The sequence below is a fragment of the Hevea brasiliensis genome, chromosome 6, assembly GCF_030052815.1.
Source record: "Hevea brasiliensis isolate MT/VB/25A 57/8 chromosome 6, ASM3005281v1, whole genome shotgun sequence".
Classification (NCBI taxonomy): Eukaryota; Viridiplantae; Streptophyta; class Magnoliopsida; order Malpighiales; family Euphorbiaceae; genus Hevea; species Hevea brasiliensis.
Window position 1 is genome coordinate 91823852 of NC_079498.1, and position 66078 is coordinate 91889929.

The 66078-nt window shown below is 35.9% G+C and overlaps 1 protein-coding gene and 1 pseudogene across 1 annotated transcript; both read right to left on the bottom strand.

Moving 5' to 3' along the window:
- Window positions 1–49034: 49034 nt before the first annotated feature.
- LOC131180990 (dirigent protein 23-like) lies at window positions 49035–49798 on the bottom strand (annotated as a pseudogene).
- A 3591-nt stretch (window positions 49799–53389) lies between these two features.
- On the bottom strand, window positions 53390–54181 carry LOC110642479 (dirigent protein 23-like). Its single transcript, XM_021794558.2, has one exon. It carries the CDS (start codon window positions 54078–54080, stop codon window positions 53526–53528), a length of 555 nt encoding a protein of 184 aa, XP_021650250.2. The 5' UTR covers window positions 54081–54181; the 3' UTR covers window positions 53390–53525.
- Window positions 54182–66078: the final 11897 nt, after the last annotated feature.

The following is a 66078-nucleotide window of genomic DNA, read 5'->3' on the forward strand; positions in this document are numbered from 1 at the left end:
TGGAAAAGTGAATGTTTATCTATGATATATGCATGGTATCATATGAGATGGATGAATGACTGAGAAATGAAAAGGTTGTTGAGAACTGAAATTGAGAAATATTGATGAGATTTTGATATTGGAGTTTGGAAATGATTGAATGTGAATATTGGAAGTGTTTTTCACAGGTTCCGAAGAACTGTTTTCTCCATTTTTAGCCGGTATTCTGCCGGATTTTCCATAAAATTTTCAGAACCTCAAATAAATTACAATTTCAATAAATGAATTATATTTCACAAGTTATATTCAAAACTACGATAAAAATGAATTAAGATAAAATAGAGTGCTCCGGCACACTGAGTGGCATAACTTGCTCGGCTACACTGTAGTCGGGTAAGGGGTGTCACAAAGCCAATGCTATAGGGATAAACAACCAACACTATGACAGCTGTGGAGAAGGATATATGACTTCAGAATGTAACAACTTCAATGAACTCTCCACAGAACAGATGAACTATGTGAATAATGGAGGGAACTTCAACCAGAGGCAGCTCAACAATCCATATTCAAATACGTACAACCCTAGATGGAGGAACCACCCTAATTTCTCATGGTCCAATTTACAGAATCAGCCAATGAACAAACAGTAAGGATATAGATCATCAGCACCCCCAGGATTTTAGAATAAGGGATAAAACCCTACACAGCCATTGCCAGCTCCACAGAACCAATAGCCTAAACCAAAATCGACTATGGAATCCATGATGAAAAGCTTCCTAGCAGCCCAACAATAATAGAATGAAATGATCAAATAGCTAGCTTCCAGAATGGACTAACTTGCCACCCACAACAAGATGCTTGAAAATTAAATTGCTCAGTAAGCAGGTCCTTTAAGCAAGATTGCTGGTAAGCTGCCTAGTTAACCAGAGATGAACCCAAGGAAGCACTGTAAGGCAGTTACATTGAGGAGTGGAAGAGTTTTAGAACAGTCAGAGGAAGAACCAACTAAGAGAACCTCTGATAAATCTAAAAACCAAGCAGAGGAGAAAAAGAAAGAAGCTAAAGAGGACCAAGAAGAGGAAGCAAGGAAGAAAAAGAAGTTACCAGAACCATATCGGCCTCCTCTACCTTTTCCTCAGAGATTCCAAAATGGCAAATTGGATAAACAGTTTGGAAAGTTTCTAGAAGTTTTGCAGAAATTCTATATAAACACTCCTTTTACAGAAGCACTCTCTCAAATGCCATCTTATGCCAAGTTCCTTAAAGACATTTTATCAAAGAAAAAAAAGTTAGAGGATTGTGAGACTGTTGCTCTTACAGAGGAATGTAGTGCCATATTGCAAAATAAGTTGCCACCAAAACTCAAGGATCCAGGAAGCTTCTCCATACATTTTCTTATCAGTAACATGAATATAGATAAAGCCCTCTGTGATTTATGTGCAAATGTAAGTCTGATGCCTTTATCGATATGTAAGAAGCTGGATGTAGGGGAGCTTAAACCTATAACAATTACATTGCAACTAGCTGATTGATCTGTAAAATACCCTGTGGGCATCCTAGAAAATATCCCTATCAAGGTGGGAAAATTCTTTATCCCAGTTGATTTTGTTGTATTGGAAATGGAGGAGGACATCCAAATTTCTATCATCCTGGGAAGAGCCTTCTTGGCAACTATCAGAGCTGTCATAGACGTTAAGAATGGGCAGTTAACTCTCAAGGTAGGAGATGAAGAAGTGGAGTTCAACCTATTCAGTGCAATGAAGCACAAAGTTAAACCTGAAAAATGCCTTAAGGTTGATATAATTGACAAGCAAGTTGAAAAGGAATTCCATAAAGCACATCTTGAATATCCTCTTGAAGCATGCATCATGCACAGCCACACAGCAGAGAATGAGAACACATAAATTGCAGCTTGTGCACAATCCTTGATAGCTAATCCACCCCTGCCATTGGCTCAAGTTTTCAAGGTAGAAGAGTTAAAGGAAGAACATCCCAAAGGCAAGCTTCAAGAAAACACCAAATAGGTATAATTGAAACCTCTTCCCTCTACGCTAAGGTACGTACTTTTAGACTCAAATTCTAAATATCCTATTGTTATCAATGCCAGCCTATCTGAAATAGAAGAGGAAAAATTATTAAGGGTATTTAGGATCCATAGCAAGGCTATAAGGTATAAAATAGAAGACCTGAAAGGGATTAATCCTTCCATTTGCATGCATAGGATACCTATAGTAGAAAACAGTAAACCCACTATTGAACATAAAAAAAGACTTAACCCAAACATGAAAGAAGCAGTAAAAAAGGAAATTCTGAAACTATTAGATGCAGGTATTATATACTCGATTTTTTATAGCAAATGGGTTAGTCCAGTACATGTAGTGCCTAAGAAAGGTGGGACAACTATCGTTCAAAAAGAAAACAATGAACTAATCCCTACCAGGATAGTCACTGGTTGGCGCATGTGCATAGATTATAGGAAATTAAATAGTGCCACTAGAAAAGACCATTTTCCTCTTCCTTTCATAGACCAAATGTTAGAAAGGCTAATAAAACATTCCTACTTTTATTATCTAGATGTGTATTCAAGATTTTTTCAAATTCCTATTCACCTAGAAGACCAAAAAAAGACCACATTCTTATGCCCTTATGGAACCTTTGAAGGAACGGAAGCGTGAAAAACACAAGTTTATACCATTGAATTCAAAAATTTTCACCTAGGGTCACATGCACCATGCAAGATTTATTTTTATCTATTCGATTTTAATGATAAACAACATATTAAAACTCTTTTAATATGTTTTTGGATCTATATTTTCCATTTAAGATTTTAAAATTAATCAGATTAATTTTAGAACCCTAGATTAAATCAAGAATGATTACACTAACCTCTTGATGCACTACAGCGTGTCTGCGCCTTTGAGATTTGTCTTCAGGACACCAGATGTTGTCCCTCTAGTTTGTCCACACCAAGAACACCTATGGCAGCCCTTAAACAGCTTCTAAAGCTTTTTCTATTAATTAGAAATTCAAGTTCTGCCTTTTATGAGATTAAAGATGAAAACAGGACACTAGAAACAATTTCTAGAGTTCTTAATTCAAGAGATTGATGGCTAATCTCTTTGAATTGATGAGAGATGAAGAAGAATAGATTGAGAGCCTCAAAATGGCGTGACAAAGGAGAGGAGTGGCTGCTGGTTGTTTTTCTTTTTCATAACAACACTTATATAGCTAGGTTAACACATTAAACCCTTGCCACATGTCACCCTTTGATTAGCTCTAGGTTTAAATGACCCAATCACATTGTGCCAAGTGTCAAACCTATATTTAATCTTGATTTTAATCATCTTACATGATTAAAAAAACATTTGGCAAGCTTATGTGTAATCCCATGTGTCACCATCTCATGGTGCCACGTGTCACACTGTGAAATGACCAAAATGCCCCTGTGTCTTAATTTTGAGCTCTCAACCCAAAATAATTATTTTTCTTCTTCTAATTAATTTATATCAAATATAAATTAATTAATTAATCTCTATTAATTAATTTCTCATTAATTAAATTCATATTTAAACACTTTAAATATAAATTTAATTTATACTACACATCCAATAATCTAGATTTGGTTTCAAATCATGCTAGGGACTTTGCAATTTAATTGCAAACCAAACATATTTAATTAATTAATTAAACTCTTTAATTAAGTAATTAAATCATATTTAAATAGGTGATAACTTGTGTATGTGTGTGACTTACTAGGCTCATTACTAATTGGCAATGAGACATGATATCAACTCTTAATATCATCAGAACTCTTTCTTACCATAAATGATTTCTCTAAATCATTTTATGAACCTCATAGACCATGGTTAACACCTAGCATAGCATGCCATGGCCACCCAATTAGTAATAAGGTTTACCTTAAATGAACCTATAATCATATGTTACCATGCACTAGAATCTCTCTCATATAAAAATCCCAACTCAAGCTGGAGTCATGGTTTATGTCAAACTCCATTTGCTATGAATATTATGTTCTCTTTTAATTTCAATTCTTGATTAAAAAGATTTTCTCATCAGAAACTCTTTTCTGAATAAATCTATCTGTCCTGGCCAGGAACTTGAAACATCAAGAACAATTAAATGAACATAGGATTTTATCTCTATTTACTTAGAGGAACAGATTCCATTTTGATCAACACGTACCTCCATATATAACTAGTAGGAGCCAACACATGCCCATATACCCATACATAGTACAAGTATGAAAGCAGTATCAAACTCAAACCACCTATATACAAGATAACTGTGCTATCTCAGGTCTAAAGATTATATGCACTGATATGATTTATGACAATACATTGACAAGAGTAAACTCCATGTGCTTGTCATAAGTGTCACTGGTTCGACCTACTTATCATTTATAAGTGCCTATCATGTTTGTTATATGGCATGAGACTCACCATTCCATCTTATTTATATCTCGTATAAATAACTTGGGAACAAATATGAATACAATCTTTCTGGATAAGTCATGTCCTTATTATGAAGTATCCTCGATTGTGAACCTATTTATGATACTTTGTGCTAGAAATATTGTCACTCATATTCTTAACAACTTAAGAATAATATTTCTAACAAAATATCAATGGACCTTTTCTATTACACATAAATATATTATGTAAACGGAAAAGTGGAATGCCTTTTATTAATCAAATATGTACAAGATACATACTAAATGATATGCTCTAGGGCATACTACTAACAATCTCCCACTAGCACTAGAGCCATTCATTACAATATCTTAGACCTATCTTCTCAAGATGTCGGTCTAACTAAGTCTGTGACATAGGCTTAGTGAATGGATCTGCTGGATTTTCAGCTGATGCTATTTTCTGCATGGCTACATCACCTCGCCCAACTATTTCTCTGATAATGTGGTAGTGCCTTTCTATGTGTTTGGATTTACGTGAGACCTTGGTTCCTTAGCTCAGTATGATCGCTCCATTGTTGTCACAAAGTAATGGAACCACGACTCAATGGAAGGAACTACTGTAAGTTCTGTCATGAACTTTTTATCCAAACAACTTCCTTTGCGATCTCGATGCCGCAATATACTCAACCTCTATAGTGGAATCTGCAATGCGGCTCGCTGTTTGGAACTCTTCCAATCGATCGCACCTTCATTACAAATGAACACATACCCAGAGGTAGACTTTCTATCATCGATATCTGATTGGAAATCAGAATCAGTATAACCATCCAATTGCAAGTCTCCACCTCCATAAATCAAGAATAAATCCTTAGTTCTTCTCAAGTACTTAAGAATATTCTTGACAGCTATCCAGTGTTCCAAACCTGGATTGGATTGATACCTGCTAGTCAAACTAACAGCATATGCGATATCCGGCCTAGTACACAACATTGCATACATTAAACTTCCAATAGCCGAAGCATATGGAATCCTGGCCATCTTATCTCTTTCTTCAGATGTCTTTGGAGACATCACTTTAGAAAGGTGGATACCATGTCTCACTGGTAATAATCCTCTCTTGGAATCAAGCATGTTAAACCTCTTCAATACCTTTTCCAAGTATAGACTTTGGGATAAACCAATTATTCTTTTCGCTCTATCTCCATATATGCGAATCCCAAGAATATAGGTTACCTCCCCTAAGTCTTTCATGGAGAATGTATTTGACAACCATACCTTTATAGTTGTCAACATACCTGTGTCATTACCCATCAACAGTATGTCATGCACATATAAGACAAGGAAAGTGATAGCACTGTCACTAACCTTCTTATATACACATGGCTCATCCTCATTTTTGATAAAACCAAAGGACTTAATGGCTTCATCAAAACGGATGTTCCAACTCCTCGAAGCTTGTTTCAACCCATAAATGGATCGCTTTAGCTTGCATACCTTGGAACCATCTTGGGATTCAAAACCCCTAGGTTGTTCCATGAAAATGTTTTCTTCAATGTATCCATTGAGAAAAGCTTTTGACATCCATCCGCCAAATCTCATAATCATAGTATGCATTGCTAATAAAATCCTAATTGATTTAAGCATGGTAGCAGTAGAAAGTCTCCTCATAGTCGACTCCTTGCCTTTGGCGAAACCCTTCGCTACTAGCCTTGCCTTATAGGTCTCTACCTTTCCATCGAACCAATTTTCTTCTTGAAAACCCATTTGTTCCCTATAGGTACAATACCTTGTGTGGGTCAACAAGATCCCAAACTTGATTCTTATACATGGAATCAATCTCGGATTTCATAGCATCAATCCATTTTGAAGATTCTATATCTGATATAGCTTCTTCATAGGTAAGTGGATCATCTCCATGATCTACTTCTTCATGAGTAGACAACTCTTGTTCTTCTTCATGAAGAAAACCATATCTCACTGGTGGGCGAGATACCTTGGTTGTTCTATGAGGAACAGCTGTAGATGTTTCATCAACGAGTATAGGTTGACTAGATGGATCTATATCCATCGATGCTTGGTTGGTCGTAATTCTCCAATTCTAACTCTATTTGCCTTCCTTTGCCTCCTTCTTGAACAAACTGTTGTTCAAGAAATGTGGCATCTCTACTTATCACAACCTTTTGTGAAGTAGGCAAATAAAAATAATATCCAAAACTATCTTTTGGATATCCAACAAATCGACCTTTTTCTGATCTGGTTTCCAATTTATCAGTGTTCAGCTTTTTGATATAAGCTGGACAACCCCAAATCTTAACATGCTTAAGACTTGGTTTTCTTCCATGCCATATCTCATGAGGTGTGGAAGAAACTGATTTTGATGGAATCCTATTCAGAATATACAAAGCTGATTCTAATGGCAATCCCCAAAAAGAGATTAGCATATCAGTATAGCTCATCATACTACGTACCATATCCAATAGGGTATGATTTCTCCTTTCAGATACACCATTCAGCTGTGGTGTTCCTGGAGGAGTCAACTGGGAAATAATGCCATGCTCTTTCAAGTATTCATCAAATTCAGTACTCAAATATTCACCTCCACGATCTGATCGAAGAGCTTTAATACTCTTTCCTGTTTGATTTTCTACTTCAGATTTAAATTCTATAAACTTTTCAAAGGATTCATGTTTGTATTTCATCAAATACAAATACCCAAATCTTGATTTATCATCAGTAAAGGTAATAAAATAATGAAAGCCCCCTCTAGCTATTTCTTTAAATGGACCACATACATCACTATGTATTAGCTCCAAAATATTTTCAGCTCTTAGCCCTTGTCCAACAAAGGGTGATCTAGTCATTTTGCCCTGAAGGCAAGATTCACAAGTTGGAGTAGGCTCAGAGCCCAATGAGGATAGAATCCCCATTTTCTCTAGTCTTGCAATCCTATCTTCTGCAACATGACATAACCTTAAGTGCCAAATATATTTTGAACTTGAGTTAGTTTTCACCATGGCATTGCATTCTTTTATATCACTTGCATTCAATTTGTGTTTGTCATTATTATCCAAATAATAAAGACCATCATTCATATAACCCGAACCAACATATTTAATTACAAAATAAATATTGCAAACATCATCTGAACAAATTCATAGCCATTTCTAGTCAAACTAGATATAGAAATGATGTTCTTAAAAGCATCAGGTACATATAAAATATTATCCAAACACAAAACATGTCCAAACATGTAAAAAGATTTAGATCCTATGGCTAAAGCTTCAACAGTTGAGCCATTGCCAATCCGGACTCTAACATCTTGAGAACGCACGCTGCTACTATTTGCTAGTTCTGCATATCATTAGAAATGTGAGAACGGCACGATATCTAAAACCCAAGTCAGATGAGCTATGAGTATCATCGAATCTAAATAACAAGATATGGACATACCATCCGAAGGTGTATCCTTCTTGTCCTTCGAGAAGCAAGATACTGCGGCGGTTCCTTTTCCAAAGGCCCATCTTTTTGGCAGTGGAAACACTTTCCTTTGCCTCCATCAGCTTTAGTCTTCCTTTTCTGTTTAGCTATTTTCTTGGAAGGACTAGGAATCTGAGGTTTCTTTTTCTTATTGCCCTTCTTCTTATTGGACTTTCCAGCAGAAGAAGATGCAATCAAAGCTACCTCTTTTCCTTTATTGCCCGTCATATTCTTTTGGGCAATAACCAGCATGTTGAGTAAACCAGCTAAGGTGCATTCCTGTTTAGTCATATGGAAATTTGTCACAAAATTCCCAAAAGACTCAGGAAGGGACTGAAGGATCAAATCCGTCTGTAGTTGGAAATCCATGTTGAAGTCAAGATGTTCCAACTGCTCAATCAGCCGAATCATCTTGTGGACATGATCCCCAACATTCTGTCCCTCAGAAATCCTCATACGGAATAGCTGTCTAGATATCTCATAACTAGCATTCCTGCTGTGCTCACCATATAACTCTTATAGGTGAAGGAGGATCTCACTTGCACTCTGTATGTTTTCATGCTGCTTCTGTAACTCATTACTCATGGAAGCAAGCATGTAACACTTAGCTCTCATATCATGCTCCTTCCACTTATCCAAAGTTTCATGTTCCTCTTGTGTGGCCTCTGGAGGTAAGGGACCAGGAACATTTGAATCTAGAACATATCCTATATGTTCAAGGTTCAGGACAAGTTTCAAATTTCTTAGCCAATCAGACAGATTAGGTCCTATCAACCTATTGCGATCAAGTATGCTTGCAAGGATATTGGATGGTGGTGGTTGTTCTATGCTCATTTTTATCAGAAAATTAACTGCGGAAAATAACCAGATTAATTAGTAAATGTATCAAGTAATTAACCAAAATGATTATGGTCTTTTAATCAAATTGGTCCTCTCACTAACTTAGCGAATCCTACACTTCCAAAGTAGAAAACGGAAATCCTAGTTGGATGGATTTCTAGTGGGTGATTGAATTCTTATAATTCTATTGATCATCCTCAGGTACATCCATTATTGGAATTATAATAAACTATAAGTGAGCAACTCCTTGCCCATCACATCTCATGTGAGGTTCAATCCTTTACCTAGCCCCTAATGCTCAAAATCTCAGGTACATCCATTATTGACTTATCTTGCATTAGTTAAGTTGATCCCATTGAGCCAGTAATTATGCAAATAATTTTAATGTCCTCAGGTACATCCAATATTGGCCACTAAACTATTTACATATTTACAACATCTCATTCTTAACAATTATTCTTAAGAAAATCTCTTAAATTAATTGCATCTTATGCAACTATTTAAAATTTCTTAAAATAATTGCCCCAATGGAGAGCCTATGTTATAATTACTTTAATTATAGCATTTCCAACTTAATCATTTGTTTGGAAGATTTTATGGTCATTCTAATTACTATTAAGGTCTCACTTTGCACATTATCCAATTAGCATGCACATATCATATAATAGCATACATTCCCATACATCTCATGCATTCATGGATAAGCAATAAATATGGTATGATCATGGACTTTCTAAGGGATTCAATTCTGAGCCACCAAGAATTGAATCAGGGCATTCCTAGGTGCATTTCATTCATTCATTTTACAAGAGTTGCTGAAGGAGTACATAATCAACACTTGATCTTGAATTCCTCCCACTGGTCCCACCAATGCTCTTGACCTCCTTGAACTTCTTGCAATCCAATATTACATAGTAATCCTTGGCATACCAAGGCGAATTTACAAGAACTTAAATAAATGAAATTACAACCCAAAAATTATTACAAACTTAATAATACATGCCCAAACTAAGTTAAAATAAATTAATTAATTTACAATCTCAAAGAAACATAAAAGAAATAAATCCAATCACATTGGTCTTTTATAGTCCATGATCATCCATCATGCATATCACTATTTAATAATTAAATAAAACATACATACTTAAATTAAATTGAATATCTCATATTCAACTTAAAAATCCAGATTTGAATATGATTCAAATAAATTTAAAAATTCAGATTTGAATTTCATTCAAACAAATTTAAAAATTCAGATTTGAATCACATTCAAACAACTTTAAAAATTCAGATTTAAATCACATTCAAACATTTTTTAAAAAATCAGATTTGAATCACATTCAAACATTTTTTAAAAAATCAAATCTGAATTTTATTCAATTAATTTTAAAAAATCAGATTTAAATATGATTCAAACAACTTTAAAAATTCAGATTTGAATCACATTCAAACAACTTTTAAAATTCAGATTTGAATCACATTCAAACAATTTTTAAAATTCTGATTTGAATCATAATTTAATTGTGTGACAAAAATTCTAATTAAACAATTTAATTAGACATAAAATGGATCTTAGATCATACAACAATTGCACATTCACCATCCATTTACCTTTGCACACCATTGTGGTGCATCAACCATGCGCACCATGGTGTTCATCATTTGTGCCGCCACCTTGGCTTTGCAACCAGCAATGAACTTTTGATCTCATGATCAAACACACAATTAAATCATATAAAAATCAATCTAAATGGCAAATAAAGTGGCTCTGATACCAATTGAAGGAACGGAAGCGTGAAAAATACAAGTTTATACCATTGAATTCAAAAATTTTCACCTAGGGTCACATGCACCATGCAAGATTTATTTTTATCTATTCGATTTCAATGATAAACAACATATTAAAACTCTTTTAATATGTTTTTGAATCTGTATTTGCCATTTAAGATTTTAAAATTAATCAGATTAATTTTAGAACCCTAGATTAAATCAAGAACTATTACACTAACCTCTTGATGCACTACAGCGTGTCTGCGCCTTTGAGATTTGTCTTCAGGACACCAGATGTTGTCCATCTAGTTTGTCCACACCAAGAACACCTATGGCAGCCCTTGAACAGCTTCTAAAACTTTTTCTATTAATTAGAAATTCAAGTTTTGCCTTTTATGAGATTAAAAATGAAAACAGGACACTAGAAACAATTTCTAGAGTTCTTAATTCAAGAGATTGATGGCTAATCTCTTTGAATTGATGAGAGATGAAGAAGAATAGATTGAGAGCCTCAAAATGGCGTGACAAAGGAGAGGAGTGGCTGCTGGTTGTTTTTCTTTTTCATAACAACACCTATATATCTAGGTTAACACATTAAACCCTTGCCACATGTCACCCTTTGATTAGCTCTAGGTTTAAGTGACCCAATCACATTGTGCCAAGTGTCAAACCTATATTTAATCTTGATTTTAATCATCTTACATGATTAAAAAAACATTTGGCAAGCTTATGTGTAATCCCATGTGTCACCATCTCATGGTGCCACGTGTCACACTGTGAAATGACCAAAATACCCCTGTGTCTTAATTTTGAGCTCTCAACTCAAAATAATTATTTTTCTTCTTCTAATTAATTTATATCAAATATAAATTAATTAATTAATTTCTATTAATTAATTTCTCATTAATTAAATTCATATTTAAACACTTTAAATATAAATTTAATTTATACTACACATCCAATAATCTAGATTTGGTTTCAAGTCATGCTAGGGACTTTGCAATTTAATTACAAACCAAACCTATTTAATTAATTAATTAAACTCTTTAATTAATTAATTAAATCATATTTAAATAGGTGATAACTTGTGTATGTGTGTGACTTACTAGGCTCATTACTAATTGGCAATGAGACATGATATCAACTCTTAATATCATCAGAACTTTTTCTTACCATAAATGATTTCTCTAAATCATTTTATGAACCTCATAGACCATGGTTAACACCTAGCATAGCATGCCATGGCCACCCAATTAGTAATAAGGTTTACCTTAAATGAACCTATAATCATATGTTACCATGCACTAGAATCTCTCTGTTACAAAATCCCAACTCAAGCTGGAGTCATGGTTTATGTCAAACTCCATTTGCTATGAATATTATGTTCTCTTTTAATTTCAATTCTTGATTAAAAAGATTTTCTCATCAAAAACTCTTTTCTGAATAAATCTATCTGTCCTGGCCAGGAACTTGAAACATCAAGAACAATTAAATGAACATAGGATTTTATCTCTATTTACTTAGAGGAACAGATTCCATCTTAATCAACACCTACCTCCATATATAACTAGTAGGAGCCAACACATGCCCATATACCCATACATAGTACAAGTATGAAAGCATCAAACTCAAATCACCTATATATAAGATAACTGTGCTATCTCAGGTCTAAAGATTATATGCACTGATATGATTTATGACAATACATTGACAAGAGTAAACTCCATGTGCTTGTCATAAGTGTCACTGGTTCGGCCTACTTATCATTTATAAGTGCCTATCATGTTTGTTATATGGCATGAGACTCACCATTCCATCTTATTTATATCTCGTATAAATAACTTGGGAATAAATATGAATACAATCTTTTTAGATAAGTCATGTCCTTATTATGAAGTATCCTCGATTGTGAACCTATTTATGATACTTTGTGCTAGAAATATTGTCACTCATATTCTTAACAACTTAAGAATAATATTTCTAACAAAATATCAATGGACCTTTTCTATTACACATAAATATATTATGTAAACAGAAAAGTGGAATGCCTTTTATTAATAAAATATGTACAAGATACATACTAAATGATATGCTCTAAGGGATACTACTAACAACCTTTGCATATAGAAGAATGCCTTTTGGTCTTTGTAATGCCCTTGCTACTTTCCAAAGGTGCATGATGGACATTTTTTCCGATTATATTGAAAATATTATGGAAGTTTTATGGATGATTTTCTGTCTATGTAACTCTACTTTTGATGATTGCCTAGCTAACTTATCCAAAGTGTTGCAAAGATGTGAAGAATCAAACCTAGTCCTAAATTGGGAAAAATGCCACTTTATGGTAAAGGAAGGTATAGTTCTTGGACACTTAATATCAGAAAGAGGAATTGAAGTTGACAAGACAAAAATTGAAATCATTGAAAAGATGCCACCACCAACATCAGTCAAAGGAGTGCGAAGCTTTTTGGGACATGCAGGCTTCTACAGAAGATTCATTAAAGACTTCTCCAAAATAGCTAAGCCACTTACCAACTTGTTAAGTCAAGATGTTCCCTTTGATTTTGATGAAAATTGCCTTGTCTCCTTTAACAGGATCAAAGAAGCCTTGATTTCAGCACCAATAATGCAACCACTAGATTGGGAGCTACCATTTGAGGTAATGTGCGATGCAAGTGACTATGCAGTTGGAGCAGTACTTGGGCAAAGAAAGGATAAAAAGCTCCACGCCATTTATTACTCCAGCAAGATGCTTGACGACACATAAATCAACTATGCTATCAAAGAAAAGGAATTCTTAGCAGTAGTGTTTGCAATTGATGTAGACACTATATTTTGGCTGACCTCAGAAGTCAAGGGTCTTTTAAAAATCGAAACTTTATTATCCGTTCTCTATCGATGTCCTGATCAATATGTAGTTTTTTTGAACTTAATGATTGCTCGTCCTTGGAACGAATCGATCTCACAAACAATTTGGTTACGTTCCGATCTCTTGGTCTTTGCCAGATGAGTTCGAGACAATATCGGGTCTCTGGACCATCCAATCTTGCCTACCAATGTTTTTCGATCTCTCTGTGTACAAACATCGTAGAGCTTGAATGCCCCAGATATTCCTTAAAATGAAGTTAAGGTTTTTGTCCGGTCTAATAATGGTTCCGATCTTAAAAGTTCAATGTCAGTGTCAAATCTTTGCAATCCTAATATTTTAAAGTTTCATCCGGTATTTGGTCATGACTTAGTCCGATCTCAGGTTCACATGTAATTTTTTTTCGATCTCTTATCTTCTGACTAATAGTCACTTTCAAGTTTAATGTTCAAACTACATTCAATCAAATAAATACTCAAGACAATTTGGTTCGGACGCTTTCCGATCTCATCAAGAAATTGAACAAAAAAACTTCAATTCATTTCAAGATAAAATGTACAAGTCATTCGGCAGGAGGATCTCCCCCAGCCTGCTCCCCGGGTACATTATCGGTTCTCTCATCCTCTCTCTCTCTCTCCCTCAGGCTCCTCATCGCTCTCCTCTTCGACCTCTGGGATGAGCTTATCCATCCAGGAGAAGTCCTCCTCGGGATAACGCTTCTTCAGTTCAGCCAGGAGGTCGTTATGGGCATTCACATATGCCCCAGCCTCTTTTGTAGTACTCTCCTCCTCCTTAGCCTGGAGCTCCTCCTCCTTTGCCCGAAGCTCTTCAGCAAAACGAGCGAGATTGGCAGATCGACCAGCTTGGGAGACTTCAAGTTCCCACTCCACCTCAGCTATCCTCTCTTCGCAATGTTTCACTCAATCTTCCAGCTGGACAATGTAATCATTGGCAGTGGAGAGCTGAGCCTTTACAGCTGAGGCATCCTGGACCACCTTAAGAATCCCCCTCCTTAAGGCATGGGCTTTTTCTCTGATCACATGTTGATTTGCAATAGCCTTCAAGCCCAAACTCATTGTTTGAGTTAAAATATCATCAATACTCTCCTCTGCCAATCTGTTCCGATCTTTTTGGAAGCAGATGGATCCGCCCATGACTTTGGCCAGACCAGGATTCCCTCGGGTGGAACGGTTCCTTTCTAGTGATTGAATGAGGAGTTGAGCTCCCTGGGAAAGCATCCTAACAGTAGGGCCAGAAGACTCCCCTTCCACATTAGAAGAGATCGGAGGAGGCAGACATTCAATCTGCCGAGGTGGAGAAACGGTAGCCTCTACTTCAAAGATCGGCTACTCTTGAGGTCGAGGAGGGGAGCTCGGTATTTCTACTAAATCTCGATGTGGTGTCTGAGCAGCAGTAGCAGGGGCCTCCTTCATAGCCTGCACCTTTCGGTAGACCTCCCTCTTTAGCTTGCGGCTCTCCTTAGAAGAGTTACCGACTACTATACCTGCATAAAGAAGAAGTTAGTGAGTTCGCTAAGATTTAGAGGCTAGAGATATGGATTGTACCAAGACTGAGGTCAGAGAGCTAAAGCTCGTAGTCTTTGTCGGTGATCAGCCGCATCATCCACCACTTCAGTTCAGCCATAACCGCATCTAAGCACGAGAATTTGTGGGTGGACGCCTGAGTCTTTAACTCTTTCACCATGGCATCTTCGGCCTTATTTAAGGAGAGCTTCTTAGGGAGTTAGGGGACCAAATAATTCCAGTTACGTGGGATCCCTTCAAAGCCGTTTCAATCCTTAGTCCTAAGGATGTAAAACCGATCCTTCCAGTTCTTCAGCGAAGGAGGGAGATCGGTAAAAAGCGTGTAGTTCGACTTTACCTGAAAGAACCAAAATTTGTCATCCTTCCTTTGGGTGAGCCTGTGCAGTTCGGTAAAGACTTTAGCTGTGGGCTCCAGTCTCTTGGCTCAGCAGAGGCCCCTGAAGCCTACTAAAGTCTGCCAAGAGTTTGGGTGCACTTGAGCTACCGAGACGTGGTGGAACTTTAAGACGGCCTTATAAAATTCATCCAAGCAAAAACGAAGCCCGGCCTTTAGCTGCTCTTCGTATACTATGATGAGATCGCCTTCTTCAAAGAAGTGATCGGCTCAAAAGTCGCCATGGCATTTGATAAGTTCAAAGGAGTCGATCCGCAGATTGTACTCCTGACTTATGGATTGGAGATCGGTTTCTCTTAGGACAGACGGTAGCCCATCGACTAGCAGGTTTTCCCTTCTCGAAGAGGTTCCTCATTTCAGTCTGGTAGCCAGACCAGTAACCAGAATGATGGCCATGCTGGATCATCTGCCTGATCTAATCACATCACCTTCTTCCGAGGTCCACGAAATATGGACGGAAGGTAGGCTCACAGCTCTCTGACCCTCGGTACTGTTCATTTTCATAAAACAAAAAGGAAAATTAACCGAGGAAAGATCAAAGTCCTTACCGGAGTGTTATCGATGCCTAAAAACTTTAGAAAATGAGAAGAAATGCTGAAACTGATAAGAGAAGCTCTAAAATGACATAAGGAAGTAACTGACTCACCTTTCCCCTATTTATACTCGTCTGAGCATTAAATGCTCGTGAAGTCCCAAGCGACGCATCGATTAGCGGAATCGGGCTGCCTCCTTGACACGTCGCAAGAAGGTTTCAGAAACTTAATAAAAATCGGATAAATGAGATCGGTCAATTGAGGTCATCGGATTGAATAAATTTTCAAACCCACAGATCGGCAAATGATGATCAGATCGGATATACATATTAGAGTTCGAAAAAATAACTAATGCAATAACAAAACAAAAAACATTCAAATAAAAATTTCATTTTATTTCCAAAAGATCGGATTACATCATTTGGGCGATCTCAAAAGATCGGATTGCATCAGTTGGGCGATCTCAAAAGATTGGATTACATCATTTGGGCGATCTCAAAAGATCAGCACTATATTCTACCTAGCGTGCTAGCCTATGTCAAAGGCTAGTCTTGTGGCTGAATCAAAAGATGTGTTTGATTAAAAGCCAGCCACAAACATTGGATAGATGTGCAGCTTAGATAAGGTGACTATGACTCTCATGATATTCAGTGGAGTCATCGCCGATGTTATTGACCAGAACCGAGCTGCAGTCGGGACACCTGATATGGTTGGGAGCCAAATGAACTTCAAGAGGCGATCATCGACATTAAGAATGAAATTAGCAGTCCTCTTGTCCGAGATCGGTCTACCGATTGTATCGATAGACCGATTCGAGATCGACATGGCCATCACTTTCGATCTTGATCAGTAAATTAGTCCAGTTCTCTCATTGTCATTAGGTGACATTCTCATAGCTCTCCGATCGCCGGGATCATAAATTTTCAGGCAAGGGGAGAAGGAAACAGTCAGAAAAAGATCAAAAGGGCCATCATAACCAGAATTATCACCGGAAAAGCTAGAATTGGAAAAATGGTGCATTGAGAACAAATTGAAAAAGGAAAAATGAAGTGTGAAGGTGATTTCCTATTGTTGCATATATATATGGCCCTGGCATTTTTTGCATACAGAACCTAAAGCGGATGCATCGGTAACTAGAGGATTTATTGCTTTGACCAATGTAACTTAGATAGGGAGGAAAGATCAGAATAAGAGAGATCGAGAAAAAAGAGGGACCTAGAGATCAGAAAAGGGGATGGTCATAAGGGGAAGATCGGAAGGAGCAGGAGACAACCCATAGAGATCGGACAGCGCAGAGGGGATAAATAACTTCCAATTAACTCTTTTCATTGACAAATCCGAGTTAGTTAAAGCATTGCAGGCGTGATCAGATCCTCACCACACATCTCATTTGCAAGGAAGCCGTTCTAGCCGCCAGACGCCGAAACAGTTAAAGCAGTTCTGCACATTTTGATCTCCACCATTGATCACAATCGTAAGGATGGATCCGGAGCCCTTGGATCAAAAAGCAGATGATAAGTTCGACGCTTTTTATTCCCAGCCTTTGGATACATTTTGTAAGGTAAGACCCCGAGCCGTTAGATTAAGAAGAGAAAGGACAGATATTCTGAACGAGATCCCGGCCCTCCATTTTGATTCTCTTTAATTCTCAGACATCAGATTATGTCCTTTTCAATCTAAACCCTCCGTCTCCCCCTGGCAAGATCCTGACCCTTCATTATGGGCACCTGTTCCCTATAAATACCTACATGCAATACTATAGAAGGGACGGATGAAAAATGAGAAGGTAGTGATTATAGTGGAAAGACTCTGAAATTTGATTCAGTCTTGCTACTTGCCATTTTGAGCTTTCGAAGTGTTGAGAAACTTTAGAAACCAGTTTTCTTAATTATTTCACTAAAAGGAGCTCTAAGTCCTAAAACTTCCATTTTCAGTTTTTGTGCAACCATCTTCATATCACCTCATTCCCACCGTTCTAGTATCTGGCATTACCTTCAGAGTTCAACTTCGTTCCGACCTATTTCCATTACTTCGGGTAAGTTTGAGTCCTTCAGCTGTCAGCTTTCATCTCTACAAGATTTATAGATTATGGAGTCAGCTCATCTGTCTCCTCGACTTCCCACAGGTAAGCGTCTGAACTGTTATTTTGTCAAACATCCTTGTTTTGTTTTCTCCAGTTTTCTTTCAAATTTTCCTTTATATCCAGTCGCACTAAATCTAAAAATAGATTATCTAGGCCAATAGTTATTTTTTGTGTCTTTTTTTATTTCATTCGCAAATTCCATTTATCTTCATTTAGTTTTCTTTCCCTTTGAGAGTAGACGTTTAAGTCACAGGCAACTTGTAAATACTCAAAAGAATATAGGCAGGGGTATTTCGACGTAAGAGTTTTCGGTCTAAAAAAATAAAATGACAAAGGAAGATAGGTATAGCATAGGTCGGATAGGTTGGAAACAAGAATAGGTCAAACAAATAAGTTATGAGGTCGGGCCATGGAATGAGCCCAGGTGATAATGTAATAGATCGGGAATCGAGATAAGATCGAATCCCGGACTAGCGACTAAAAAGAGATCGGATATTGCTAATCAAAGAGTTCTAATAAAGCGATCATGTGGAAGATCGGAAAGGAGTTCGGTCTTTCGTCCACTATCTAGTTATAAGGTCTCATAGGCCTGGAAAAGCTGTACACGGGTCTCTTGTGTCCTCGGTACTTCATTCCCATAAAAGGGGTCAAGAAGGACCCTTTACCAAAATCCTTAGTTCCAAGTTCTTACAAAACGCCATTCTAATAAACACATTAAGAGTTCAGGGGAGAGTTCTTACCCGAACTCAGTCTAACTTTTAAACACGAACATATTAAGAGATCGGGGGAGAGTTCTTACCCGAACTCAGTTTAATCTTTAACGCAACTCATTAAGAGATCGGGAGAGAGTTCTTACCCGAATTCTAAAATAAATTCTTAACACTAAGAGATCGGGGGAGAGTTCTTACCCTAATTCTCAAATAAATAGAATACACTAAGAGATCGGGGGAGAGTTCTTACCCGAATTCTCGGCCAAAATCTTAATAAAATATGTGGAGATCGGAGGAGAGTTCTTATTCAAAATCTCCTGCTTAAATTTTAAATAGAACACACTAAGAGATCAGGGGAGAGTTCTTACCCGAATTCTCAGCCAAATCTTAATAAAATATGTGGAGATCGGAGGAGAGTTCTTATCCGAAATCTCCCACTTAAATTTTAAACAGAATACACTAAGAGATCGGGGGAGAGTTCTTACTCGAATTCTCGGCTAAAACCCTAATAAAATATATGGAGATCAAAGGAGAGTTCTTATCCGAAATCTCTTGCTTAAATTTTAAACGGAACACACTAAGAGATCGGGGGAGAGTTCTTACCCGAATTCTCGGCTAAAACCCTAATAAAATATGTGGAGATCGGAGGAGAGTTCTTATCCAAAATCTCTTGCTTAAATTTTAAACGGAACACACTAAGAGATCGAGGGAGAGTTCTTACCCGAATTCTCGGCCAAAAATCTTAATAAAATATGTGGAGATCGAAGGAGAGTTCTTATCCGAAATCTCCTGCTTAAATTTTTGACCAAATACATCAAGAGATCGGGAGAGAGTTCTTACCTGAATTCTCTTAGCATTAATCCAAACTAAAAAATCACAACCTCAATATCCTAATTAACCCCAACAAAAACCCATTATACAATAACTATTCACTGAAGGGTAATCTCATATACTCATTTTCTTGGGCAACCCTAAATACTGAAATATCAAATATTCCTTTCATCCGTATAAAGGATTAAGATCACCATTCCAACTAGGGGAGAGCAGTTTTAGGTTTAAACTGAAAAATCGAACCTAACCGAGTCAATTCGATTCAATCGGTTTGATTTTAAAACTCAATCGATTCGGTTCGGTTGATAATTTTTGATAATTTCGGTTAATCAGTTCGGTTCGGTTATTTTCATAAAAAATAAAAAAAAATCGAACCGAACCGAAATTATTAATATATCTATATATATCAAGGAAATCAAAGAAAACCGAACCGAACCCTAAGATTTAGGTTTTATCAGTTTAAAACCAAACCAAATCCAATTGGAAATCAAATGCTCAATTTATAAATTTCGGTTTGATCGGTTTAAAATCAAACTGAACCGATATTTATCGGTTTGGTTCGGTTTGGTTTTTTCTTATTAATCGGTTTGGTTCGGTTTTTAAATTTTTTTATTTTCGATTTTCGGTTTTATCGGTTCTGTTTAGTTCGGAATCGAACCGACCATTTGCACACCCCTAATTCCAACCCCCTAATTATCAATTTTAATTTATGAAGAATATAACATTAAATCTGCTTACCCTCGTTGAGGGACGAGATGGGGTGCCTAACACCTTTCCCACCCTTGCACGGACCCCGAACTTAGAATCTCTGTTTTCAAAGTGGTTTTTAATTTATGTTTAAAAATGGTTTTCTTTAGTTTCCCCCAAAATTAAAGTGGCGACTCCTCACTTTTCCCACTTCGGTGAGAATTCATCTAGGTGACGCAAAATCCCTTGCGACAGCTTGGCGACTCCGCTGGGGACACTTTTCACCTTTACCCTAGTTTAGAGGTCTAAAAAACAGATTTAATTTTATGCTCATATAAATTAAAACCGTAATTAGGGGGTTTAACTTATAAAATTCGAAAGTCTTAATATATTAATTGTTATTATTCTTTCTAACCATTTTTGCTTATTTTGATTGTCTTATTTATTATAGTAATCTTCGTCTAAAAAAAAAAACTCCCCCCATACAGGGAACAGGTAAATATGTCCCTTCACACACTAGTTACTTACACAATGTCCTCACACACTTCAGCCCTATACCCAGGCTTTCTTACCCTTTTAGAAAATAGGAGGGAGTCATGTAGCGGTACCCGTGGGTTTTACCCCGTTAGTGTCCGTGAAGGCTTCTGCTCAGATTGAAACTTGTTCCATTTACTGTGATACCCGTGAAATTCTCCCTAGTATCATGGTGGTGGAATGGGGCTTTATTGTTTATAGTAAGGACAATTTGGGAACCTGTGGCTTTAGAAAATTAGACCTTGAGCTAAACTATCACAGTAGCTGAAAACCATAGTAAACTACCTCGTAAGATAGAACTATCCAATTAGATAGTACTTACCCGGTACTAGGACTCTCCCTATTTTAGGACAAAAGAGACATACTTGCTTTCACCTTACTTTGTTTGTATTTTTAAAAAATATGAGGGTAATTTTGAGTCATACTGTTAGGATGATCTAAACACCTTCCTACTTTGATAGGTCTATAGATATTACCATGCCAGCAGTATAATTCAAAATTATCTGAATTTATTTTGCTAACATATTTTCTCCGCAGGCACTATAGATTGGAGTCTGTAGAGGATAAACGAAAAGTTTAATAGGGCATCCTCGAGTCAGTCAACTGAAAGAGTTCCAAGGCAGGAACAGAGTACTAGACAATGGTCCAAACCATTTCATAGTTCAGAGTCCCCATAGATTGATGACATAGGGGCAGACATCGGCCCATTACCTCCATTGGATCCAAGCGAGTTTGAGGTTAGAATGACCGGTATTGAGGATCTATCCAATAGCTGGAAATCACTTCCCGATCATATCAAAGCTAAGTTTGAGGAAAAGTACAGGAGGATTGCAACTTTGATACGGGTCAGGGTACAAGTTCCTGCGTTAAAGGCCATGCTGTCAACTTGGAATCCCAAGTATGGGGTATTCTCCTTCAACGATATTGATACAACTCCCACTATAGAAGAATATCAGGCATTGCTAGAAATCCCTTATGTGGCGCAGAATCGGATCTACCTACACCTCGAACATAGGCAAACCTGGAAACGGTTCACGCATATACTTGGAATTTCTACAGAAGAAGCAAAGGCAAAAGAAACCATCAAGGGAAGCACACAGGGGTGGTATTGGACTTACGTCAAAAAGCATTTGGATCTGCATATTCAGAACGAGCAATGGGAACAGGCTTCGTTGGCACTAGCTCTGGGGATTTACGACCTGATCATATTTCTGGGGCCTTTGGGAGTTATAACTTACGGCGTCACGGAAATGTTCTGGGCGGTAGAGAAGCAGAATGTCAACCCAATACCTGTCATCCTCGCAGAGACCTTTTTGACTCTGACGTATTATCGATGACAGGGTAAGGGATCTATCAAGTGCTGTTCCCAATTGCTACATCTTTGGACCCTCAGTCACATGTGTCCTTTGGAAACCAAGGGATTAACCTGGTATCCCAACCAGCCTCTCATAGAAAAATAGCTAGATTGGCGGTAAGTCCAAAAAATGAACTACAATGGCAAGAGCAGATTCTAAGCTTCAATAGTCACAACTATTGCTGGAGAAAGCTATGGACTACAGGCCAGCCTATTTTGTTCAGTACAGGGGATAATCATTTGGTACCTTTGATCGGATTGACCGGACACACAAGTTACATCCCAGCTTTGGTAATGAGGCAATTCGGTTCAACCCAGTTCACGCCCAATGTTGAAGGACTTCATCAAGCTCATTTCTATCATGAACCCAGCAGAGAGGAAGAACTGAAAGCATTTCGCAAATCCTGGGAAAAGGTCACCATAATTGAACGGTCGCCTAAAGGACCAAGTACCATGGAAGATTACCTCAGATGGAGAATGAGCAGAGGACAAGGGTATCAAGTTTCCAAACTAGCAGAGCCTAAGGGGAGCACGCCTCATCAGGAAGTTCTTTCAGAAGAAGTTAATGCCAAGTTGGTCAGCTCTCTACAGAGTTCGAACGCCGAAAACCAGCAATTGCAAGAACGCATAAGGCAGTTGGAAGACCGACAGCAGATCCTAAAAAAGGAGGTAAAAAGGCTCAGGGAAGAAGCAATGTCAAAAAAAGCTAAATTTGAGGAACGAGAAAAACGGTGGGAGAAAGAAAAGACCTCGCTTCAAGGTGCAGTAAGAGAGGCAGGGGTTCAGAATGGCAAATTGCAAGAAAAACTGGAATATCAGGAAATACTTATGGAGGAGTATAAACAAGAAAGCAAAAAGAAGAAACTCAAATTGAAGGGGTAGGCACAGCTTATCAATGATATTTTGAAAGAATATGCTAAAGAAAGAAAAGAAAAAGAAAGGCAAGCAACCCTTCATCAAGAGCTGAGAGAAAATGTTGACCAGCTAGAAAGGATGATAGCACAAGGGAAACAAGAACTCCTGCCAGAATCTGAGTATGCCTTGAAGACATTCAACCCTGCCAGACAAGAAGATAGACTCTATGAGTACCTTAAAAGATGTCATTGTATTTTAAAGAGTCTCACTGAGCCTAGGCATTGCTATGTATGAACTGTTTGATTAATGAATTGTTTTGAACCATTGTTTAGCAAAATATGGATGAATAGTGTAACTCCCATGGGAACTATCCTTGTTAGGGTTGTGCGAAAAGATGAATGCGTCATATGGACAAGTATCATAAACACGCATATGATCCCGTCATTCACTGTTGGACTATCGAGCGATGCCATGATAGAATTGACACAATTATTCTTCTGCAGACTCCATTTTTGGCGGTTATCTGCCACCGTATCCTTTGTCTAATTAGGATCTTTAAGTCTAATAGAATTTAAAACTAATTTAACAATCTTCCCACAGGAAATCAACATTGCTCCAGACAAAGCAAACCTGATCAAGCAAGTGGTTCAACCAAAGAGAGTGTACTTAACAAGGTCCCGAGCAAAGAAGATAATGGAAGACTAGGAACAAGTACAGAACCTACAGGGACAAGTTTCAGAATTGAGAGACCAAGTCTCAGAGCTAATGAAACTGATGAAGGAGATGTCCCAAAATAGACCTACATCAGAACCAAATTTGCCACTACCTCCCCACTCCCTACAACGGTTGATTCCCATTAAGCTTCAACCTCTTTCACTTTTCAACCTCCTATTCCTGATCCGACGATCACTGTTAATCCGACATTCCCAAATAATGACTTACCCTTTTCTTATCATCCGGCTGTCTTAAACGCCGAATTGCACCCTTCCATACCAATCACTCCAGTTCACTCTGCCACTTATTTCCCAACTGAGGGAATAGCTCATGCAGTAGGAGGAGAAAGTAGAGCAAGAGAAAATGAGAAGTTATCTACTCTAGAAGAAAGATTAAGAGCAATAGAGGGTCTGAATATGTATGGCTCAGTAGATGTATCGTCACTGAGATTAGTACCGGATGTGGTGGTACCACCCAAGTTCAAAGTTTCGGACTTCGATAAATATATCGAAAATTCAGACCCTTTCATCCACTTGGCCACTTATATAGCCAAGATTTTCACCCTCACAGAAGAGGACAGACTTCTGGTTCACTTCTTTCATGAAAGCCTCTCTGGGGCAGCCTTGCGATGGTGCATACAACTGAATAGGAGCAAACTACGCTCCTGGAAAGATTTGGATGATGCTTTCCTGAAACAATACAAGTTCAATTGTGATGTTGCCCCCACAAGGATTGACCTCCAAAACCTAGTACAGAAAGAAAGGGAAAGCTTTAAGGAGTATGCCCATAGATGGAGGGAGAAGGCAGCGGAGGTATATCCTCCAGTTATTGATAATGAACTCTGCTCTCTGTTCATTGAGACACTGAAGGCCCCATACTTCAATCTAATGATCGAAAACACGTCCAATAGCTTTTCCGACATTATCCAAGCCGGCGAAAGAATTGAAGCTAACCTCAGGTTAGGACGGTTGTAGGAGTTGACTGAGAACTCTGTAAAGAAAACTGCCGAGTTTGGAAAGAAGAAGGAAGGTGATGTACACTCCATCACCCGATAAGCCCAACCTCCATTCCCTCAGAATAACTTTTGGCTGTACCGTCCTACTCAAGGCCGGACAATAGCAAATATTCCACCCATTTTTCCCAATTATCCTCACCCTCACCCATAATATCCATAGCAAGCTGCTTACCACCCCAGACCGCCTACCCAACCTAATCAATTGAGACCACCTGCTCCCTAAACCAACCCAAGACCACAAAGGAACCCTAATCCACCCCTCCCCCTTCCGCTCAGTGAAATGTACTGATACTTACTCGGTATAAACCAGATAGTACCTATCCCCCTTGATCCGATTCAGCCACTATATCCTAGTTGGTATAATGCTAGTGCCCGATGTTAATATCATGGTGGGGCAGTGGGGCACTCGACTGATAACTGTGGAGCTCTCTGGGGAAGAGTACAGGCCCTGATCAGACACAGGTGGTTAAAAATTGAGGGAAATGGCTCTCTTCCCAACGTCACTTCAAACCCATTGCCTAATCATGGTATAGACAATGGCATAAATATGATAGAACCTTGGGATGAAAGGTCGACTTTGGAGGTAGATCAGCTGATTCCTCATTTCGAGGAAATTTTTACAATGGCAATAAGATAGGGATACCTCTGCTTTCAGGCATCCAGGTCAAAAAGTGATACAGGATGCCCCTACCATGGAGGAACAGCCGATCATGAACTACACAACTATAATGAATTCCGACAGGAGGTTCGGAGAATGCTGTCGCTCAAAACTTTGAGATGTCAGCGGAGGTCGAGGATGGAAGGCAAAGTAAACACAGCCAGGTTTGGCCGAGATGTCTCTACCCCCAATCCAAGATTAATCTTCTCTGCTCCTAACACACAAACACCACCAACACCACCAATAATGATCATTTGAACCCCACCTCAACTCCCAGTCACCAACACCCATGCAGTGCCCTGGAATTACAATTTCCAAGTGTTTACTCAAGGCGCATTCAGCAGCACTCCGACTCCTACCCTCAACCATACCCACGCTCAACCCATCACTCCTCCTAAGCCATGCTTCGCTCCTCACGAGCATTTTAAAATGACCTACACAGGACCCTCCAACAATACTTCTCCCCAACCAAATCCAAAACCTGTCACAACCAGTAACTCCCTCCCACAAGATCAGGAAGTGGAATTTATAACCCAGAGTGGGAGATGTTATGGAAATGATGAGGTTGAAAAGAAGAAGGGGAAAGTAAAAGTGGGAGAGCCGCGAGAAAAAATGGATTATGGGGCTGTGAGGGTTGAGAAAGGGGAACCTGCTGAACAAAAAGAAGAGGAAGAACTGCTACTACAAATAATGAAGCAGAGTGAGTATGACATCATTGAGCAACTGTGAAAGATGCCTACTCGAATTTCCTTGCTATCACTAATTCTAAGCTCAGAGGTGCATCGCCATGCCTTGCAGAAAGTTTTGGACCAGGCTTTTGTGAACCCCGATATCACACCGGGGCAATTTGAGAAAATAGTTGGGCAAATTCAGGCATCCAGTTTTGTCACTTTCTCTGAAGATGAGATAGATCCGGCTGGCTTGAAGCATACCAAAGCTTTGCATGTGACAGTCAAGCGTAAAGGGTGCATAGTTGCCAAAGTCTTGATTGACAATGGATCTGCCCTTAACGTCTTACCTAATACTACCTTGGCAAGACTACCTATCGACCCTTCAAACATATGCCAAAGTACTATGGTGGTAAGAGCCTTTGACAGTACAAAGAGGGAGGTACTTGGGGACATCGATTTGCTGCTTCAGATCAGGGCATGCACTTTCAATGTCACTTTCCAAGTGATGGATATTGAGCCAGCATACACCATGCTATTGAGGAGACCCTGGATCCATTCGACAAACGCGGTGCCTTTAACTTTGCATCAGAGGATCAAGTACATTATGAGCTGCAAAATCATCATAGTGAGAGGGGAGGAGGCCATGCTAGTCACTAAGCCTCAATCTGTTGCTTATGTAGAAACAACTGAAAGGTCCTTAGAAAGTTTTTTCCAAGCACTAGAGTTACAAGGGACCACCCCGAGGGATGAAGGAGCTGCGGCTATGGTTACGAAGGTGATGTTAAGAAGCAGCTATGAGAAGGGTAAGGGATTGGGAGCCGCGTTACAGGGAATTGTTAAACCAATACCAGCTATTCAGAAGATCGGCCGCTCCGGCTTGGGGTATAGGGAAGATGCTTTGGTGGATGGGAGATTCTGGATGATGAATATGCTCCGGGATCAAAGGTTTGATCGAAAAGTCAAGAAAATAAAAGTTATCTCGAAAATCACAGATGTTTTCACTAAATAGATCATCGAGAATCCAGAAGAAAGTGAAGAATCTCCTGAAGAACCATCCGTCGACGTCATACAACTGGACTCCCTGTCCGAGGCACTGATCTCACCAATCACTGAGGGGCAAGAGCTAGATAATTGGGAAGCAGAAGACATTCCTGTTCTCAATCATGAGTAAAGTACATTTTGTTATCAACACTTGATCATTTTGTCCATGGTGACAAGTGTAATGCTATAAATGGACACTTTTCTTATAATTAAAGTATTAATGAATTAATAGCGCATTTTATGTCCAATTCTCTTTTCCTTTCGCCATTAAAATCGATTTTTTTATATATGCTCCACTTTCATTTCTTCAGGACCATTGACCAATTCACACCTAATAATTCAATTGACTCAGAAGTTTCTTATGTTATCTTTGAAACTCCCATACCTGCCATTGGTTCAAGTGATTCTGAAGAAGAACTGTAGAAGAATGGGGTGAAACAGATGAACCTTCCCTGGTGCCTTGTGGGGATGAAAAGCACACCATAAATCTAGGGATTAAGGAAATAAAGAGGGAACTTAAAGTCGTAAATAACAGAGAATTAGAAAATATGGTCAGTTTGCTCAAGGAATTCCTTGATGTATTCTCATGGAGCTATGATGACATGCCCGGACTGGATCCTCAAATAGTAACTCACAAGATCCCTCTGATTCCTGGGACGATTCCAGTGAAACAGAAGTTAAGAAGAATGAACCTCGACACATTGCTCAAAGTTTGGGATGAAGTCAAAAAGCAGTATGATGCTGGATTCCTGGAAGTGGTCAAATACCCTCAATGGATAGCTAATGTTATCCCGGTCATGAAAAAGGATGGAAGAGTCAGGGTATGTGTTGATTACAAGGATCTCAATAAGGCAAGCTTGAAGGATGATTTCCCTCTCCCACACATAGGCGTGCTGGTAGACAATGCTGTAGGACTGGGAAGATGTTCATGTATCGACGGGGCATCCGGGTATAACCAAATCCACATGGACGAGGAGGACAAAGACAAAACTGCTTTTATCACCCAGTAGGGGGTATTCTGCTATCGGGTCATGCCCTTTGGGTTAAAGAATGCCGAAGCTACCTACCAACACGCTATGGTCACACTATTCGACGATATGATGCACAAAGAAGTAGAAGTGTATGTGGATGATATGATTATCAAGTCCAAAGAGGGAGAAAGTCATGTATAGGTGTTGAGAAAGGTGTTCGAAAGGCTCAGGAAGTATCAACTGAAGCTGAACCCAGCTAAGTGTGTGTTTGGCGCCAGGTCTGGTAAGCTGTTGGGATTCATAGTAAGTGAGAAGGGAATAAAAGTGGATCCAGATAAAGTTCGAGCCATTCAAGAAATGCCATCCCCAAAAATAAAAAGGGAGGTGCGCAGTTTCCTAGGAAAGCTGAACTACATCTCGAGATTCATCTCCAATCTCACTGCTAAAGCTGAGCCCATTTTTAAATTACTCAGGAAGAACAACACCGCTCAGTGAGATCAAGTTTGTCAAGAGGATTTTGAAAAGATTAAATGATACCTACCAAATCCGCCCATATTGGTTCCTCCAGTAGTAGAAAGACCGTTGATTCTGTACATGGCGGTTCAGCAGGGCTCGATGGGTTGTGTTCTGGGGCAGCACGATGACACGGGGCAAAAGGAAAGAGCCATTTACTATTTAAGCAAGAAATTCAATGATTGCGAGTCAAGATACTTATCTCTAAAAAAAACTTGTTGCGCATTGGCGTGGACTGCAAATCGACTCAAGCATTACATGTTGAATCATAAAACATGGCTCATTTCCAGAATGGACCCAATCAAGTATGTATTTGAAAGCCCGTTCATGCCAGGGAGAACAGCAAAATAGCAGGTCATACTCTCTCAATATGACATTATCTACATGGCCAGAAAGGCAGTGAAAGGAAGCGTGATTGCTAATCTCCTACAAAAAACCCAATCCCGGATTATGAAGCCCTGGATTTTGAATTTCCAGATGAGCATGTTAATGAAGTCAGCAGCGAGGACAGAGAGCCGAATGACATATGGGAAATGTATTTTGACGGAGCGGTTAATTTGTCCGGTAATGGGATGGGAGCAGTTTTGATATCCCCTGATGAAAAACACTTCCCAATAGCTATCAAGCTGACGTTCGACTGCACCAACAACATTGCGGAATATGAAGCCTATGTGATGGGTTTACAAGCGGCCATCGAAATGAAGTTCAAGAAGTTAGAGGTGTACGAAGATTCGGCCTTAATCATTTACCAAGTCAAAGAGGAATGGCAAACTAAGGACCCGAAACTGATCCCGTATCAAAAGTATCTCCTAGAATTGATCAAGAAATTTGAAAGAGATTTCCTTCACTCACCTCAACCGGGACAAGAACCAATTCGCCAATGCCTTAGCCACTCTAGCTGTCATGGCTCAGATGGAAGAGGGACAGATAACACAGGTGCTACAAATCAAAGCAAGGAGTGAGTCAGCGTACTGCTTCATGATCGAAGAAGAAGCATATGGTAAACCCTGGTATCATGACATCCAGGTCTACATCAAAACCAGGGAATACCCTCCCGGGACAAGCAAAAATGAAAGGAGAATGATCAGGAGGTTAGCACTGGGATACTTCCCCAGTGATGAAATTTTGTACAAAAGGAGCTCCAACGGTAAATTGTTGAGGTGCGTGGATGCAAAAGAAGCAAGGAGAAGCAAGGAGGATCCTTTTTGAGACTCATGAGGGGAATTGCGCTACTCACGCCAATGGGCATATGATGGCTAAGCAAATCATAAGACGGGGATACTTCTAGACTACTTTGGAAAAAGACTGCATTTAGTACTTTCGGAAGTGTCATAAATGTCAAATCTATGCTGATCCGATAAATGTCCCGCCTCATCAGCTTTCAATCTTGTCTCACCTTGGCCTTTTGCAATGTGGGGCATCGACATAATCGGTCCTATTAATCCCAAAGCATCCAATGGGCATAGGTTCATCTTGGTAGCTATTGATTACTTCTCCAAATGGGTTGAGGCAACGACATATGCTCATATCACGCAAAATACATTCCTCAAGTTTTTCAAGAATAATGTCATCTGTCGACACGGCCTTCCTAGCGAAATTGTCACTGATAATGCTAAGAATTTGAATGGCCCAAAGATCGAAAGTTTGTGTGTGACTAGCACAAAATTTGGCATCTCAATTCTTCGCCATACCGTCCCCAAATGAACGGAGCAGTGGAGGCCGCTAACAAAAACCTCAAGAGAATAATAAGGAAAATGACCGTCACTTATAGAGATTGGCATGATATGCTTCCCTTCGCCCTTCATGCTTATCGGACCGCTGTAAGGACATCGACTGGGGCAACTCCATACTCATTGGTCTACGAAATGGAGGCTGCTTTACCTATAGAGGTGGAAATTCCCTCCTTGAGAATTCTGAAAGATTCGGGAATCGACGAATCAGAATAGATTCAATCGAGGTTGGACCAGCTGAATCTACTAGACGAGAAAAGACTAGCAGCAGCATGTCATGGGCAATTATACCAGGGGAGAATGGCTAGAGCATTTAACAAAGGCGTTCGCCAGCGTGAATTCCAATCGGGAGATCTGGTTTTGAAGAAGATCCTTCCAAATCAAAATGATCCTCGAGGCAAATGGTCACCGACTTACGAAGGACCCTATGTAGTTAAGAAGGCATTTTCTGGCGGTGCACTGATCTTGACTCATATGGACGGCAAAGAATTCCCGAGGCCCGTGAATGCAGATGCTGTTAAAAGATGTTATGCCTAAAAAAAAAAAAGGTAGGAGTGAAAATCTGAAAGGACGCTCCTAGCAAAATGTGTGAAAGAGGGCAAAAACCCGCAAGGGCGCTTTCTGCAAAATGAGCAAGGGGTGAAAACCTAAAAGAGCACCCTAAAAGTGAGCCAAAAAAAAAAAACTCTAGGGGTGAAAACCCGTAAGGGCACTCTTAGAACCAAAAAACAAAGAAATAAGGAAGGGAGCCTGAGACCAGAAGAGGTAATAAGTCACCACGATACGAGCGTTCATTGGAAGATTATTTAAAATAGTGGCAGTCAAGGGAGTTCAAAGTTAGTTACAAGGAATTTGTGAGATCTATTCTTGTACCCTCTCCCTTTGAAATTGTACCTTTATTTTTAAGCCATAATAAAATTGCTCCTTCACTCTAATTTATTTTTCTTATCTACCATTCATTTATGCGCTATTAATTCGTTAAAACTTTATTATAAGATCAGGATTTGAATATTGATAACCCCATGTACTTTGCTATGAGATTTTTAGGGGATGAACAATGGTCGAGCAAAAAAAAAAATGTAGGAGTGAAAACCCGAAAGGGCGCTCCAAGCAAAATGTGTAGAAGAGAGAGTGAAAACCCGCAAAGGGCACTTTTCTGTAAAATAAGTGAGGAGCCAAAACCCGAAAGGGCATTCTGGAAAAGTGAGGAAATTGTAGGCCAAGCCTTGGGACTCGTTCTGACCTTCTCCATTAATCATCTATCTTCGGGACCTTGTTAAGTACATTTTGATTAGACGAACATCTTGTGTCAGGTTTGCTTTGCTTTATCAGTTTTAATTTCCTGCCATCAACCTCTGGTTCCTTGATCTAAGTTGATTTTAATTTTCAGCATTTTAAAATTCCTGTTATCAACCTCTGGTTCCTTGATCTAAGTTGATTTTAATTTTCAGTATTTTAAAATTCCTATTATCAACCTCTGGTTCCTTGATCCAAGTTGATTTTAATTTTCAGTATTTTAATTTCCCGTTATCAACCTCTGGTTCCTTGATTCAAGTTGATTTTAATTTTCAGCATTTTAAAATTCTTGTTATCAACCTCTGGTTCCTTAATCTAAGTTGATTTTAATTTTCAGTATTTTAATTTCTCGTTATCAACCTCTGGTTCCTTGATCCAAGTTGATTTTAATTTTTAGTATTTTAAATTCCCGTTATCAACCTCTGGTTCCTTGATCCAAGTTGATTTTAATTTTCAGCGTTTTAAAATTCTTGTTATCAACCTCTGGTTCCTTGATCCAAGTTGATTTTAATTTTCAGTATTTTAATTTCCCGTTATCAACCTCTGGTTCCTTGACCTAAGTTGATTTTAATTTTCAGTATTTTAAATTCTTGTTATCAACCTCTGGTTCCTTGATCCAAGTTGATTTTAATTTTCAGCATTTTAATTCCTGTTATCAACCTCTAGTTCCTTGATCCAAATTTATTTTAATTTTCAGCATTTTAATTTTTTGCTATCAACCTCTGGTTCCTTGATCCAAGTTGATTTTAATTTTCATCATTTTACATTCCTATCATCAACCTCTGGTTCCTTGATCCAAGTTGATTTTAATTTTCAGTATTTTATATCCCTGCCATCAACCTCTGGTTCCTTGATCCAAGTTGATTTTTATTTTCAGCATTTTAATTTTCTGATATCAACCTCTGGGTTTAAGATCTAAGTTGATTTTAATTTTCAGCATTTTAATTTTCTGTTATCAATCTCTGGGTTCAAGATCCAAGTTGATTTTTCTTTTCGGCATTTTAATATTCATCATTTAATTTTCATCATTGATCTCTGGTTCTAATATCCCAACCACTCAAAATATGGGTCCGAATCTTTACATAATTCCTATACAAGAGAATTTCATCCTCTCTAATAGAAATTATGTAAAGAGGGGCAGCTGTAGACACCATATTTTGGCCGACCTCTGAAGTCAAGGGTCTTTTAAAAATCGAAACTTTATTATCCGTTCTCTATCGATGTCCTGATCACTATGTAGTTTTTTCGAACTTAATGATTGCTCGTCCTTAGAATGAATCGATCTCACAGACAATTTGGTTGCATTCCAATCTCTTGGTCTTTGTCAGATGAGTTCGAGACAATATCGGGTCTCCAGACCATCCAATCTTGCCTACCAATGTTTTTCGATCTCTCTGTGTATAAATATCGCAGAGCTTCACTTGACTAATGTTATGGCTGGGCTTCATGCATGAATGCCCTAAATATTCCTTAAAATGAAGTTAAGGTTTCTGTCCCGTCTAATAATGGTTCCGATCTTAAAAGTTCAATGTCAGTGTCAAATCTTTACAATCCTAATATTTTAAAGTTTCATCCGGTATTTGGTCATGACTTAGTCCGATCTCAGGTTCACGTGTGATGTTTTTCCGATCTCTTATCTCCTGATTATTAGTCCCTTTCAAGTTTAATATTCAAACTACATTCAATCAAATAAATAATTAGAAAATTTAGTTTGGACGCTTTCCGATCTCATCAAGAAATTGAGCGAACAAAAACTTCAATTCATTTCAAAATGAAAATATACAAGTCATTCAGTATGAGGGTCTCCCACAACCTGCTCCTCGGGTACATTATCAGTTCTCTCATTCTCTCTCTCTCTCTCAGGCTCCTCATCGCTGTCCTCTTCGACCTCTGGGATGAGCTTATCCATCTAGGAGAAGTCCTCCTTAGGATAACACTTCTTCAGTTTGGCCAGGAGGTCATTATGGGCGTTCACATATGCTCCAGCCTCTTTTGTGGTACTCTCCTCCTCCTTAGCCTGGAGCTTCTCCTCCTTTGCCCGAAGTTCTTCAGCAAAACGAGTGAGATCGGTAGATCGACCAGCTTGGGAGACTTTGAATTCCCGCTCCACCTCAGATATCCTCTCTTCGTAATGTTTCACCTGATCTTCCAGCTGAGCGATGTAAGCATTGGAAAAGGAGAGCTGAGCCTTTGCAGCTGAGGCATCCCGGACCGCCTTAAGAATCTCCCTCCTTAAGGCGTGGGCTTTTTCTCTGATCACATATTGATTTGCAATAGCCTCCAAGCCCAAACTCATTGTTTGAGTTAAAATATCATCGATACTCTCCTCTGTAAATCTGTTCCGATCTTCTTGGAAGCAGATGGAGGCGCCCATGACTTTGGTTAGATCAGGATTCTCTCGGGTGGAACGGTTCCTTTCTAGTGATTGAATGAGGAGTTGAGCTCCCCGGGAAAGTATCCTAAAAGTAGGGCCAGAAGACTCCCCTTCCACATTAGAAGAGATCGGAGGAAGCAGAGGAGGCGGACATTCAATCTGCCGAGGTGGAGAAACGACGGCCTTTACTTCAGAGACCGGCTGCTTTTGAGGTCGAGGAGGGGAGCTCGATATTTCTACCAAATCTCGATGTGGTGTCTGAGTAGTAGTAGCAGTGGCCTCCTTCATCGCCCATACCTTTCAGAAGACCTCCCTCTTTCGCTTGCGGCTCTCCTTAGAAGGGTCACTGCCCGTCATACCTGCACAAAGAAGAAGTCAGTGAGTTCGCTAAGATTTAGAGGCTAGAGATATGGATTGTACCAGGACCGAGGTCAAAGAGCTGAAGCTCGTAGTCTTCGTCAGTGATCAGCCGCATCATTCACCACTTCAGTTCGGCCATAACTGCATCTAAGCATGAGAATTTGTGGGTGGACGCCTGAGTCTTTAACTCTTTCACCATGGCATCTTCTTCCTTATTTAAGGAGAGCTTCTTAGGGAGTTGGGGGACCAAATAATTCCAGTTACGTGGGATCCCTTCAAAGCCGTTTCGATCCTTAGTCCTAAGGATGAAAAATCGATCCTTCCAGTTCTTTAGTGAAGAAGGGAGATCAGTAAAAGGCGCGCAATTTGGCTTTGCCTGAAAGAACCAGAATTCGTCATCCTTCCTTCGGGTGAGCCTATGCAGTTCAGCAAAGACTTTAGCCGTCGGCTCCAGTCTCTTGGCTCGGCATAGGCCCCTAAAGGCTACTAAAGTCTGCCAGGAGTTCGGATGCACTTGAGCTACCTAGACGTGGTGGAACTTTAGGACGGCCTTATAAAATTCATTAAAGGGAAAACGGAACCCGGTCTTCAACTGCTCTTCGACTATGATGAGATCGCCTTCTTCAAAGAAGTGATTGGCCCGAAAGTCGCCATGGCATTTGATCAAGTTAAAGGAGTCAATCCACATATTGTACTCCTGACTTATGGATTGGAGATCAGTTTCTCTCAGGACGGACAACAGCTCATCGACTGGTAGATTTTCCCTTCTCGAAGAGGTTCCTCGTTTCGGTCTAGTAGCCAGATCAATAACCGGAACGATGGCCATGCTGGATCGTTCGCTTGATCTGATCACATCACCTTCTTTGGAGGTTCACGAAATATGGACGGGAGGTGAGCTCGCAGCTCTCTGACCCTCGGTACCACTCATTTTCAAAAAATAAAAAGGAAAATTAACCAAGGAAAGATCAAAGTCCTTACCGGAGTGTTATTGATGCCTGAAAACTTTTAAAAGCGAGAAGAAATGTTGAAACTGCTAGGGGAAGCTCTGAAATGACATAAGGAAGTAACTGACTCACCTTTCCCTTATTTATACTCATCTGAGCATTAAATGCTCACGAAGTCCCAAGCGACACATCAGTTAGTGGAACCAGGCTACCTCCTTGACACATCGCAAAAAGGTTCTAGAAATTTAATAAAAATCGAATAAATGAGATCGGTCAACTGAGGTCATCGGATTGAATAAATTTTCAAAAACACGGATCGACGAATAACGATAAGATTGGATACACATATCAGAGATTGGAAAAATAACTAATGCAATAACAAAACAAAAAACATTCAAATAAAAATTTCATTTCATTTCCAAAAGATCAGATTACATCATTTGGGCGATCTCAAAAGATCAGATTACATCAGTTGGGATATCTCAAAAGATCGGATTACATCATTTGAGCGATCTCAAAAGATCAGATTACATCAGTTGGGCGATCTCAAAAGATCGGATTACATCATTTGGGCGATCTCAAAAGATCAGCACTACGTTCTACCTAGCGTGCTAACCTATGTCAAAGCCTAGTCTTGTGGCTGAATCAAAAGATGTGTTTGATCAGAAAGCTAGCCACGAACATTGGATAGATGTGCAGCTTAGATGGGGTGACTATGACTCTCATGATATTGAGCGGAGTCATCACCGATGTTATTGACCAGAACCGAGCTGCAGTCGGGACGCCTGATATGGTTGGGAGCCAAATGAACTTCAAGAGGCAATCACCGACATTAAGATTGAAATTAGCAGTCCTCTTGTCTGAGATCGGTCTACCGATTGTACCAATAGATTGATTCGAGATCGGCATGGCTGTCACTTTCGATCTTGATTAGTAAATTAGTCCGGTTCCCTCACTGTCATTAGGTGACATTCTCATAGCTCTCCGATCGCTGGGATCATAAATTTTCAGGCGAAGGGCGAAGGAAACAGTCGAAAAAAGATCAAAAGGGCCATCATAATCAGAATTGTCACTAGAAAAGCTAGAATTGGAAAAATGGTGCATTGAGAACAAACTGAAAAAGGAAAAATGAAGTGTGAAGGTGATTTCCTATTGCTGCATATATATAGGGCCCTGGCATTTATTGCATACAGAACCCGAAGCGGATGCATCGGTAACTGGAGAATTTATTGCTTTGACCAATATAAGTTAGATAGGGAGGAAAGATCGAAATAAGAGAGATCAATAAAGAAGAGGGACCCAGAGATCGGAAAAGGGGATGGTCATAAGGGGAAGATCGGAAGGAGCAGGAGATGACCCATAGAGATCGGAGAGCGCAGAGGGGATAAATAACTTCCAATTAACTCTTTTCATCGACAAATCCGAGTTAGTTAAAGCATTGCAAGCGTGATCAGATCCTCACCACACATCTCATTTGCAAGGACGCCCTCCTAGCTGCCAGACGCCGAAACAGTTAAAGTAGTCCTGTACATTTCGATCTCCACTGTTGATCACAATCGTAAGGATGGATCCGGAGCCCTCGGATCAAAAAGCAGACGACAGGTTTGGCACTTTTTATTCCCAGCCTTTGGATCTATTTTGTAAGGCAAGACCCTGAGCCGTTGGATTAAGAAGAGAAAGGGCGGATATTTTGAACGGGATCCCGGCCCTCCATTTTGATTCTCTTTAATTCTCAGACATTAGATTATGTCCTTTTGAATCTAAACCCTCTGTCTCCCCCTGGCAAGATCCTGACCCTTCATTATGGGCACCCGTTCCCTATAAATACTTGCATGCAATACTGTAGAAGGGACGGACAAAAAACGAGAAGGTGGTGATCATAGTGGAAAGACTCTGAAATTTGATTCAGTCTTGCTATTTGCCATTCTGAGCTTTCGAAGTGTTGAGAAACTTTAGAAACTAGTTTTCTTAAGTATTTCACTAAAAGGAGCTCTAAGTCCTGAAACTTCCATTTTCAGTTTTTATGCAACCATGTTCATATCACCTCATTCCCACCGTTCTAATATCTAGCATTACCTTCAGAGTTCAACTTCGTTCCGACCTATTTCCATTACTTCGAGTAAGTTCAAGTCCTTCGGCCGTCAGCTTTCATCTCTACAAGATTTGTAGATTCCAGAGTTAGCTCATCTGTCTCCTCGACTTCCCACAGGTAAGCGTCTGAACTGTTATTTTGTCAAACATCTTTGTTTTGTTTTCTCCAGTTTTCTTTTGAAATTTCCTTTATATCCAATCGCACTAAATCTCAAAATAGATTATCTAGGCCAATAGTTATTCCTGTGTCTATTTTTATTTCATTCGTAAATTCCATTTATCTTCATTTAGTTTTCATTCCCTTTGAGAGTAGACATTCAAGTCACAGGCAACTTGTAAATACTCAAAAGAATATAGGCAAGGGTATTTCGAAGTGAGAGTTTTCGATCTAAAAAAATAAAAATGACAAAGAAAGATAGGTATAGCATAGGTCGGATAGGTTGGAAACAAGAATAGGTCAAACAAATAAGTTATGAGGTCAGGCCATGGAACGAACCCAGGTGATAATGTAATAGATCGGGAATCGAGATAAGATCGGATCCCGGACTAGCGACTAAAAAGAGATCGGATATTGCTAATCAAAGAGTTTTAATAAAGCGATCTTGCAGAAGATCGGCAAGGAGTTCAGTCTTTCATCCACTGTCTAGTTATAAGGTCTCGTAGGCTAGGAAAAGCTGTACACAGGTCTCTTATGTCCTCGGTACTTCATTCTCATAAAAGGGGTCAAGAAGGACCCTTTACCAAAATGCTTAGTTCCAAGCTCTTACAAAACGCCATTCTAATAAACACATTAAGAGTTCCGGGGAAAGTTCTTACCCGAACTCAGTCTAACTTTTAAACACGAACATATTAAGAGATCAGGGGAGAGTTCTTACCCAAACTCAGTTTGATCTTTAACGCAACTCATTAAGAGATCGAGGGAGAGTTCTTACTCGAATTCTCAAATAAATTCTTAATACTAAGAGTTCAGGGGAGAGTTCTTACCCGAATTCTCGGCCAAAATCTTAATAAAATATGTGGAGATCAGAGGAGAGTTCTTAACTAAAATCTCCCGCTTAAATTTTAAACAAAATATACTAAGAGATCGGGTGAAAGTTCTTACCCGAATTCTTGGCTAAAACCCTAATAAAATATGTGGAGATCGGAGGAGAGTTCTTATCCTAAATTTCTCGCTTAAATTTTAAACAAAACACACTAAGAGATTGGGGGAGAGTTCTTACCCGAATTCTCGGCCAAAAATCTTAATAAAATATGTGGAGATCAGAGGAGAGTTCTTATCCGAAATCTCCCGCTTAAATTTTTAACCAAATACATCAAGAGATCGGGAAAGAGTTCTTACCCGAATTCTCTTAGCATGAATCCAAACTAAAAAATCACAACCTTAATATCCGAATTAACCCCAACAAAAATCCATTATATAATAACTATTCACTGAAGGGTCATCTCATATACTCGTGTTCTTGGGCAACCCTAGAATAGTGAAATGTCAAATATTCCTTTCATCCATATAAAGGATTAACATCACCATTCCAACCCCCTAATTATCAATTTTAATTTATGAAGAGCATAATATTAAATCTGCTTATCCTCGTTGAGGGACGAGGTGGGGTGCTTAACATCTTCCCCACTCACGCACGAACCCCGAACTTAGAATCTCTATTTTCAAAGTGGTTTTTAGTTTATGTTTAAAAATGGTTTTCTTTAGTTTCCCTCAAAATTAAAGTGGCGACTCCTCACTTTTCCCACTTCGGTGAGAATTCGTCCAGGTGACCGCGAAATCCCTTGCGACAATTGACAAATTCAAATCTTACCTAATTAGATTGAAAGTCATTGTATTCATAGCCATCCGGTACCTTTTGAACAAGAAGGAAGCAAAACTAAGGCTGATTCGATGAATTTTACTCCTGTAAGAATTTAACCTTGAAATTAATGACAAAAAGGGATCCAAAAATGTAATAGCTGACCACCTCTCCAGACTAAAAATGGAAGACATAAGGGACATTAAGGATTTGCCAATTAATGATTCATTTCCTGATAAGCAATTACTAGCATTCTTCCAAGCTCTATGGTATGCTGACTTTGTTAATTTTCTTTTATGTAGGGTATTACCTCCAAACATGTCTTATCAGTAAAAGAAGAAATTTCTACATAATGTGTGGTTCTACACATGGGAGGAACCTCTGTTATACAAGAGATGTAATGATGGGCTACTAAGAAGATGCATACCGAAAGAGGAAATAGAGAACATTCTGCAGCATTGCCATTCATCATTATATGGAGAACACTTTGGCACCACAAAAATAGTAGCCAAGATTTTGCAAGCAGGGTTTTACTAGCCACATCTGTTCAAGGATGTAAGATCCTTTGTGCTAGCTTGTGATCAATGCCAAAGAACGGGAAACATTTCAAGAAGGAATGAGATGCCACAGCATGGTATACTTAAAATTGAATTATTTGATGTGTGGGGAATAGACTTCATGGGTCCATTCCCAACTTCCTTTGGAAACAAGTATATCCTAGTTGGTGTTAACTATGTGTCAAAATGGGTAGAAACAGTAGCTACACCAACATATGATGCCAGAGTGGTAACAAAATTCCTCAAAAAGAACATCTTCACAAGATTTGGCACACCAAGAACAATAATCAGCGATGGAGGGAGTCACTTCTGCAATTAACAATTTGAAAATTTATTGAAGAAATATGGAGTGACTCACAAGGTGGTAAACCCTTACCATCCTCAGACCAGTGGCCAAGTAGAAGTTTCAAACTGGAAGCTGAAACATATCCTTGAGAAGATAATCAATCGCTCAAGGAAAGATTGGTCCATGAAGTTAGATGATGCATTGTGGGCATACTGCATATAAAACTCCCATTGGAATAACACCCTTCTGCTTGGTCCATGGAAAATCCTGCCACCTACCCGTCGAACTTGAACACAAAGCCTATTGGGCTAACCAAACCCTAAACTTTGACCTAAAGGCTACTGGCAAAAAAAGGCTTCTACAGCTCAATGAGCTAAAAGAAATCAGACATGATGCCTATGAGAATGCCAGGATCTTCAAGGACAAGACCAAAAGATGGCACGACAGGTGTATATCAAGAAAAGAAATCAAAAAAGGGGATTTTGTCTTGCTCTTCAATTCCAGATTAAAATTCTTTCCAAGGAAGTTGAGATCAAGATGGTCCGGACCCTTTAAGGTAACCCAAGTCTTCCCGCATGGAGCGGTAGAAGTGTGGAGTGAAACCTCAGGTGCATTCAAGGTCAATGGGCAAAGGCTGAAACCTTACTTCTAGGGAGAACCCATAGAGAAGGGAGCCAACTGCACCTTCGACAACCCTCCAGACAGATCGTGAACAACAAAAGCAAAGTCCAGCTAAAGACTATAAACAAGCGCTTTTTGGGAGGTAACCCAAAAATTCTAAATTTACTTTACTTTCTTTCTTATTTTATTTTTTGTTTTATGTTTGTTCGTATTTTATTTCATAGGAACCCAAAATCTCAAGTCTGGAGAAGCAAAGAACTGAAGGCAAGAGAAGAGAGGAATCATTAAGTCAAATCTACACAAGAGGAAATTGAACAAAACCGAAGAAGTAACTATGTTGTTAATACTTTCATTCATCTCATTCATATAAATAGGAATACTCTAGCATGAATCGAGCATAACAACAAAAAAAAGAAAAGCTAGAAGATTACACGGTCCGTGTAAGAACTTTACATGCTTCGTGTAACATTTTGGAGCCCGGAACTATGACTGCATAAGCTACAAAAACTTATACGGGTTCACCCCATGTAGAGCTACACGCCCTGTGCACCATAGAGGGAGAGAAAAGTTTTTGAAATTAAGTGGGACAGAAGGTTACATGGGTCCCCGAGATAATTTACATTGGCCATGTAACTTATTCAGCAAGGCAACTTGAGGGACAAGAAGTTACACGAGTCCCCGAACGGAATTACACGGGCCATGTAACTTAGCAGAAGCGAGAAATTACGAACAGAAAGTTACACGGGCCAGTAGGTCGGGACCCATGTAGTGATACATGACTCGTGTATCACATCGCAAAAGCGATACCTGGGGTGAGAAACACGTGAAATGAAGGGTCACAATGACCCTTTAAATTCACCTCTTGCCCTTAAACTGCCTCCCATTCTAAAACTCTTCCTCTCCATGTCTTCTAACTTTTAAAAACCTCTTAAATCTCCTCTCCCCTCACTAAACCCTAGTTTTTCCCTCTCCCAAAGTCACCAATGGCTCCTACAAAGAGACTGGCAAGAAGAATGGGCTCCTCCTCAAGGCAAGGAGGTGACTCCCCACCCTCACCTCCTCAGCCATCACCTCAGCGCCCAAGAACAACAGCAGCCCCACCTCCACCACTTCCCCCACCTCTACCACAAGCAGCCCCACAACCTCAACTACCATAACCTCAACAGCCAGCACAATTGGAATTCTCCATCGCTTGGGATTTCGCGACAATGCCCACAGAGATCTATGTGCTCGGCTTAACAACCGAAAAATAATCTCCACAAAGTATACAGACTTCAAGCTGCTGGAGCAAATAAGGCTACAAGACAAAATCAATGGGCTTCTTGACAGCATTGGGCGGACCAGATTCGCCCAACTCCAATTCCCTGCCTACCGGGACACCACACTGGAGTTCCTTGGGAGTTTCAAGGCTACCTTATGGCCCACTGATAGGGAGGATAGGGGCAGGATTGAGTTTCGGCTCCTTGGTATCGATCGGGTAATGAACAAGGACGAGTTCAACACTATCTTTGGATTTTACAGCACCAGGCACTAAGAGATCCTGCAAAACCGGATGGTCTACAACAGCGTTGAATTCTAGCATTCTATAGCCCTGAACATGGAGGTTTACAACTCTAACAAGTCAAAATCTACAGGTATCACTAGCCCTACTTTGCGGTACATGTACCAATTAGACGCCCATACCATCATGGGCCACAATGATAGCTTAGGTGTGGTGAACGCCAATGAGCTCTTCTTCCTTTGGTGTATGGTCACCGGGAAATGTTGTAGCATGGGATTCTTCTTGTGCAACCACCTTCACTGCCTATCTCACCAGTCGATAGGGCGTATAGTGCTTGGGGGCCTCATCATAGCCATCGCACTCCACTTCGGATTCATTTCAGAGCATCACAAGCTGCGCTCTATCCTGGGCACCTCTAGGATTGACCAGACCATTTGCATATCCATGGGGACATGTAAGAAGGTCGATAACACCTGCTACTTGATCGATGCTGAAGGGAATGTTATCCCTAGGAGGGAAGAAGCATGAGAAGACCCTGGTGAACCTTCACAGGCCCAAGGGGAAACCCAAGAGCCACTCTATCACGAGTTTCCCACTCGAGTGCCTCCCTACACGCCACCACCGACTGACCCCATCATTGCATACCTTCAGCGCATGGAGACTACACTCAACAACAGAATGCAAGCACTCGAAGACAACCTCCAGGAAGCCCCCAACAAGCTGAACATAATTATTGAGAGGCTTGATGAAGAGGGACCATCGTCACCATCAAAGACTTTTTAGAGTTAGGACTATAGGATAGGTTCTTTAATGTAAAAATTCATATACCTTAGTCCTAAACTGCACTCATAGGTCTCTTTTACTTGCTTTTTGTCCAAACTTTCAATCCTTAATACATAATATGCTTTTTTATAATTTTTGTGATACCTTTTAATTTTGCATATTGTGTTGACATTGAGGATAATGTCAGATTTGAGTTTGGGGGTACAGATGCATTTCATGCATTGCATGTCATTACATTGCTTAATTATATCCATATTTTACTTATGTATCAAAATTCTAGAAAATTTTGAAAATTTTGAACCTTGAACTTGTGAAACTTAGAATTATAACCACAATTACTAGTAAGCTAATAATTGGACTCCATGGGATCAAGGAATGAACGTATCTGGATAGGCAAAAAGGACTTTAATATGTTGTCTGTGAAAAGCCTAATCACCTTAGTGGAGCTAGACTAGTTAAATCCCTTCATAACTATTAATTTATCACATTAAACTTGTAAAGTTAGGAAAAAAATTTTTCAAATGTAGACAAACCTAAAAATGCCTCACTAGCTCTAGAACATGTCTCTTTGACCTATTGAGGTGAAATCCTAGCATATACTTAATAAAAAGATGATTAAGGCATTCTTTGACATAGCCTCATTAAATCTCAATAACCCTAGTAAATATATATATATATATCCCTTGTAGTGAATTTGAGCCTATACTTTACCTGTATAAATTTCCTTATTTACCCGCAAAAATTCACCTAGCCCCTAGCCTAAACACTCACCTTACCCTTTTTGAGGAAGCCTAGAGCGCAAAGGATAGGTATATCAAATGTAAAAGAAGACATAGGAAAAGGGTGTGAAAAACCAAAAAGAGTGCGAGTGTGCATTAAGGAAAATCTTGCCTTTTTAACCCAACAAAAGTTTGGGGGAAAGGAGAGATACAAAAAAAAAAAAAGAGAAGAAAGGGGTATGCTTAGCACTGTAAAGAACCCCATTTTTCCATACAAAATTAACAGAATAAACTTGGTATACTTAGAACTTTGTGCATAAAAGCTACTCTCGTATTTGCATTCCTTAAGACCCTTCATTGGTAGCCAAATCATCACCCCTTAACCCCAATACAACCTCTCTAAAGACCTTTTGATCTTTTGAAAGTGTGTGCTACATTAGTGGAGATAGGAAATTGAGATGTGCCTATGGAGCGGGAATTGAGCACTTCATCACAATTATCCATTATAGAGGCAAATTTGGGGAGTAAGTGTTTCTCAAATCTATTCTGATAAAATAAGTTATTTGTGACTTATTAATAGCCTTGCATAGAGAAATAACTAGTTGAAACACCATGAAGGGGGGTGAAGTTCTAAGCAGGCTGCTATTGAAACCCTTATGCCTTGAAGGAGGGTAATTGGTATGAAGGATTAGAGGAGTTCAATTATATGCATATCGAATTATTGGTTGTGTTCCTAAGTTATCCCCTAAAATGTTTTCTAAAACAAGATTTTTATTTGCTTAAGGACAAGCAAAGGTTTGAGTTTGGGTGTATTTTATACACTTATATTATATAGATGTTTTTAAGCATATTTGTATATTAATTCATAGTATTTAGATAAGTAATCTCATGCACAATTATTAATTTCATCAACTTTTGTAAATTCCATCATCAAACTCTAAATTTTATATTTTATGTATCATTTCAAGTGTTTGAATAAAGTTCCAAGGCATAGGAGTGCAGAAGAGAGCTTAGAAAGACCAAAGGAAAGAGAAGTGCCATTGATACACTTTACAAGGGTCGTGAAATCAAAGCCACAGACCCGTGTAACCTACTGCCAGGGGAAAACTAAAAGAGCCAAGGAAGAAATGCAGTATATGGAGACTCGTGTAAGTCTCTGCCTGGCCAGGATTAAGAAACTCTTTGTAAAGCAAAAGAACATGGGTCGTGTACTTGGACCCGTGTAACCAACAATGCGCCGTGTAATCTTATGTACCAATATGAGTTGCAGTCTTCAAAGCTCCAGTAAGTTACACGGCCCAGTGACACATGGGCCGTGTATCAACCGACAGCAAGTTTTCTTATTTGGCTCTAGCTTCAGTTTTTAACAGAGAGAAGAGACTTCTAATGCTTTTAGGACTCTAAAAACCTAACCCTAGGCACTGAATATAAATAGAAGCAGCAGAAAGAGGGGGATCCAGAGCCGGACAATAACACCTTCATCATTTTCTCACAGCCGCCTAGAAGAGTAGTGTATCAGTATCAAGGAGCAGCCTTCAGCTGAAGTTCCACAAGATCAAAGCTGCAGATTCTCTTCTGTTCTTTTGTTTTATTTCTTTAAGCGGACTTTTATTGTTCTTTTATTTTATTTTTATTATGTTTGCTGAACTCACCATGAGTGAGTAATTTCCATATTTTGGAATTAGGAGAGTAACGCTTGTAATCATTATTATGAACAAATATTTAGTTTTATTTATTGGGTTTGATCTTTGATTTAATTTCTTACGATCTTAATGCATGTTATGCGTTAGCACCCACTTAGTATCTATTATAGATATTAATTGAAGAACTAAAATGTGAAAATTAATATTAGAAAATCAAGATTTTAAACCTAGGAAATTTGACCAAGGGAGAGGCTGGTAACCTTTGTGGAGTTCCATAATTAATTATAGGTTTTAAAGGGTTTTTATTAGAATTGATTACCTATGAAAGTAGAGTTTAACTCTAATTGAGACACACCTTAGGTGCCTTGAGAGAGGACCTAGGATACTTTAGGATTAATTTCCATCAAGGCAAACGATTCTCAATCCAATGAATAGACAAGACTACATCCATAATAAGGTTAAAGTGTAAAATCTTAATTCTGGAATTATTTCAAAATAGATTATTCCATTTTAAATTCATTGCCCTTTTTTTATTCCCAGTATTCAAAATAGACAAATTTCACTCTCCCATTTTATTCGATAGCCTAGGTAGCCAAAATCGCCGTGTAGTTTGATACTTATTAGTTAAATTCCTCGTGGGACCATACTCTACTAACTACTTTATTACTTGTTCATGAACCGTGCACTTGCGGAGTTGAAAAAACTAGCAAACATCTTGCTATTTTTATTGTTGCGAGTAAAAGTTTTTGATTTTGAAATGTTATGTAAAAATTATTATTGGTCCTTCAAAAACCTTAAAAACATATCTTATTTGTAAAAGTTGGAAAGGAAATATATAAAAAAAAAAAAAGCCTTTTAAATAGAAAAAACTGTCCATCTTTGTAAATTATACTTGTGAACCATAAACCTAAGAATCTACTTGACACTTCTAGCTTCTTCAAATAATCTTCAAGCCTTTTCTTACACATCCTGTGACATTCTTTGGACATTTTTGTTTCTTTCCATTTTAGCATTTCAACCATCAAAAGCAATCATAAATGTTTCAAAAGATTTTTTTTTGTTTCCAAGGTAGATATAATTATAGTAAATAGTTACTTAAACTATGGGACTAACAACTATTTTTTAATAATGACAAACTATAATACTTATAAAAGAGAAATTTGATAGACTTAGTTTACCAAGTTAAGAAAATGATTTTATGATATTATACTCGTGGATAAATATATGTAATTTAAATTTCAATTATCATTATATATATAAATATAATTATAGATAAATATGAATAATGTGAAGTGTTTTAATTAGCTAAGTTTACAGATAATATGATCTACTGAATCTTGTCAAATTTGGAAAGAGTGGTGATAAATTATATATTAATTCATTTTAATTTGGGTTATATAAGTGATTGACTTACTTTACACATCAAAATGACTAGCTAATTTAATATTGCAACTCAACTATTTATATTTACCCTTTCTTTTTTATATTTTTCCTATGTGAGACATTCTTAACACCCTCCCCTTAAGTGTAATAACATGATTGTCACTTGATAATTATGCAGTATTAACCCAATACATACTCAACTACATGGCTTTATGAGTAGCTAAAACCCGCCACAATTTAGTTTAGGCTCTGCCATGTTAAATTTGAAGAGAGTGCTGACAAATTACATATTAATTCATTTTAATTTGGACTTATACAGGTGATTGAGTTGCTTCACACGTTTAAATGACTGCCAATTTAACATTAAGATCCAAACATTTATATTTACCTTTTTCTTTTTTATATTTTCCTGATGTAAGACATTCTCAATAAATTTATTTAAGAATCTCTCGTTTTAAAATATTAAATAGAGAATGATTTCTAATTTGAATTTTTTTATTTATCAATTATAAACTTTATCAACTTTATGATTAAAGCATCTTAATTTTTTTTTTCTGATAAATAAAAAAAATTATGATAAGAATTACAAAATGCTGATAGTGTAATCCATTAATCATCGCTCACCTCATTTAATATCTTTAAAAAAATTTTAGATTAAAAAAAAAAAAATCAATCCCCTTTATTGAGCCAACTTGTCTTATATTATTCTTTCTTATCTTTAGCTATTCCACCACCTAAAATTAACATGTCTTATTTTATTGTAATTAACAACAAATGAAATGATTGCATACTTTAATTTTTCTAGAATTGGGGAACGAAGTTATCCTTGTAATTGCTTGGTTGAATGAGTGGTGGAGACAAATGAAGCAAATAACATGAGGCTATTGTGTTTGTTACGTTGGCAACATCTCATGAATGGCAGTCGATCAACATCATCGGAAACTCGCATGTCTTGCTTCTTTTGGCACCACCAATCGTTTCTCAGCCCCATTGATTTTAAAATAAAATGTGCTCCAATATGCCAATCAGCTCCTTGTTAAATGCCTTTTCCCTTTGTCCCTCTTTTGAAATCAATACTACAAAAGCTGTGATTAATTATGGTGGTCTTGGCGACACTTAATATTTAATTCATGTATATGTAAATTAAAGCTACATTTGTTTTATAAATCAATTGAAAATATTTTTTTAATTAAATGAAAAATTAAATTTTTTTTAGAAAAATAATTTAAAAAAAAAGAAATTATTTTTCATTTTTTTAGACTTTAATAATCTTATTAAGGGCAAATACACTATTTCACACATGAACTTTTCCAAAAAGAAAAAAAAATCTTGTAGCACTCTAAATTTTTAAAACGTCTTATGACACACCTCATCTACGGTAGAATGGATTTAAGATACATAATGAAGGCGTATCATAGGACGTTTTAAAAGTTCATAGTAGCATAATTTTTTTTTTTAATGAAAACACTTATATATACATGATATAAATATATACTATTAATTTAATATTACAGCTAAATAACAACGGATATTTTCATAAAAATATTTTTCATATATAAATTATTTTTCACAAAACAATCAAAGTTAGTGTATTTTTTAAAGTCATTGAGAGAAAATATAATTTTATTTTTTTAAAAAAAGAGATAATCTTAATTAGTTTATGAATTGATTTGAAAATATTCTTAACATATATTTATCAATTAGAATCAGTTTATTTATCACCATTTATTTTTATATTTTAATATAATTTTTAAATTTTCATTACTTTTTTTTTTAAATTATTGAACTTATTTTCACTTTTATTAAAATCCGGCCAGTCCTTTGTCAAAATGTTGATGTGGTAATCAAATTGAATCCCTTATTGTTAAAAAGAAATATTATATTCCCTTCACAATAATTTCATTGTATGATAATCCATCATATTTTATCTATTGTGGCTGCCATATCAGCATTTCACAAATGGTGGCCAAATTTTGATAAAAATACTCCTCGCAATGATTTAAAAAAAAATAATTTTTAAATTATAAATTAAAATATAGAGAATATAATGATAAGGAAATTTTTATCTAGAATAATGAATTTACTTATTAAATATATGAATTTCATATATTTATATTTTGAATATATGATAGATTGAATTTAGATAAAAAAAAATTTATAATGATATAATTAGTGAGAAAAATTTATATAAATCTGATGCATTATAAATTAAAAATAAAAATATATACATATATGTAGATCATACCATATGTGTTGTGTTTCGGGTTGATAATGAATTGAGTAGTCATGCAAATTAAAATAAATGAACTGACAAGATTTTATCACGCAAATTAACCAACTATATCAACTAAACCAAATAAAAAGGCACTATTCTGAAACAATTTAGTCAAAGTTTATATTTATTTCTTGGTAGCAAAAGTTTATATTTATTAATATACGAAGCCAAGGATCACCAAATTACTTTAACACAACGACTCGAGTAGTAAGCTATAAAAATGGAAAATGGCAGTGAATTAAAGCTGAATATATAAAACTGAAAAGACAAGCGCAAGCAATATCACAGGAGAGAGGCAAAGATATCTAGTGAACTACTGTAACATTATAGCCAACGATAGCATCTCCAGTAGTAATATCAAACCAATGCGTCTTCGCAATTGCATATCCACGAGCCAGCCGGAAAAGCCCAGTCCCGCCAACGATCGGCATCTCACGTACAGGACTCATGGCTGAGTTCTTGCCAAGGAGGCTGATAGAGCTACCATTATAGATACCATCAATGAAGGCGAAGTTCATGGCCATGATAAGGCAGACTTCACTCTGTCCAGCTGAACCATAAAGCCCTTGTGCTCGACCCACCAGTTTGGAGTTGGGATCTGGTCCTTGAGTTAAAGGATCATCTGCCATCATAATAGCACCAAAAAGAGTGGGAGATTTTTCGGTGTCAGCGGACTGAGCCACCTTGATAGCACTAGGGTTCTTGCCACTAACTGTGTCGTGTAAATAGAATTGGAGATTGGTTACAGTTTCCTTCTGGTCTGTGTCTCTGAGGCCAGTTGTCTAAAGGGAAAGCTTGCGCCCATGGCATGGCTATGACTAGGGAAATGATGAAGAAAACTAGACATAACTTTGCCATGTTCTTCCTCAGCTCTAGCAATAAAAAGCCAAGAAAATTCACTCTAACACCAGACAAGACACAAGGAGAGCCAGGGACTTGTGATTCTGAGAGATTTTATAAAATGGGTGTGTCGGTCTTGCATTTTGCGATGCAACTGCTAGCTCCTTTTATATTCAAAGGCCGTTTAACAACAATTGGGACTAGGGACCCACCTTTATTGGGCCTTGTTTACAGCCCAACACATTTGATTTTTTTAGGCTAATAGTGTCAGTTGTCCGAACATTAGTAATTAATATTATTTTTCTATTTTAATAAAATTTTGAAATTCATAACCTCTTACATTATAAAATAAATATTTATCCACTGAATTAAAAAAAAAGTTTTTATTAATAACAATATAAAATAATCAAATAAAATTTCTTGCATGATTTTCAAAAGAAAATCAAACAATTTTTATTTTTGAAAGCAAATCAAGCAAGCAGGTATTTGTGTTGTAGATTTGAGGCAAAACGAGCTTTCAATGCTTTTGACTATCTGAGTAATTTTTGTGGGAAAAATAAGTGGGTAGATGGATGCATGTGACTGTGACTGTGACTGTCTGCCCCCAAGCATACTGGACATATAGAATAGATTAAATTTGGATTATATGAATATGAATGGCAGTGTTCTGGATCCACCACGTAGTTTCTGGTTATATATTAGTCGACCTAACTCACCTCTCTTCGGATTTCAACATTCTTGGAAAGAAATTAGGTCCATTTGCCAGTTTGTCTTGGATAGCCTAACCCAAGAAAACCAAAACTTTCAACAAGTTAGGATCCCTAGGAAATGCTTGTGGTGTTAGATTCCTCGTGTTAATTAGTTACATCACATTAAATTCTATGTTATGAGCTATGTCACTTAAATATTGGCCCAAATCCAATTCTCCATCACTACAACCATTTAAGGCCAACTGCTGAATTTTGGTCACTTAATGTGTATTTTTTTTTCCTTCTAAAATTGGAATTGCTATCTGGCATCATAAGATAGTTTGTTAATATAATAGAAATAATGTGCCACTTATAAAGTTTTAAACACTTAAATTAATTTTTGGATTGAGTTAACTTATTTTTTTAAAATGATATCAAATCAGAACCTCTTTAATTAATATTAGGCTTTTCATAAGTATTTCATACTCTAAATATTTTAGATATGGGATGATATGTTAATATCCTACACTAATTTAAAATAAGGATAATGTACTTTTTATAAAGTTTTAGTATTTTTTCTTTTTGAGTTAGCTTTTGGAGATAAGTTAAGCACCACCATTTTTTTAAAGATAGTTAAGCTTAATCCTTAATTTTACTTTAATAAAATGTGACTTTTGTTCTAATTAGAATTAAGGGATTTTATATTATTAGGAATTAAAGAAAGTGAAGTCTGTAGATACATATAAAAAATATGAATAAATAAAAGCATTTGAATGGATAAAATAATTTTAATTCATATTTATAATGTATAAGACATACTCTAGCTAGCCCACTAAATATATATATACATATATAGGTAAATAGTGATTAGGTATTTATAATTGAGCAGCAATAATTTTTAAAGTAACATTTAATATTTTTTATCATATTTATATTATTTGATAGTATAATGTTTACACTAATATTTAGAGATTAAGGGAGTAGTTCATGAAAAATTATTTCTTTCAACTTTTACAGATTAGGAGAGCGTTTTGACTAAGGTCAATAAAATAATATTATTATTTTATATTTATTAACTAATCTAATAATTATTTTTCTTGAATACTTTTATTTTAAATTACTGTCAAACAGGACCATAAACAAAAATGGTTGTTTCAATAACGGTAACTAGATTTGTAATTAAATAATTTGAATTATTAGTAGCAAATATAATTCTTGAATATTCATTGTTTTCCGTCAACATGTGTCTTCATTTCTGATCAAGCATACTTAGATAATAATAATAATAATAATAATAATAATAATAATAATAAACAAGAGACCTATGTGGCTATGTTGTTCCTTTATTTGAGGATAACAATTAAAATTTTAAAATATATTAAACTATTTTGCAGAATAATAAAATTTTAAAATATATTAAACTAATAATTTAGTGCAGATATTTGAGATGCGGAAATATAAATTTAATCTGGACAAGAAAAACATATTAACTGCTGAATTTAAGGCTATATTTATTTGGAAGTAATGCAATTAAATATATAATGAATTATATATATATATATATATATATATATATATATATATATATATATATATATATATATAGTTTTAATATAAAAATGAAAATAATGTAATAATAATTTCATTTTAATATTTACTTTATTTATAATAATAGTAATAATAATGGAGTGACAATTGCTATGGTGACAAGTGGTCAGATGGTGTTATAGAATAGTCATGGTCACTGGTTTAGCTTTAATCCAAAATCGATTTTTGTCAAACCATTTCAGACTGGCTTTGATTCTAGGTTAGACCAGTGTGATTCTAGGATAGAGCTAGACTATGGCTATGACTACCATCGATCTGATTACGATCCATGATGAATATAAAACCAGATTGGAACTTACCAATTAAACTTGGGATCGACATTATTGGAATCATCTTGGGGAAGTCTAGTCTAGGGGTGAGCAGATTTCGATTTAAACAGAAAAATCGAATATAACCGAGTCAATTTGGTTTACTTAGTTTGGTTCGATTATTTTCATAGAAATAAAAAAAAATTGAACCGAACAGAAATATTATATATATATATATATATATATATATATATATATATCAAGAAAACCCCATGATTTTTGAGTTTTGATTTCTAAATTTTTTTTTGTTGTTTTTGTTATTGAGATTTAATGTTAAAAATATAAAATCTTGAAAAATTCAGTTTGATCAGTTTAAAACCGAACCGAACCAATATTTATCGGTTTGGTTGGTTCGGTTCCCTCTTAATGATCGATTTGGTTTGATTTTTAAAATTTTTTATTTTTTATTTTCAATTTTATCAGTTCAGTCCTGTTTGGAACCGAAACGACCATTTGCACACCCCTAATCTAGTACCTCCCCCTTGAATTGAATTAGAATGGAACTAGCGATTCAACCGATGGCTTAATCTAGTTCGAACATTTTTTTAAAGCAAAAGATTAAAAAAAAAATTCAACCAATGGATTATGTGAAATCTAAATCAAACCAAAAGCAAACGAGAATCAGAATCAAAATTAGAATTGGACTGATATTGTCAATTTTGAACCTTTTTAAATCAAACGCACACCCCGAAATCAGTCCAAGGCTGAGACTAGACCGTGGAGAATTAGCCTGAACTGAATTATAACTATCTCCCTCCCTTACTAATCAAACCAGATTGGATGGTTTCTATCTGTTTTGATTCAAAACAAAATTTTTTTTAAAGAAATAATTTTTAAGTAATTAAATTAAACCAAATCAATTTGATCTAAAATAAAACGAAAATCGAAACTGAGATGAAAACCCTACTTTCCGTTTTAGGGCATTTATCCATAAAATCAATGAACTGACTTGATTTTTCTTAAAAAAAAAAAAAAAAACCTGATTAGATTTATCATAGCAAATTAACCAACTTATATCAAACCTAATAAAAAGCACTATCCTTAAAGAATTGAACCAAAGTTTATATTTATTTTTTTGATAGAAAATATTTATTAATATAGGAAGCTAGCGATCACCATTATAGCAAACTACTTTAACACAACGGCTCGAGTAAGCTATAAAAATGGAAAATGGCAATGAATTAAAACCGAATATAAAACTAAAAACACAAGCACTAGCAATATCACTGGAGAGATGTAAAGATATCTAGTGAACTACTGTAACATTATAGCCAACTATAGCATCTCCAGTAGTAATATCAAACCAATGCGTCTTCGCAATTGCATATCCACGAGCCAACCGGAAAAGCCCAGTCCCGGCAACGATCGGCATCTCACGTACAGGACTCATGGCTGAGTTCTTGCCAAGGACGGTGATAGAGCTACCATTATAGATACCATCGGTGAAGGCGAAGTTCATGGCCATGATAAGGCACAATTCACTCTGTCCAGCTGAAGCATAAAGCCCTTGTGCTCGACCCAACAACCTGGAGTTGGGATCTGGTCCTTGAGTTAAAGGGTCATCTGCCATCATAATAGCACCAAAAAGAGTGGGAGATTTTTCGGTGTCAGTGGACTGAGCCACCTTGATAGCACTAGGGTTCTTGCCACTAACTGTGTCGTGGAAAAAGAATTGGAGATTGGTTATAGTCTTCTTCTGGGCTTTGCGTCCCTGAGGCCAGTTGTCTAAAGGGAAAGCTTGTGTCCATGGCATGGCTATGACTAGGGAAATGATGAAGAAAACTAAAAATATCTTTGCCATGTTATTCCTCTGTTCTAGCAATAAAAAGACAACAAAAACTCACTCTAACACCAGAGAAGACACAAGGAGAAGGAGGGACTCGTGATTCTGAGAGATTTTATAAAATGGGTAATGTCGGTCTTGCATTTTGCGATGCAGCTGCTAGCTCCTTTTATATTCAAAGGCCGTTTAACAACTGTGACTAGCGACCCCACTTTATTGGGCTTTCTTTACAGCCCAATACATTTCCATTTTTTAAGCTATAATAATTTTTTTTTTTTTTAAGAAAAGGGTACCATATATATTTGGTTAATTTTTTTGGGAACATGCGCACCATTTAAAGAGTTTTCCTTTTTTTTTTTTTTTTTAAACAGCAAACTGAGTTTAATCGCGGGCCTCGATATTCAAAGACATCCATTCCAATTTTTATTTTTGAAAGCAAATCAAACGAACTGGTATTTGTGTAGTAGATTGGAGACAAAACGAGCTTTCAATGTTTTTGACTATGTCTAAACGAGTAATTTTTTCGTGGGAAAATAAGTGGGTAGGTGGGAGGTCTGCGAGTGTGACCGTCTGCTCCCAAGCACATTGGACATTTTGGGTCATAAGAACATGTGTGGAAGGGTTCTGGATCCACCACGTAGATTCTGTCTATATATTAGTCGACCTTTTTTTTGGGAAATATATTAGTCGACCTAACTCTCATCTCTTTGTATTTCAACATTTTTGGAAATAAATTAGGACCATTTGCCAGTTTGTCTCGGATAGCCTAACCCAAGAAACCCCAAATTTCAATAAGTTAGGATCCCTAGGAAATTCTTGCTCCTAAGGGAAGTGTTAAGCTCCATTGTTTTTATTTTATTTTATTACAGGTATGGTTAAATCTATTTTCATATATCAAGATTAAATTTTCGTTTTGGATGACTTTAAAAACACAGTCCACCACATTATTTTGACGTATTTTCATTTCGAAATTGCATTTTGAATGTGCAGTATGTGTGTGTATGAATTATATAAGAATAAGGACGCTATTAAAATTGTTATGAATTTAAAAATAGTTAATCTCTATCACTAATCTGTGTGTGCGTGTATTCTATATATTGACAAAAAAAAATCACATAATTCTCTTATATAGATCTCTAATTAATAAAGAACGAGAATTTCCATTCTTACCCACTGCATTAACATTGTTGGATTAATCTCATCATGTTAATTAGATCACTTGTACGTTGACTATAAACCCGATTCTCCATTACTCCAATTATTCAAAGCTAACTGCTGAATTTTTGTCACTTTAATATACTTGCGTTTTTATAACTGAAATTGGAGCTGCCATTATGCATCATGAGATAGTTAAGCTTAAGTCATAGTCTTACTTTAATAAAATGTCATTACAAGACTTTGCTTGCAATTGGAATGAAGGGATTTTATTTTATTGGAAGTTAAAGAAAATAAAATCAATAGATACATATAAAAAATATGAAAAAATAAAAAACCTTCCAACGAATAAAATTAGTCTTAATTCATATTTATTATATAAGACACGTATATATTTCTTTTGTAAATAGTGATTAGGTATTTATGTTCAAACAAATGTTTTTATTTCAATAAAAGTAATTGGATTTTGTTATTAAATAATTTGAATTTTTAGTGGTTAATTTAATGCTGGAGTATTTATTGTTTACTCATTTTTCAATTTTTTTTTTTAAAGCACACTTAGCTATATGGTTAGGCTCTTTGTTTTTGTTTTTGTTTTTATTTTTATTTTTATTTAAGGATAACAATTAAAAATTTAAAATACATTAACTTAGTAATTTATCTAAGATAAATATTTTTAAGAGACTATTATATGATATTTTTTTCATAGTATTGTCACATGATATTTTCCATTGTATTGCCACATGGCATTGTCCATAAAAAGTTTACCTTACTTTGTAATTACATAAATACCCACAATTATATATTAGAACCGATTAGAGAATTAAAAAAAAAATTTTAAGTTGACATTTCTTTTTTTTTTTGTTTAAATTTAAAAATTAGTGGATAATTGACTATCCAAATTAAAGAAAATTAACTTTTTAAAATTTTAAAGATTTTGATTTTCAACATTTTGAGTTGGTGAACAATTAATTTCAAATTTAAAAAAATTAAATAAAAATGAAGTAGTTACAATTACCAATTTAGCAGCACTTACTATTGCCAAAATTGTAAGCTTTGAAATTTTAATAATTATTTTGGTGAGGAGACATTCTATTTAGAAAAAAAAAATTTTACTTTACTTATAATATTTTATATTTTTAGTAAAATATCCAAAATCGCCTTGATGTTATATTACTTTTAATAATTGAACATATTTAAAAAAAAAAATCAATTATTAATTTCTCACAAAGATTCAAATATTTAATTTTCATTAATAAATATTAAGATTATTTAAATTTGAAAGGCTAAATTAATTAAGGAGTTATATATTACAACTGTTTATAAAATATAAAAAATAAAAAATTATTGTTAACCTTCCTCTTTTTTCTTTTAAAAAACTTTAAAATTAGTTAACACAATTTAATGTTGAAATTAGTGGACAGTTAACTATCTAAATCAAAGATAATTAATTCTTTTAAACTATCAAAATTTTGATTTTCAGCATAATTAATTCTTTTTTATTATTTAAATTTGAAAGCTTAAATTAATTAAAAAGCAAAATTTGGATTGCATTTAAAAAATTAAATTAAATAATAATTATAAATTATAACAGTTTAGGAAATATATAAATAATTTACTATTATTTATAGTTGAAAAGTGAAAATTAATGTAGAATTGGTATTTGGATTTTAATTGGGTGATTAAAGTAAATGATTATTATTGTTATCTTTTTTAGAAAGTTTGGATAAAAATAATTGTATGTTTTGAAATTTTGATAATTATTTTAATTACGAAACAATATACTTGGAAAATAATTTTTACTTTATTTATAATATTTTGTTTATTTAGTAAAATGTCCAAAGTCACTTTGATGCTGTATTACTAGAATTTGATAGGTTAAATTAATTAAGAGTAAAATTTAGATTGTATTTAGAAAATTAAATTAAGTAATAATTATATATTATAATCATTTAATAAATACTAAAATAATTGCTATCAATAAATTAAATAACAATTATATATTATAACCATTTATGAAATACTGAATAATTGTCATCAATAAATTTAATTTTAATTATAACCATTTAGGAAATAATGAAATAATTGCTATCAATAAATTAAATTAAAATTTGCCACTTGGTATAAATGTAATTTATTTGAAATTTTATATGACAGTACTAAAAGAAAACCTACTTGCTATATATATATATATATTACATTTAATTCTCTTTTATTTTCTTTTAAATATCATTATTATTATCATTATTATCTAATTTTAATTTTTATGATTTAAATTATTATTTTCTTTAACAATTAATTGTCAAAACTAAAAGTTTTATAATTAAAGTTGTTATTTAAAATCATTATATTACTTTTTTAATAAAAGATAAAAATAATAATTATTTTTATTCAATTAATTTATTTATAAAATATAATTTATTTAATTTCATTAATTTTTTTCCTTTTTTTCATTAGTTATTTAATTACTTTAAATTGTAATTAAGTTACTAATTCTACATGTAAGTTATAAATTACTTAATAGTTGCCCTCTTAATTATTATAAGATAAGTTATATATATATATATATATATATATATATATATATATATATATATATATATATATATATATATATATATATATATATATATCATGTTAATATGGTTAATCAATAGAAAAAATATTTATATTAAAAATATATTCACTACATTTTTATAATATTATAAATATCATATTACATCTAATAAAGAAAACCATTATAATCTATCAAAAATTATTAATTAAAAGCACTTAATCAATTCATTTGAAATAAAATTTTAATAATTAACTATATTAATATTAAATATGTGTATATAATTTTTTTTAAGACCAATTAATATTAATAATATAAAATTTATTTTTTACTTATTATATTTCATTAAATAAAATATAAATTAATAATAAAAATATTTAATTTTAGAGTTTAGTTATAAAAGAAGATAAAGTAATATTAATAAAAAAAACCAATATAAGAAAAAAGTCTAACACTATTACTATAGTATAAAAATAATTTATATGCACAATGTTTTAGAGCAATTTTTATTTTTTAAAAATTAATTAAATATATTTTAAATTATATCAAAATTTAAGAGCAAAACAAATTTAATTATTTATTACTTACACATAAAATTTACATATTTAATACACTGCAAATCTAAATATATAAAATATAAAAAGTCTATAGATATTATTTTTTTAATGTTTTTAAGATAATAATAATAATAATAATAATAATAATAATAATAATAATAATAATAATAATAACTTTTCATTATTATATTTTTTTTCTGATATTTCATTAATATAATGTTGGTGTATAAAATAAAATTTATTTATAAAATAAAAGTTATTTTATCATAAAATATACTCATTTTACAGTTGTTTTAAGAAAAATTATAATAATTAATGTAAATTTGGTAATTGAATATATAAATAATTCAAAAACAATTAAGATGATAATAACAGGAAAATAAAAATAGTAAAAAATAATTTAAATTCATTTATGAACACTTAAACAGTTTAAATATTAAAATAAATAAATAATAATTTAAAAATTCAATTAAAAATAAAAAATTTAAATAAAAATTTAAAAGCGACTCAAGCATTCTTTATAATTTAGAAAATTTACTATTTAAAAAAAAAAGTAGGACAGCATGTTAAAAGATACCAAAATATATCATTATTATTATAAATTTATTTTTTCACACACACACACATATATAAAAGAACAATTTATAATAAAATACAATTTACTCTTTAATAATAGTGTTTTGATATTTTATTCTACTGTGATTATTTATTTCTGGTGTTTTTTTTTAATTTTTAATTTATTCTTATATTCTTTTATATATATATGCGTCAAAAAAATAAACTTATAATAATAAGGAAAGCATAATAATTTATACATAGAATAATATAATCTCAACTATATAATTTTTTTTCTTTTTTAATTTTAATTTTATTTTTGTCCATCACCACTTATTAATCTATGTTTTAAGATATATATATACCATTAAAGTCGGAAAGTAAGTGTTTACACAAAAAAATATTTTATTTATTAATTATTTTTAAGTTTAAGAATTAACTGAATTAATTTTTTGTGAAATTAATTTAATTAATTTTATTTTCTTATGGCCTGATATAATTAATAATTAAATTAATAATAGTTATTAGTTGGTTATCTGAAAGAAGGGAGTTGACGGTAATTTTAAGCGGTTCTAAGCAGTTCCAATGAGTAGACATATGACTACAAGTAACTACAGAAAGGTGACAAAGTGTGTTTCAGAGTCTTCTAGGAGTCTTCCAGATACTTGCAATGCAGCACCCCCCCACCCCCCCCCCCCCCCAACAATATCAAACAATAACAACTCAACCAGACTGTAGCAGTCTTTTATTTTTTCAATGCTCTTGCATTTAATTTTAAGTTTTATACTTTTCTTTTAAGAAATCAAAGCATTCAATTCCAGTTTTCTTACTTTTAATTACTTGTTATTTGTGAGATTTATAGTAAAGTCCATCCCTACAATCGTTTGATTCGAGAAGTCATAGCATAATTTCAAGTGATATATTTAGTATTTGGCATGCTCGCACATTCGTAAGCTATGAGACAACCAAATTGCTTCCTAAATAGGAAACAATTTTTACCACACCTAGTGGGACACATCTCCTATAGTGTTAAAGCATCGTTCTACACTAATTTCTATTGTTCTTCACTAAAAATTGGCAAACAATTTTTGGCACGCCCAGTAGAACACATCTCCTACAGTGTCAAAACATCGTTCTACACCATTTCCACTGTTCTTGGCCAAAAATTAGCAAATAATTTTTGATATGCCCAGTGGGACAACGGTCTCATTTCATTCAACATTACTGTTTTCATACTGTTTGTGCAGGCAACACCATGCCTACAAAAACCATAAGTGCTCTTGGCAAAGAAACCACTAGGTCTCAGAACACAGAGGATAGTCCTATTACAGTTGGCCCAAATCTTCAAGTTCCTCTCATAGTGGAACAATTTGAGAAAGGATCAGCTACCCATGGAGAAGTGGTGCAGAATCTAGATGTTTTAGAAACTGTATATACCTTGACTGATGCTCTAAACCAAGAGCAAGGTGTTTTAGTTTTTGTTATTACTTAAAGAAACCTCATAGCAAACATAGCTGATGTCCTGGAGAAGGGCATAGAAGGCGGATGGATATAGCTTTTGACAAAATTAATGTAAATATGGAGAAGATTATTTTGCTGATTCAGTCATTAGCTGAAAAGTTTAATTTGCATATTCTGTTACCTGTTGATGGTAAGGTCTCTAGGCCAAAAGAGTCTGAAGTGGTACCCAAAGGTGCAAAGGAGCCTAAGAGGCAAGTCCATAATTACTGTAAGTACAATGACTCCTAGAATCACAACACCAATCGCTGTTGGGCTCTCAGGGGAGTGATCCAGGACCGTATCAACAAAGGTGTCTAGAAGTTCCCTGAGAAAAAGGAGGTAATGCTCATAATGATGATCCATTTCCTCCTATGGCTGCCATCAACACATCCACTATGGGTTTAAGAGGCATCATCAATGAACTGAGAAGATTATAGGTTCAAATTGAGATAATCCAGAAATCTAGAAGTCCCTTTCACATGTATTCAGCCTATGGTACTTTCCCAAGGGTTGCTAGGGGCCCAATCAAGAGATGCCTCCAATTTAAATCACTATCCAAGAAGTGGCCAGGTGATAGGTACCTAGATGACAGGTACTAAGGTGACAGGTACCAGAGTTCCAACAGATACCTAGGTATCAAAGGAGTCAATAGGAAAGCTAGTTGTTAGCCGGACCACTTTCCTCAGAAGGCCAAAAATCTCACACCTGCCATACCTCCCTAGGATTGTGGCACCACCCCCAATACAATCGAGCAAAAACTGGAAGGTGGTGTGCCATCCTAAATTTACATGGCTATTGAGCCAAACATAGAAGAGGAGGCTTCAGAGGCAGAGGGCAACAGAAAAAAGATGAAAAGAAGTTGAGAAAGGAAAATCTTTGCTAAAAAGCAAAATCAACAGAAAGGCGATAAAGGATTCAGAGTAAGTGGGAAGTTTAGAGAAGGTGCCACACTAAGGAAAGAGAGGTCAGAAACTACCTATTGATTATAATGTTACGTACTTACTATTACCTTTTGCTTTCTAGAAGGTGATGGTGGAAGAGCCTGAGGAGGTTCCTGAGAAACCAGCAGATCCCTTAGAAGTTGAAGTGTGCAGTGGAGTTACCATACAATGCACCAATCTAAGGGAGCCAAAGAAAGTTACAATTGACATGCTATCTAAAAAATAACTAGGAACTTGCGTCCTTTGTACATAATGGCTCATCTCAATTGTTGTCCCACTTTTAGGGTGTTGATTGATAATGGGTTAACACTTAACATTATGCCACTCAGGATGCTGTTGACATTGGGAAAAACAAAAGAGGACCTAATCACCACTGATGTCTCAATATCAGTTTTTATTGGAGTTATATCTAAGACTCTCAGTGTCCTGCCAGTGGAGGTAACTATAAGGAGTAAGTCTTCTAATACTGTATTTTTTATTATTCATTCTACAATAACTTATCAAGCTCTGTTGGGGAGGGATTAGATACATGCAAATTGGTACATTCCTTCCTCCTTTCACCAATTTTTACTGTTTTGGAAAGGGAGTGATGTAGAGGTGGTATAAGCAGATGCTACGCCTTTTGTGAGTAAATTAGAAGCAATTGAGGCCCAATACTATGATGCAGATATCAGTCCCATTTAGTTCCTTAAGAAGAAAGCTCAGGGGGCACTAGCTCACAATGCCCTTGGAGGAAGTCATGTGGTGCATGCTAAGACCATAGTGGTACCCTCACCTACAGAACAGAAGTAAGAGGAGGAATAAGAGGAATTAACAGAGAAAGACCAAAAAACACTTGCAATCATGCCTTACCATCGGTAGATGAAGGAACCTTTAATTGAAGAGCTCTAGGATGAGTAGCAAACACACTCAGTAGGAGTTGGCAATAGTTGCAACTATCATTTCTAGAGTTTAGATGCAGTAGTTCCTTGACAGAATAGAGATGGAAGAGATCCTGGAGATTTAAAGAGCTAAGGTCATATATGAAAAACAACTAAAGGAGGAGGAACCTAGAGAACTACAACTTCAGGACCTAGACCCAGCACCTATAAAGCTGGATGACATATTGACTGGTGTATAAGATCCTCTAAAGGAGTTAAACTTAGGCTCACCTGAAGGACCACAGGTAACTTATATAAGCTCTTTATTAAAGAAAGATCTAAAATAGAAAATAACCTCGTTGCTTCATGAATACAAAGATTATTTTGCCTAGGATTACCATGAGATGCTAGATCTCTAAAGAAGCTTAGTGGAACACAGGTTGCCTATTAAGCTTGAATAGAAACCTCACCACCAGGTACCTAGGAGAATGTCAAGGGAGGTAATCCTGAAGGTCAAAGAAGAGATAATAAAAAACTCTTAAAAGTGGGATTCATCAGACCAACTAGGTACAGTCCATGGTTATCTAATATTGTACCTATGGTAAGAAGAATGAAAAATTGTGAGTCTATATTAATTTTAGAGACTTGAATTTTACAACACCAAAGGACATGTGTGTGATGCCAATTGCAGAGATGCTCATTGATGATGCAACCAAAATTAACAACTATCCTTTCTAGATAGTTTCTGAGGCTACAATCAAATCTTCATTGCTCTAAAAGATGTGTCAAAGATTGCATTCAGGTGTCTTGATTCCATTGGGACATTGGAATGGCTGGTCATGCCTTTTGGCCTGAAGAATATAAGTGCATTTGAGGAAAATCTTCTAGAGGATGAGGCAGTATCAACTAAAGATAAATTCCCTTAAGTGTGCCTTTGGTGTCAAAGCCAGAAACTTCTTTGGTTTCCTGGTACATCAAAAGGGAATAGAAGTAGATCAGGACAAAACCAAAGCCATGTAGAAGCTAAATTGCCCCAGACTAAGAAACAGTTGTAGAGATTCTTGAGGTAGGTAAATTACTTAAAAACATTCATATCTAATTTTGTAGGTAAAGAAAAAGAATTCTCTAACCTGTTAAGGCTTAAACAGGAGAGTGAGTTCATATGAAAAAATAAGCACTAGCAGGCCTTTGATACAATCAAGGAGTATGTCACCAGCCTGCCAGTACTTGTTTGTCTAAGGTATGGTGATCCATTGGAGCTTTATCTATCAGTCACTTTTGATTGTATTGGGTCTTTACTAGCACGAGATAGCCAAATGGGACATAAGCTATCACATCTTACCCCTCTGTAAGGCATAACATGGTCCCGTAGAATACCTAATGAACTACTGAACTTCACCTACCGATAACTCATTAAGCACCCTACAAGGGATTTTAAAATAATTTTCTTACTTTCATAAGTGGTGAGCATTTTCTACTAGGTATTAAAACATTTAATTAGAGTTTGAAAACTAGTTAAAATTTTTGTTCCATTTTATTTTTCCGCAAATTTTATAAAAATTTCAGCAGAGTACCGTCTATATTTTGAGAAAACAGTTCTTCAAATACCTATAAAAAGCACTTCCAATGATTTATCTCAACAACTTCATCAATTTCACAACCATTCCAACCAATTTCAACATCATTTCTCAATTTTCAAAATTCAACAATCATCAAAATACTATTAATGAATTTCATTTAAATTAAAATAAAATACTTCCATTCATATTTCATTAAAGATAAAATAAATTATATACATCATTACAAAAATTTACATTAAGGAAAAATCCAAACTAAAATTTATTACAAGTTTTATACAACTGCTCATGACTAATTTCTACATTTACATACATTACATACATCAAAATAATTTTTACAATCAGGGTATAAAATATACCCGATGAACTTCAGAGTAGGTAGCTCCTCAATCCTCAGCAGCTCACTCTGCTGCTCCTCTAGTCTCTATATCTGCGACAGCAACAACAGCCATCGCTGAGTACTAGGACTCAGTGGTGCACAACATAGTAAAATAATCTTTATGCGGAATTTAAATCATATTTATTCAAAAATTAAACTGAACATGAAATACAAATCCAAAACATGATTTATAAGATTTTAATCCAAACAATTTCATTTCAAAAGTCTCAAAACAAATTTCATAAAAACACACAGTTATATCATACCATTCGAAACAAATATCATCTCAATAGCCAGAGGCTAATGAGAAGTCACAACACAAGGCTAGCTAGCTCAAATATATGGGAACCCATTCTTTTTTTTCTTCTACTGGCACACACCTCAACACTTCAGCCAGAGAAGGAATCAAAATTTGAAACTGATTTCCCTCACTAGTCATGCTAGTGAGGTATTCAAATATATGGTCATGACACTATAGTTTCAAAACTATCTTAACAATTTACTAAACATTTATTTCCATTTTAAACACAACCAATTAATCTTTCAACAATTTAAATCAGAAGTATAGTAAATATTTCAAGACAATGGTGTCACAATTCAATTTTTCAATTTATTCAAAATAATGTGTAGAAGAAAATTTATAGAAATTCTATGTTGTGCACAAACCTTATACGAGTCGCCTCTTGGCCTTGACTCGATCCCTCGGGTTCTTTCCCGGTATTCTTGTCCACTGAAACACACAATTTCATAGTGCTTCAGTATCATAACTTATTATAAATCCAAAAATAATTTCAAATTTACTTTTACCTAGCTTTAATACGCTAAACTTGACGTTCTTTAAAATTTGTGTTTCGGTGTTACTATTCACTACACTATTTAAGTCATTTTGTTGACTTTCTAAGGATTAATGGGTATGAGAATTCCAACTATACTTACATACCACATTTTGGTCACCAATTTTGTTGGTTTTGGTTGTTTTCTCAAAACTTAAGTCTTTTAGGCAAAATTTGCAAATTTTCAGTTTTGGTGTCTTCTGTTACACTATTCCATTGGTCATTTTGCTGTTAGAATTTGGCTACGTTTTCTATATAGAAATTGTTCCTTATTGTCTTAACTGTATTCTCCTCTTTGAATCACTCTAATTAAAGTTTTGTAGCTCAAGTTATAGCCATTTAAATCATAGCTACCGGATTGGACTTACCCAGATTTCTAGGCAAATTTCTGAGTTCTGGCAGTTTTAGGTCACCAAATTTGGGTGGCTAAATGACTTGGTTAAGGGCATAATTTGGGTTTTTCTTCTTCATCAAAGTTTTAGTTGTATATCTCAGCTTTCCACTGGTAAAATTTCAGGTCATTTAGACCTGCCTAGCCCAAGTTATGGCCAAATGAATAGACTGTTCATTTGGTCATTTTTGTACAAGGCAGCATACCTAATTCCGGATTTGGTCAATTTGTTCACTAGGTTTTAGTCACTTTTTGGGCATGATTCCTAAATGAAAAATGTGTCATTTTGTGTCTAGTTTCATTCCCAATTTGCCTCACACCAATTGGGTTGGTAAATTTTTAATTTTGGTCCCTAAAAGGGACCTTGGTCCTGCTGCCTGCATAATGGCCCTAAGCAATCTGAATTTCCATTCAATTCCAACACTTCCAACATACCTCAATTGGTCACAAATGACCATTATTCAGCTCAAACAAGGTCAAAAACACCATTTGAGCATTTCTCTAATTTTTGGCTTCCAAAACTCTAGGTCCAAAACCCTAACTTACTAATTTTGTTACGTTTTACTAAATCAAAACATGTAAACATAATCACTCAACTCATTAAAGCTCATGTTCACCTTTAATTCAATCAAACTCAAGCAAACCCTAGTTCACTACTTGATGGCTGAAAATTACACTTTTCAAATTCACCCATAATTGTCTTCAATTTCTTAC

Coding starts and splice junctions, on each gene's coding strand:
- LOC110642479 (XM_021794558.2), bottom strand. CDS start 54,080: ATGGCAAAGATATTTTTAGTTTTCTTCATCATTTCCCTAGTCATAGCC.